General features: G+C 39.0%; 1 pseudogene; it reads right to left on the bottom strand.

The window, feature by feature from the left end:
• Positions 1–5,475: 5,475 nt before the first annotated feature.
• On the bottom strand, positions 5,476–15,085 carry LOC101656244 (annotated as a pseudogene).
• Positions 15,086–54,751: the final 39,666 nt, after the last annotated feature.

Here is a 54,751-nt window from a genome sequence, read left to right as displayed (position 1 = left end):
GGAGGGAAACATCGGACAGGGTAACTTATGACAAAACTATAATAATTTATGAACTATGAAGGGTTCATGAGGGAGGGGAGAGTGGGGAGGGAGGGAGAAAATGAGCAACTGATATTAGGGGCTAGAGTGGGAAGCAAATGCTTTGAGAATGATGAGGGTAACAAATGTGCATATGTGCTTGACACAATGGATGTATGTATGGATTCTGATGAGAATTGTTTGAGCCCCAATAAAATAATTTTAAAAAAGAAAATGAAATATATTGTAATATCAGTCACTTTTGCATAAAATGTTCAGTTATGATAAAGTCCTAGAGTGTCTCTTAGATGATATCAGCAATGGTAGAAATGTCTCAGCAGGCAGCATTGTCATTCTCAGGAATTTGTGAGGTCTTCTTGACATTTGGATAACTTCAGCAACAGGACAGAGGTCTCTGGTCTGTTTCCTCACTTCTCAGTTCACAACATCAGCTGCCTTTCTTCTGAGTCTTGCTGAATGAAGATAAATCCACTTATCTCCTTTGCCTGTGAAAACATAAACAAATCGCCCTTTACTTTGGACTGTTAGTAACTGGGAAACAGAATCATTTTTAAGATTGGGTGGCTTCTTCATCTTTTGCTTGTCCTTCATCTTTCTCCACATGTGGTTGCATCCTCCTAAGGGGAGTTCATCTGCTTTCTCCTGCAAAAACATAAGTGAATAGGCCTTCCTAGAGGTGAGTATAGCAACCTGGATCCCAAACACGATTTCTATTATCCTTTGACTTCTCAGTATCAGCTTTGTCTGTAGATGTGAAAATGCGTTTATCTGCCCTAATTTTATTAGAAACTTTCAGTAAGGAGGAAGAAAAAGTGAATAAAAAGGATAAATGAAGTTTCTCATTCTCCTTATCTCCCCCTTATATTTAAATAATGGAGATTTTAGGGCACCATAAGCAATCTCAGATAACTTGCTTGATTTTTAAACCTGTTAAACTAGTTAGATAGACTTCATTGTTACATTGGGTTATAGCTGTGACTGATGTTTACGGATTCCTATGCTGAATTAGGTCTGGGCCAAGCCTCCCATGCTATGCTGGTTGGGGCTAGGATCTAGCTCCATTCCTTATTTTCCTGCTGAGTAGTATTTGTTAATGGAAGTCTTTTACTGTTGAATTTAAAGTTGTATTTATGTGCCCAATGAAGTCGCTTCCTGCAGCAAGGGCAAAGTCCGGGTTCTTGCGAACCCTACCTCGGTGGTCCTGGCCCATGCTCTGGCACTGGTCGCAGCTCACTTTTCCCAGCTATATGGATTGGCCTGCCCTGCCACCACTCTCTTTGAAAATAACAACTCTTCCTGCAGTGAAAGCATTTCCCTTTAGGTTTGGTGTAGTTAGCCATAGCGGTGGATAGGTCTGCCTTATATGTCTCAGATCCTATTCCCCTGCAAATCTTAAGACAGTCTAAAAGTGTGCCCTGTCCACTGTATGGGTGTATCTCATTCCTAAAGTCTTCATTAGCATTTTAATATGCGAGTGTGTGGACCAGTGTTTCTGCTGCTTGCATATCATTCATACTTAACAGCATCCTGTAATCAAGATACAAAGTCTATATAGGTCTCATCATTCCGCTGCCATATTAGTGTAACTGGGCCATTTCTCTCCTGAGGTTATTACTTTTTCCCAAGCCTTTACACAAGCATCATGTATCTGTGAGAATGGTTGTTCAGTAACCTGCAATCACACTTCCATTGTGATAAAATTACCTATGAACAGATCTGTCTCTATGGGGTTATCCTGCTCTGCATTCCAGGGAGCCTGTGTCTCAGCTCCCTCAGACCACCAGATTCAGAACTGTATGGAGTCTGAAGGAGAGAAGCAGGCCTTAGTCAAGGTATTCTAATCTGCAGGGATCAGAGATTCAGTATCAGCTAGAGATTTAATCATGCTGATCATGAAAGGGGAGTCAGGTCCAAAGTTTGTCACTGCCTTTTTGATATTCTCTAGCAATTTAGAGGAATGCACCAAAATGGTTTTCCTGATAACTCTGGGGGTTGTCATCATTGGGTGATCTTTGTATTCACAAACAGAGAAAGCTAGTCTGGTTTCTAACTCTCCTTCTTCTGCAATCCCTCTTTCTACCTTTGAAAGCAAAGGTGATTAGTAATGTTTACTACCCCCCTTGCCCTTACCTACTTCCTCTGTTTTATGGCTTTCTGGCCCCTCCAAGCTGCATTCCTCAGGTGGGGCTGAGGCATTTACCACAGGGATTTCTTTTAAATCAGAAATAATTTCATTTTCCCCCCAAACCTTCTCAACTATCTCATACTCATTTTGGGTCACTTTTGCCTGTTCCTGCAATGTCAGATAGTTTATTTCAGGTTTTTCCTTACATTGGTGTTCATCTTTCCTCTCCTACTCTGTAGAGGTTCTAAAACCATCTTAACTTGAGCCCACAGAGACCAGGTCTCCAGGGGAATACTCTGCCCAGCTGTGTGCTTTCTTTAAGTTCATGCCTACTTCCTCCCAAGTTCCGAGATCTAAAGTTCCTTCCTCTGGGAACCATGGATTATACTTTTTCACTACTTGTAGAAAACCTTGCATATTTCCATTTGTTACTGCTACCTTTTGTTTTTGTTTTTTTTAAAGTAAGTGGATGAGAATAATAGCATAAGTTTTAGGTTTACTTCCGTCTTTCCCCATTGTCCTTTTATAAATATATTACAACCACTACTACTACCTATCTGCTAATACCCCAACTCACTTCGAATAATTTCCCTAATTCACTCTACCTTCTCACAGGGTTACACAACTGTTGTATTAGATTTCTCTTTTGGGAGAAATACCTTGGACCTTGGCTTCTCATGAGAAATAATTCACACCGAAGCCTGGATTGTGATCCAAGTGAGTTTTTGAGTTTTATGAAAGATAGAAGTTTCAGGTTTGCACAGACATGCTCAGGGTTCCTGATCTAGACATAGCAAGATGCAAACAAGCATTTCCACAGCATTCAATTACATTGGAAGCAAGTCTTAACCCTAAAGGGAGTTCCTTTCAATTGATTGGCTGCTCATAGAAGCTTTCATCATGGAAATGATTCTATTATGTTAGATGTCATCATAGGGGATGACTAAAGTTTAATAGTTAAACCTTGGATAATCCTGGCTCGGCCAAATTGACAGGAAATCTTAAGTATCACACAATATAGGCATAGTCTTACCTTTGCTTACTTACTAATATGTAGTGCATAATGTCACATGGGTTAGTAGAACCACCACATCTAGTAGTGAAACCCACTTACTCCTACACCTTCAACAAATTATGAAATTTCATGTTTATGTGGTATTGCTTCATATGAGCTTGGCCATCTCTGGCTCTGAGTGCTCAGACTTTTTCTTTTAGTAATATCAGTCAGAACTTGCTGAAACACCTGAGGTTATGTTTATCCTGAGAATTGGCAATAATAAAAATGACCCTTTATTCTTGACTTTCTCACCTATATGAATAATTTATGATACTTAATATGAGATATCACTTCACTGACATCTCATCAGAATCTGTTCCATTCAAGTCACAAGTTACAAATGCTGGTGGCATTGTGGCAGGTGGACTTTGGAAACTTCAGGATTTTCTTTGTAGCTATATAGAGTAGACTTTCTACTCCTGTAAAAAGTTATAGTCTCAGAAACTGACAGGGGCAATTCTACCCTATCCTTTAGAGTCACTATGAGTCAAAACTTCAGGATCTACTTTGCTAGGCCAGGGGTTGATAAGCTTGTGAGTCATATGTAGCTCTTTAGGTATATATATGTGGCTCTGAAGTAAAATTGAGAATTAAAATAAAATGATCACAGTTTCATTTATAATATTAATTCAAGTTTTTAGTTGTAAAAACATTTTTAGTGGCTATCAAGTAATTTTTCAATTGTTGTGAAGGACAGGGTTGACTCTTTCATCTAGAATGTTTACTGACCCCTGATCTAGGCTTTTTCCTCCTATAAAGAACTATAAACTCACAGAGACAGTTCTATCTTCATTTATAGGGTTGTGATGAATCAGAATTGACTCAATGGCAGTTAGTGTGTTTTTATTTTGTTTTCTTTTGAGTCACATACACCAAACCTCCCAACTCTTAAAAATGGTCCACAGTTGAGAAGAGAACTACTGTTTGTCAATCTGTCTTTCTTTGGGTGATTTCTATGCCTAAGCTGTCTTTGTTGTTGTTTGATGCCATTAAGTAGGTTCTGACACATAGCAATTGTTCCTTTCACTGTGACAATCCATCTAGTCAAGGACCGTTCAGTTTTTTTGCTACACCTCAACTTTATCAAGCATGATGTGCTTCTCCAGGAACTCATCTCTCCTGGTGACATGTCCAAAGTACATGAGATGGCACCTCACAGTCCTTGCTTCCAAGAGCATTTTGGTTGTATTATTCCAAAACAGATTTGTTTGTTCTTCTGTTGTTCTGTGGTACTTTCAATATTGTTGTCAGGTATCATTGAGTCAGTTCCAATTCTATGCACCACAGAACAAAACACTGCCCAGTATTCACCATTGCCATCCTCCTACTTGTTCCTATGCTTGAGCCCATTATTGCAGTCACGTTGTCAATCCATCTCATTGAGAGCCTTTCTCTTCTTCACTGTTTCTCTACTTTACCAAACATGACATCCTTCACCAGGGACTGATCTCACCTGACTACCTGTCCAAATTATGTAAGACTAAGTCTCACCTTCCTGACCTCAATGGTGCATTCTGGCCATACTTCTTCAAAGATTGATCAGTTCATCCTTTTAGCAACAACACAATTCGAATACATTGATTCTTTTTCAGTCATATTTTCACGTAGATGTGAGGCAATTAAGAATATCATGGCATGGGTAAGGTGCACCTTAGTCCTCAAAGTATCATCCTATCTTTCCAATACTCTACAATCTTTCCAATACTCTACAGAGGTGTAGTGCAGCAGATTTACCTAATGCAATGCACCTTTTGATCTATTGACTACTGTTTCCATATGTATTGATCCAAGCAAAACAAAATCTTTGACAACTTCCACCTTTTCTCCATTTATCATGATGTTACCTATAGGTCCAGTTGTGAGGATTTTTGGTCTTCTTTCATTGAATTGTAATCCATACAGAAGGTTGAAATCTTTGATCCTCATCAGCAAGTGCTTTTTCTTCATATAAGCAGCCTTCTTCTGCCTCCTCCTCCTCCTTCTTCTTCTCCTCCTTCTCCTTCTCCTTCTTCTTCCTCCTCTTTTACATCACAACATTGTTTACAATATAAAGAAAATACAGAAATCTATGAATATAGCTAAATGCAGAATGGTGACTTTTTTCCCCTTTGAGAAGCTACGATTTCCATTTCTAGTAAATAAGGAGACTACACATAGGTAGCAACAGGCTGGTCGTTAACTTCAAAAATTTACCTAGAAATGATTAATAGATGCATTTCCCCCCTGCTATTTACCATAAAGTGTAAAATTGAAGTTAAAGGAAAGTTTCCTTTTTGGTTCTTACCATATGAAAGATGCTATAATCTATTTTAGCAGGGCCAATCTATGGAAAAAATCTAAATTAAGTGTTATTACAAAAAAATTAAACAGCAATGAGGTTCTGGCTAAAGAAAGTACTAACTGATAATATTATATATTTTTAAAATCCAAAACAAACAAAAATGGTTGTTATGATAAAACTCTAGGTGCACTGTAAGCATATAGGTTCTTTGTTTTTCCATGTGCATTTTTAAACAATGGAAGTGTCAAAATAGGGTCAACTGCATTAGATTAAATTACATTATTGTGTGCATCATTGCACTGAATGGAACTTCTGTATTATAATTATCATAGAGACCCATAGTTTGTATCATATTATGGTAATTTATTCTCACTGAAAACCTTCCACTGTCCTTTTATTTTTGGAATAGCCTGTAAATAATCAAACCACCAGAACATGATTATACAACAGTAGTATGTTCTCTTGCATTACATTGAAACATCTGTTTAATAAAAAAAGAAATGTAGGAACGGTACTTAGAGTTGTTATTTTTTAAGTACACCATAACCCTAGACAATTCAAGGCATCTTAATCTCCATCAAATGCAACAACAACAACAGATTGTGTCACGCAATTAAATCCACCATTGTGGATAAAATTGGTCAAATGTATCCAACAAACACTGATGTCCAAACTGGCATATTGGCAAATAATACGTAACTGGTGGCAGACAGTTTAAAAGATCTTACCTTTTTGTTCTTTTCCAAGGTTCTCAAAGATTTCTGTTGTTCTAATTAGCATTATTGAACTTCACAGTTTGCTTTCTCATCCTCAAACTCACACCGTTTTCCCTCTAATTCTTTGTGTTGTGTTTCCAATGTTGTTGTTTTTTTCATTTGCTCATGACATCGTTGGGCCTCAGAGTCCTTCAGTTTCTAAACTTTTTCTTTCACATTCATCTTAAAAACTGGTTCCATTTCCATCTCCATCTTCTTCATCTTGGCTACATGTTCCCTTCTTTCCTCTTCCTTTTGTGCCAGAGGGTTCATTTTAAGCTGTCCTTTACTCTTGTTAGCAACCCCATTATAAGTCACAGCTGCTAGTTCTCTGCTTTTGTAGTTCTCATAGTGTATATCATTAATGACATCTTTCTGCATGTGTGTTCTTATAAATATATTTCTCAGAATTTTAAAGCCACGATGTTCACTATTTTAAACTTCAGCAACACCTCAAGTGTACTGCCTTCCTCTGACCCTTTTGCTATTTTTTTTACAAGATCATTTTATTGAGGACTTTTACAACTCTTGCTACAATCCATACATCAATTGTATCAGACATACTGGTACATAAATTGTCATCATTCTTTTCTAGACATTTGCTTTCTATTTAATCCTTGGGATCAGCTCCTCTTTTTTCCCCTTCCTCCCCCCACTCCCATCCTCATGACCCCTTGATATATTATAGATTGTTATTGTTTTCATAATTCACACCAGCCGCTGTTTCCCTTCCCCTCTGGTTTCTGTTGTTTTCCCCCCTGGAGGGGTGTGTGTGGTTGTGTGCCATTCATTGAGATCGGTACCTCTCCCCAACCTTTACCCTACCTTTTGGTATGGCTAGTCCCATTCCTTTTCCTAGGTTATATGTGTTGTGAGCTTTATCTCTTGCCTATACCTATAGACATGCTTCCCTCCAGTCCAGAGTGGGAAGCAGCACTAGGGTCATGATAGTGGGGGGTGAGGAGGCCTCAAGGGACCAGAGGTATATTGTGTAATCCATTGGTGCTCTACAGCACCTTGATTGACTCATTCCCTCCCTGTGATCCCTCTGTGGGGGGATGTTCCATTGTTCACAGACAGGCTTTGGGTCTCTGCTCTAACTCATCTCATTCTCACCAACACATTTTTGTTTGTTTGTTTGTTGTTTGTTACGAATCTTCCGATGCCTGCTAATCGGTCCCAATGACACTCATGATCACACCGGCTGTTGTGCTTCTTCCATGTGGACTTGTTGCTTCACTGTTGGAAGGAGGCTTGTTTAACTTCAGGCCTTTAAGAACCCAGACACTATATCTTTTAATAGCCGGGCACTATCCGCTGTCCTCAACACATCTGTTTATGCACCCATTTTGTCTTCAGCAATCATGTCGGGGGTGGGGTGGTGGATGGTGTGAGCATCACAAAATGCCATTTTGTTAGAACAAAAGTGTTCTTGTATTGAGGGAGGATATGAGCTGAGGCCCAAGGCCCATCGATAGCCTCCGTGTATTACCTTATAAATATATGTACATAGGCCAATACATCTATTTTAATGGATTAATGTATTTACATAAGTACACCTCTCTGTTACTACCTCTATTTATAGCTTTGGTTCCTAGAGCTTTCCTGTTTGCTTTTGCCTCCTCCTGTCCCACCATCACTTTCCCCCTTCTTCCACCTCTTAGTATTCCCTCTCAACTAGAGTTGTCTTGCTCTAATACACACAGGAACTCAAGAACCGCCTAGATGTTGGTTTTAACTCCCTGATTATTCCCCTGTCTATGGCATTGTTTGTTCACCACAACTCCCCCACCCCGCCCCACCTTCTTCTCCAAAGAACCTCTGGGGCCATTGTCCCTGTTGCCTTCTCCCAGAGCTTGTTTCCCAAGTCTGTCTTATGTAAGTAGGTAAACCAGCAATATTCTAGTATAAACAATAAGAAAACAAAAGGTTGAAAAAAGAAAAGGAGAGAAATTAAAGCAAAACAAAACATATATAGTTCCAGGTCTGTCTGCTGGTCTTTTTGAGTCTTTCATCCCTGGTCCTGGGGGAGCTCTGGGGGCTACCTGTCCTAGCCTGAAGTCTATTTTAGGGGCTCTTTAGGAGCTTTGTGAATTGGCTTTGTTCCAATTCCTGATCTGTTATGCTCCCTTCTTGGCTCACTGTGGGGAATTAAGCCACATTATCTCATTGCCATATATCCCCATTATTGTCCTCTGTCGGCATACATTCCAGTTAGGGATCAACATGTCTTGAGTTGTTGGCAGTCCTAGAGTCATCTCTGTGTCTTAACAGCTCTGTGCAGGGACATCATCCTCCAGGCTTGGTGTGTCAATATGGAGTCTAGGCCGACAGTCCCATTCTATTTTTCTTTCTTGGTTTGCTTCCGTGTGGACAAGGTAAGTTAGCTCCTTTCCCCCACCTGATGGTTTAGCTTTGTCTGTGGCACATACTTCTAGGGTGGGGGTCAGATTGGCTCTGGTTGGGGCCAGCCCTGTAGCCCAATCTTTTCATGCAATTCTCCATGTGGTTACATTACCCACCTGGTTTGGTGTGCCGTGGTGGGGAGTCTATATGCACACTCCAATTTTGTAGAGACACAGCCAACACTTTCGCCCTGGGTGGGTGAGCTCCCTGTTTCCCCCATGGCATTATCTAGGTTTCTCCCCCAACTTTTCTCCCTCCTCCTTCCCCCTTTTCTCCTTCTTTATGTTGGATTCACATGTACTAACTTGGGTTTGGTCTGACCTCCACCCGACTGCCTGTGCCTCCACCCGTATATTGTGAGATAAGTATATTTTCTTCTATACCTACTGTGCTGACTATACTTACCTCGGGGGACTCATGCTATACTTATCATTTTGTTATTGGCTGACCTTGCTTAACATAATTTCTTTCAATTCGTCTCATGAAATGACGTGTTTCAAGTGATCGTCCATGTTTTTTAGTGCTGCATAGTAGTACTCCATTGTGTTTATGTGCCAGAGTTTACTAATCCACTCATCTATCAATGAAAATTTAGGTTGTTTCCAACTCTTTGTGATTGTGAATTGCGCCATAATAAACATTGGGGCACAGATGACTGGTCGAGTTTTATTTCTTATGTCTTCTGAGTATATGCCCAGTAGAGGGATAGCTGGGTCATAAGGTAGATCAATTTCCATTTTCTTTAAATAATGCCAGATTGCTTTCCACAGTGGCTGTACATATCTACACGACCACCAGCAGTGGAGGAGAGTTCCTATTTTGCCATATCTCCTCCATCATTTGTTGCTCTCTGAATTTCTGATTTGGGCTAACCTCAAGGGTGTAACATGGTACCTCATGATTGTTTTAATTTGCATTTTTCTTATGGCTAATGATGGGGAACATTTTCTCATGTGTTTATTGACCACACAGGTCTTCTCCCTAGTGAAATTTCTTTCCAGTTCGTCCATTTCCTCAAGGGGTTAACTGTTTTCCTCTTTTTATAGGCCAGGAGGGTATTATAGATTTTACTAATCAGCCCTTTGTCTGATGTATCATTGCTAAAAATCCTCTCCTAGTCTGTGGGTTGCCTTGTTACACTCTTGCCGAGGTCTTTCGACATGCACAGGTGTTTTTTTCTTATTCAATCCCATTTGTCTATTTCCAGTTCACCTGTGTGTATACACTTCCCTATTGCCGTGAGCCTATGTATTCCATGGGTCAATGATTTTATGCTAGTCCAGATGTCTTCCTTGATGGTCCTGATGATTTGGAGTTTTACTTCTAGGTCTGTGATCTACCTTGAGTTTTTCTTGTGCATGGGGCAAGGTAAACTTCTTATTTCATTTTTCTACGTGTGGATATCCATTGTTTCTTGCCTCACTTGTTAAAGAGGGCATCACCTTCCCACTTGATATTTTTGGGGCTCTTATCGAAGATCAGTTCTCTATATGCTGATGGATTTAGTTCTAGGCTTTCTGTTCTTTTCCACTGGTCTGGGTATCTGTTATTATGCCAGTACCACACTGTTTTGACTATTGTGGGTGTGTAGTAGGTGTTGAAATCAGGTAAAGTGAGTCCTCTGAATTTGCCCTTCTTTTTGAGGAGTTTTCTGCTAATTCTGGGCTTCTTCCCTCTCATTATGAAATTGCTGGTCATTTTGACCAGTTCTTTGATAAAGGTTTTTGGTATTTTAATCGGAATAGTGTTAAATTTATAAAGTGCTTTGGATAAGATTGGCATCTTTAGTATGTTGAGTCTTCCAATCAATGAGCCTGGGATGTTCTTCCATTTGTGGAGGTCACTTTTAGTTTCCAGTAGTCGGGTCTTGTACTTTTCCTTGTATAGGTCTTTAGATTTTTTGGTTAAATATATTCCTAGATATTTCAATTAGTTCTTGGCTATGGTGAAGGGTACTGCCTTCATGCTCTCCTCTTCCATGATCCTGTCTGATGTATATAGCAAACTCATAGACTTCTGTTTGTTGATCTTGTATCCTGCCACTCTTTCATATTCCTCTATCCCTGTAAGTACTCCCATTGTAGAGTTTTTGAGAGTTTCAATGTACAGAATCATGTCGTCCCATTTGGATACCTTTAATGTCCTTCTGCTGTCTTATGTTGTTAGCTAGGACCTCCAGTACCATACTGAATAGAAGTGGGACAAAGGACATCCTTGTCTGGTCCTCCTTTTCAGTGGGATTTTTTTTTTTTTGGTCTTTTCTCCATTGACTATGATGTGGACTATTGACTTTTTGTAGATAGCTTGTATTAGCTTGAGGAATTTTCCTTCCATTCCTATCTTCATGAGTGTCTTAATTAAGAATGGATGTTGAATGTTGTCAAATGTTTTTTTGTATCTATTGATATTATCATGTGGTTCTTATACTTTTTCTTATCAATGTGGTGTATAATATTGATGGATTTTTGGATGTTAAACCATTCTTACATCCCTGGGATGAATCTTACCTGGTCATGGTGGGTGATATGTTTTATATACTTTTGTATTCTATTAGCCAATATTTTGTTAAGGATTTTTGCATCTATTTGGTCTGTTGTTCTCTATACCTGTGGGATCTTTGACTTGTTTGTGTATCAAGCTATAATGGCTTCGTAGAACAAGTTTGGGAGTTTGCCATCCTTTTCTACGCTCTGGAATACTTTGTGGAAGATCAGTGTCAACGCTTTCTTGAATGCTTCATAGAATTCTCCTGTGAAGCTGTCTGGTTCTGAGGTTTTTTGTTGGTAGCTTCTTGATAATCTTATCTATATTTCCTTTTGCTGTGGGTTTGTTGAGGTTCTTTACCTCTCTCTGGGATAAATTAGGGAGGGACGGTTTTTCCAAGTATTTATCTGTGTCTTCCATGTTTTTTAATTCATTGGGCAGGCAGTTTTTTCTTTCAGCTTTTGGAAGATGTTGCTGCACTCTCTCCTCTTCTTCATGGTTTCTGCTGATAGGTCTGAGCATATTCTTACCTGAGCTCCCTTTTATGTGAACGTCTTCCTTTCTCTTGCTGCTCTTAAATTTTTCCCTTTTTCTCAAAGTTGGATATTTTAACTATTATATGCCTTGGTGACTTCTTCTTGGGGCTTAGTCTAGTCCAGTGGTTCTCAACCTTCCTAATGTCGTGACCCTTTAACACAGTTCCTCATGTTGTGGTGACCCCAAAACCATAAAATTATTTTTGTTGTTACTCCATATTTGTAATTTTGCTACTGTTATGATTCAGGCGACCCCTGTGAAAGGGTCGTTTGACTCTCAAAGGGGTCACGACCCATAGGCTGAGAATGGCTGGTCTAGTTGATGTCCTCTCTGCTTCCTGTATGAGTGAGTGTTTGATTCTCATTCATTAAGGTGGGAAAATTTGCTTCAAGAAATTCCTTGACTTGATTGTAGTATCCTGCTCAGGTAGACCAACTATTCAAATATTTTTCTTCTTCATAACATCTGTCATTGATCTCAGGTTATCTTCTGCCTCTTTTATTTTCCTATTTGACTGTCTTTCTCATTTGCTGAGGTCTGCCTGAGTGTCTTTGAGATCACTGATATGGTTCTCTGCCTCCTCTAGTCTAATCATAAATTCGGTAATCTTGTGTGTAGCTTCTGCTACCTCATCCATTAGCCCCTGTATTTCCCTTTGGTGCATGGACTTCATCCCCTCTATTGTGGATTTCATCCCTTTAATTTTGGACTTCATCTTCTCTATCATTGCATCCTTATGCTGTGGTTGCTTCTCTCAACTCCTGTATTACGCCAAGCAGCCTTCTGAAAATTTCATGTTGTGGCAGATCCACGTCTGATACTTCTATGAGTGTCTTAACTCTGCCATTGTGTTTTGTCACTCTGGTTTTTTAGTTGAGAGTGATGCGGTTTGCTGATGCTTCCTTGTCGACTTTGTTGAGGTAGGTGTCATATTTCTAGGAGACCCGGGGGCCATGAGGTCCTTCTCTGTGTTACTGATAAGGATGTTTTTGGAGGGGCTGCCCGTGGCATACTATGGAGATGGATCAGACTGCTGTGCAGGCAGGATTCCACAATGATTCAGTGGCCAACAGTGGTGAGGATTTTCAATGACATAAGTGGGGCTGGAGCTGCTTTGAACTGGTCTTTCAGGCCATGGCTAGCAGCCGTTTCTCTTGTTTAATTTTGAATTTTTAAAAAAGATGCCTGATAGAAGGCAAAGGTGGGGGAGGCGTTGCTGCCATGGGGGGGCGTGGAGCTGCTGATCGAGGAGAAAAACAGCCTCACTGCCCTAGTGCAGGTGACTGGGTAGAGCCTCCACAGGGTGTCGGTGCCTGGAACTGGTGGGGGTAGCTGTCCCTTCCATGGGTGGGGAGCACCACACTGGCATGGGACAGGCCGCTTCTGCTATGGGTGGTGGGAGTGGAGGAGTACTGTGTGCAACGATAAGACTGAGTGGGCCCAATAGGTGGGCATTGGCTTTGTTGGGGACTGAGGTAGTGTGGCCAGGCATCGGCTAGAAAGACCTTGGACGACCTGGGTTGCTTATCTCCTGGAATCCAGAGCCAGGTTATGTGTGGGGAATGTATGCATTTCTGGTCAAGGATGCACTCTGCACTACACCCCACAGCTTGGGGCACTAATGGTGCCAGTGGGATCAGGGAGAGCTCAGATGCTGCAGGGGGAGTGCACTGTAGCATGTAGTAGTGGCATGGACTGGCGTTGGTGGGAGTGGGTGGGAATGCACAGGAGAGGTACGGACTCAGACGGAGTAACACGTGGTATCAAACGTGGAAACAGGTGAGCAGGCTACAGCACACGGGTGTAGGGTTCTCAGGCAATGATGTGGGGAAGGGGGAGGGGTGCCACGAGTCACAGGTCACCTAACCTGCTACAGGTAGACTGCAGGTCAGTTCCTGGGGCCATGGGTGAATGGAAGAAGAGACCTGAGCTCACAACAGATTGCTTCCATGTGGAGAGAGGAGAATCATGGGAGAAGGAAGCAGCTCTCCTAGGGAAGTGCTGTGAGTGGGCAGCTGCTGCATAGGTGTCCCGCCACAGCCAAGTGGGTCTCAGGGATGCAGTCAAGCGGCTCCTGGCATGGTTACCAGGCCTGGGGGTGGGGTGGGGCAATCGGCTACCATGGTGGCGGTGGTGGTGCTTTGCAGAGCAGTCCAGCCAGCTGAGCCATGATGTCCCAAGGATCAGATCTTAGATCTCTAGGGGTTCCAGCTCAGGGCAGATTGTGGGCAAGGGAAAAAGCTACTGTGTACAAACATTCCTGGGGTGAGATCCAGTTAGTATGGCAGGGGCCACACCAAATTCAGGGATACATATGGTATCCAACTAAAAAGGAGGCGGGGGAAGAAAAAAGAAATAGGTAGCTGTGGAACAGGGCACTAACCCACCCAAGGGGAGGGTATTATTTATATTTCCACAGGGAAAGAGGGACCAGACTTTAACCTGGTGCTCCAAGATGTGAATGCAATATACCAGGATGAAGCAGGAAACCAGTAGAGTGGTCTAAGGGGCTGACCCCTATCCCAACTATGTGGATAGCCCCTCCCCCCAGAAAACCTTGAGCGATTTACAGGCTTTTCTTTTTTTGTCATTGGTTTTTGTTGTTGTTGTTTTCTTTTCTTTTGTTGCTTTGCTTTGCTCTGTCTTGTTTTAGTGCATATTATTATCTCTGCAAGTCTATCTAGATAAGATAAGCTGGACAAGCAAGATGGGGGGAAAACAATTGGACCAACAGTTCCAGGGGGTCATGGAAGAAGGGGAGGTGGGGGAAAGGAAGTGGTGTTAACGAAGGACAAGGGAACAACAAGTAATCCAAACTCAGTTGCTAGGAGGGTGTAAAAGGCCGGCAGGGCTTTATCAAGGGCAATGCAACCGAGAGGAATTACAAAAATCCTTTATTTTCTTAACAAGCTTATTTTCTTCATCATCTGTTTCTGGAAATTCATATATTTTAATTTTATGCTCTTGGATTTATTTCATTATTTGTTTTTTAAACTGTTGGCACTCCTTTGGTGTGAGTGTGTCTGCTTTGGTAATAATTGGGATGATAATAACTTTTTCATGTGAGCACTACATAAATTCAATATCCAGTGGTTTATGTCCATGTCCTAAAGGAGCAATGAACTATAAAGAACATTGCACTCTGTTGTCAGGCATCTGTTGTCTAATCACTCAAGATTCTGCATTGAGGTAGTCCTTAAATGTACTATCAATGTACTCGATAACAGGCTGCCGGCAATGACTATTATCCACTGCATCTTTATCAACTATTGTGAGCAGTAACTGTACTCCACCTTCTTTGATTAAAACGTGGAATTGTTACACTGGACAGTCTTTTGTATCTTATGGGAAGGATTGGGATACACTGGAGAATAAAAATCTGTAAGAAATAATGAGTTGACTAACGTTCAGAAGGTTAGAATTCAAACCTCCTCTCCACTAATTTTGTGTATACTTGATTTGGAAGGTTTTATTAGGGGCTCATACAACCCTTATCACAATCCATACATACATCAATTGTGTAAAGCACATTTCTACATTCATTGCCCTCATCATTCTCAAAACATTTGCTTTCCACTTGGGCTCTTGGAATCAGTTCCTCATTTTTCATTTTCCATCTTACTTCTAAGGAACATTGTGGCTGTACTTCTTCCAGGAAGATTTGGCCATTCTCCTGGAAATCATTGTCTATTTCACATTTTTCACAAATACCATAATTCAATATCAATTTTTTTCTGGTCTTCCTTATTCATTTTCTACCTTTAAATGCAATGAGGGAATTAAAAATATATTGCCTTGGGTCAGGGGCACTTTAATCTTCAAAGTGACATCTTTCTTTTTTAACACTTTAAAGAGGTCTTGTACAGAAAATTTGTCTAATACATTGTCATTTGTTTTAGTGATTGCTGTTTTTGTGGACACATTGTGGATCCAAGTAAAATAAAATTTTTAGCAACTTCAATATGCTCTCCCTTTATAATAATGTTATCTATTCGTCTGGTTGTTAGGACTTTTGTTTAGTTATAAACCATATTAGAGGCTGCAGTTTTCGATCAAGTGTCACAATCTTTTCACTTTCATCAAGCAAGGGGTGACTTCTGAATACTGGAAATTGTTAATGAAACATCCTCCTATCCTGATGCCAAATTCTTCTTCATCTAGTTCAGTTTCTCATATTATTTGCTCAGTATGATATTTATGTTTGGTGTCAACTTGGCTGGGCCAGGGTTCTCAGTTGTTTGACAGTAAATCCCATGATGTAATCTCGCACAATGTAATCAAATTCCATGATGGGATCTAACATAACGTAATCCACTTTGAGTAGTAGCACTTGTGGTGGAGTGCAGCCCTCTTGAATATGTCAGTCTTGTTGCAATTAGAAAAAAGATTCCTCTAGGATATGGTCGCTCATTTTAAAGCTGTCTCTGTGGGAAAGCTTGCCACTTCTGCTTGATCTGCATCCTGCATCTGATTTGTTTACCTCGTACAATATTGCTTGACAATCCCAAGAGTTTTCTGTGGACCTCTGACCGTAGAGTCACTCAACTTTGCATCCATCAGCCTGTGATCCTCCTGCTTCATCTTCCTGATTCCTGGTTCCTAAGCTCCCACAGCAACACGAGTCAGGAAAAGACTCCAGCTTAACATCTGACCCATGCACTTTAAATGGATAGGATTTACCCACTTCTACAATTATTTAAGCCATTTCTTGATATTCATTTCTTTATACATTAACATCACTGCTTTTGCTTTTCTAAAGAACCCAGTATAATCCACTTAGTATGCAGATTACATAATAATGGTGAACTGATACAGCCCTGACACATATATTTTCTGATTTTATACCACACAGTCTCTCCATGTTCTGTTTTAATGACTAGCTTTGGGTCTATGTAAAAGTTTCCCACAAATACAATTATGTATTCTGACATTCTTATTCTTTGCAATGTTATCCATAATTTGCCATTATCCAAACAGTTGAATGCCTTTATATACTCAATAAAACAGAGGTAAATATCTTTACAATATTTCCTGCTTTCAACCAAGATATATCTTCCATCAGCAGTGATGTCCCTTTTTGCACACCTTCTGAATCTATTTCTGGAAGTTCTTCATTGATGTACGGGCTTCAAATTTTCATGAGTTATCTTCAGAATTTTATTGCATGAGCATTTTTGTCATTATTAATCCAAGTTTTAGAACGTAATTCTCATAAAGACAATCATCTTAGCTAGAAATGGTCATTCATAATCCTTTCTCCCTGAAATTAAAGGAAAGGCAAGTCTATGGAATTAAATTCTCAAGGAAACTTGCTGTAATTCTCTATGGCACATCTAAACACACACATAGACACACTCTCACCCTTGACCTCATGCAAGTGCTTATAAACACAGTTATAAACACATCTTAGAAATACAGTGTCTAACTTACTCTGAAATATACATATTTACGACTTTATACTTATACTCTCATTTATAAAATTCTTTCTTCCCAAGAATACATGCATATACAAATATTCTGATTGACTATCAGAGACTTTTGTAGAAAAACGTATCCTGAATCTACAGAATCTCATTGCTGTGCTTCACAGTTAGACTCTTAGACACTACTTACGGTCTTGCAATAAATACGAGTATAATGAAAGAATAAAATATTGCTGAAGACAAAACTTCCAGGCAAGAGCTGTCTGAAACTACTCCCTATGAAGACAATGAGATAGGCACTACAATAAGATGCCAGGCATTTACTTCTTATTTGGCGTCTTTCAAACCAGATAAGAAGATGTGGTAGTTACATAATCTAGTGTCCATTTGGGATTAGAGAGAATTAAGAGTGAGGGAGTGGAGTCTGGCCTGTCAATCAAGATATAACCAATGAGGTCTCTCTGTGGGCATGGCCATCTCCTGAGAATTGTGGGAACTCCTGTATTTTCCTCCTTGGAGCTGGGTGACACAATCTCCCTTGGTTCACTCCCTTGGAGTCTCTCTCTCTGCTGACTCCCTGTGAGACATCCCTGAGGAGAAGCCACATGGACTGACTTTGATACAGCCCTGGGAACTGGAGAAGCCACATGAAGACCCCTGCCAGTGTTGAGATGCTTACAACACCACTGGATCCAAAGACTTTCTACCCACCGGCCTGTGATCATCCTGCACTCAGCGTCATTGCATGTGTTTTGTGAGTCTGGAGAGGCCTTTATAGATTAGTATCGGCCATATGGACTAATATCAGACTTATGGGACTGGATTGGTTTGGGATGCTTTCTTAATGTACAATTAGCCTTTATATAAAACTGTCTCTTATACACATATGAGAGTCTCTATTAGTTTGTTTCCCTAGTATACCCAGACTAACACAGAAGATTAGACCTATTGCCTGAGAGAGGATGCTAAGACTCACTACCCTGACCTGCATGTGAGGAGAAACTTCCTCAACCTTGACCTACATCAAAGCACATGCATGTGTGTGCAATGAGCACACACACACACACACACACACACACACACGGACCAAAGACAATATGACTCTTTAGTTAGGAAAGAGAAACATAAGGGGGTCTAGTATAAACTTCTAAGAGGCTTCAATTGTCCAGGAGATCACTCTTTTCAGGATGCCTTCTGTCCCGTCCAGGGGGAACAGCAACGTGGGTCTTGGATAGAGGGAGCGGGATGCTAAGAATGGAGACGAGACAGGAGGCTGAGCGGTTCTCTATTCTCTCTTAGTTCTCTCTTTATTTTTCCACAAGCCATAGCTTATCAAGGCAAAAAGGAAGGGAGTGCCCGCAGGACATGCAAATCAGGCTGCTACTGAACGACCAATCAGAAAACTTACAAAAGCACACCCAGCGCCGGCGGTTTCCGGTCAGGTCCATGGGAAATGACATCACCTTATGCTAATTAGGTGAAACAGCACATATGCTAACAGGGTGCTTGTTAACCAATACAAATAAGGGAAAAAGGTTAAGGCCATTTGGATTCTTCTGTAAGGCAGCAAAAGGAAACGGAAAGTCTCCACCCTGGCCTGAGGCTGAGAGCAAAGCCTGTTTATGAGATCTTGGCTATTGGGCCCCATGGTCCCAGACAGCCTTCTCTGGCTTTCCCTGCCATTCATCATGCTTAACTCTAACATGGAATTTGTCACTTTGAACAGTAGTATTATGTTTTGATTATTGTCTAACCTCAGTGTTTTTCAGAGTCTGGCATATGTTAGGCATTTTGTATGTAACTGTGTATATAAAAGTGATGACGCCCTATATGGCCTATATGATTGTGTGCACTTTCTGTTCTCCCAAATGCCCGATACTGTACCATAGCTCTATATTCTCTACGCATGCACAGGGCTTAAACATAGTAAATCAGCAAACAAACAAACAAACTGCTATTGGCTTGATTCTGACTCATACAGACCCTATAGAACATAATGGAACTACTCCTGTGAGTTTCCTAGACTGTAGATCTTTACTGGAGTAGAGAAAGTGTCGTCTTTCTTCTAGAGTGGCTAATGGTTTCAAACTGCTAACCTTGTGGTTAGCAGCCCAACACTCAACCCACTATGCTACTATACCTTCTTTAACATATAGTAGGTATTCAATTGTATAGTAAAGCTAAGTTCCCATCTAGTATCTGAAGATCACTTCTTTCCTTCCTTCTTTCCTTCCTTCCTTCTTTCTCAGTTACCTTATCAGACAATTTGGGGTAAAACTACCTTCTACACAAATTTTCTGTAAGGATAAAGTTAATCAATAGGTGAAACTTTCTTGTGCCAGTGCCTGGAAGAAATGTTAACTATTGTTTCTTTTCTTAGGGATTGCATATTGCTGTGATACTGAAAACTATCCCACTAATATGTCGAATACCAGCAGAGTCAGTATCATAGTAGACATGTAGACAGGTAGACAGGTTTCCCAGAACTTCCAGACTAAGACAGCCAAGAATGGAATGTCTGGCAATTGATTTCTGAAAATTAGCCAATTGAAAACGTACATATCATAACAGAACATTGTCCAACTAACTTGATTTTGATATGCCACAGGAAGAATCAGTCAGTAGAGGAAGGCATCATATTTGGTGAAGTAGAGAACCAGTAAGAGACAGACATTTGGTGACATAAATTGACACAATAGCTGCAATGATGGACTTGTGTATACTGTTAATCATGAGGATGATGCAGAACTGGGTAATAGCTTGGTCTTCTATATTGTTCGGCTATATGTGTTCTGTTGTATGTGAAGTCAAAGAACTGAATAGAACATTTCAAAGGGTAGCCCAAGAAGACAAGGTATAATATTATAATGAAATGTGTAAAGATCTAGAGTTAGAAGACCAAAAGTGAAGAACACACTCAGTATATCTTAAACTGAAAGTACTCAAGGAAAAATTCAAGCCTTGAGTTGAAATATTGATTCTGTGGGCAAACGTTTGCATCAAAAAGAACCAGTTGACTTTCAATCATTTTAGGAGGTAACATATGAGCAAGAACCACTGGTTCTGAAGAAAGAAATGCAAGTTGCACTGAAAGCATTAGCCAAAAACAAGGCTCCAAGAATTGATGTAATACTAATATAAATGTTTCAACAACAGGTTGATGAAGGACTGGAAACACTCGTCTATGCCAGGACATTTGAAAGACAGTTATGTGGCCAACTGACAGGAAAAGACAAATATTTGTATCTATTCCAAAGAAAAGATTACAACATAACGCTCAAATTATAGAACATATCATTAATATCACATACAAGTATAATTTTGCTGAAGATCATCCAACAATGGTTGCAGCAGTACAATGATAGGGAACTGCTAGATTCAGAAGAGGCCATGGAACAAGGGATATCATTGCTGATGTCAGATGGATCTTGGCGGAAAGCAGAGAATACCAGAAAGATGTTTTCTTGTGTTTTATTGAATATGCCACAGCATTAGGCTATGTGCATCATAAAAGACTCTGGATAGCCTTGAGAAGAATGGCAATAAAAGAACGTTTCATTGTACTCATGAGGAACTTACACGTAGATCTAGAGGCAGTTGTATGATCAAAGAAGACCAAAGTTTCACAACATGGACAATTTAAATTGTCAAGGATTTTGTCTTGCTTTAATCCAGTTACTGTTCATGGAGCCAGCAGTCAAGAGATCAAAAGGCATGTTGTAGTGAATAAAGCTTTTGCACAAGAATATTTTAGAGTATTGAAAAACAAAGATGTTATTATGAGGACTAAGGTGTGCCTGACCCCAACCATGGTATTTTCCGTTAGCTCCTAGGCATGTGAAACTTGGGAATTGAATAAGGAAGCCTGAAGAAGAATTGAGGCTTTTGAATTATAGTGCTGGTGAAGAATATTGAACAGACCATGGACTGCTAAAAGGACAAACAAATCTTTCTTAGAAGAAATAGGGCCAGAGTGATCCTTAGAGACAAGGATGAGAAAACTTCATCTTACTTTGCATTACATATGTTGGACATGTTGTCAGGAGAGGCCAGTCTCTGGAGAAGGACATCATGCTTGGTCAAGCAGAGGGGAAGCAATAAAGAGGAAGACCCTTGACGAGATGGTTTAACACAGTGGCTATAACAATAGGCTCAAGCATAACAATTGTGAGGATAATGTAGGACCTGGCAGTATTTCATTCTATTGTACATAGGGATTGATATGGGTTGGAACTGACTTGATGGCACTTAACAACAAATATTGAGTATTATAAATCAGAGTAGACTTGATAGCAGCTAACTAGCTGTCCTATTACACTACTTCTGTTGCACCTAGATACACTGTGCAGCATTAAACTACTAAAGCTCCTAAAGACAGGGGCAAGTCACACATATCTCTGGACCCACAACCAACTTGATCTAGAAGAAACTCTTAAGAGGTGTGGTGGAAATGGCATGGGGACCTCCTCTGGCTACCCAATGGGGAAGCATAAGTCAACCCCCACACCAGCCTGAGACAGAGTGCTACAAGACAGCATTCAGATATATCTCAATCCTCCATATCTCTTCATCTGATTCTGAAATCAACCTTTACCCCACCAAAATCTACTTCTCTGCTGAGTTACATAATATATTGTAATGACTGCTCAGAATTCACAGACACTACTCATGATTATGGGGGTTTATTAGGGTTATTAACAGGTCACAAGTCAGAATCAGAAATTACTAAAGATACAGTCCTTTTATCTGTAGAAGTGCTTCTTCTCAGTCATGACAGCAGGACATTAGCGCCACTAGTACTGATAAATTTCCAAAGATGCATGTCAGCCACCTGCCAAAGGTACTCAGTTTTATTCATTCCATGGCCCACAGAGATCTCACATACTCTCACTTGTGGGTAAGCTTTCTGTATGGCCATGAGATTCTCTCATTTTTTAAACGATTTACTTTTTACTTGGGAAATGGCAAAACTGACCAATCCTCAATTTAGGGTCCCCTAAACTTATTTGCATGATCTCACCCAGCAATTTGATGGGGGTTTCAAGTCTATAGATGAACAATTTATACCAACTAATTTTACTTCAACGTAGGCAAAGCTTACCAAGCTGATCTTAATGCCAGCTGTGACATACCAAGCATGGTCTGGAACAGGGGTCCTCAAACTTTTTAAACAGGGGGCCAGTTCACTGTCACTCAGAGCCGTTGGAGGTCCGGACTATAGTTTAAAAAAAACTATGAACACATTCCTACGCACACTGCACATATCTTATTTTGAAGTAAAAAAACAAATGGGGCAAAAACACCTGGCGGGCCGGATAAATGTCCTCCGCCGGCCGCATGTGGCCCGCGGGCCATAGTTTGAGGACGCCTGGCTCTGGAATGTACTTTTACTGCTGACATAGCTTATCTTTCTCTTTCTATAGCTGCTCAATATCTGCCTGCCTAGGCATTGATGGAAAGAAGATATGAAGATTTTGCAGCAGGGAAATGAGAAGGATACAGGAAGCTGCTAATTGGGCTCATGATTTAACTTTGGAAAGCAGATATGGTGCTTATTTGCCTGTTCAAGTTGCCTCCAACTTCTTTCTTTTCTTTTTGTTTATGATTATGGAGTTTATTAGGGAAGTTCATAGATTGCAATTTAGGTGAGAAATACTCGAGATACAGTTGTTCAGTCAGGACAGTTTTCTCCTATGCTGTGCCCAGCAGCAGACCTCTCTCTGACTCTCAGTCTTTTGGCCTGGCCTCTGCTCTGCTCAAACAATGTTCAAAAATTCTTTTAGGGCTGCTAATAAATCCCCAAAGTTCTCAGCTCCAGCTCTATTGGTTAGCAAATCCAGCTCACCCAATAAAGTGCCCATTGACACCCCACCCCATAAGCCATCCTCCTGTCCCAAATCACTCAACTTTACTTTCTCTGTGAGTTTTGAAGTCCATCACTTTGCTCATGCTCTGGATAATAGTTCTAATTTTTCTCCTCAACCACTTCTCTTCTGTCACAGCTCTCTCCTGGTTCAAGGATGTTCAAAGTGCAGGAATCCCAGAGTCCAAAAGATATATTCTGATATTTCATATTGTGCTGTTAGTGAGATCCCCACTTCCTGCCTCCGAGTTTGTTTATTTCATACCCAGCATCCACCTTATTATTTTGTTGTTGTTTATCTCATTCAATATTCAAAGGCAATTGTCAATTGAGATTTTTGAAATTGAGACAATTGAGATATTGGCAGAAGCACTGATGTGAGGGACAACAAGAAGGGAAATCAATCATAGTTATGCCGTAGACCTATTGTTTGACCTAAACAATGCCCTTTCCCTGTTTGTGACTCAATATCCTCTTCTGTGTGATGTGAATAATAGCCCCTGCTTATGACTCTTCAAGAGCTGTCCTGATCCTTAAAATTAGCTAAGGAATGTGTAGTAGTATAATGTTTAAATGTTGGGTTGCAATCTGCAGGTATGCAGTCCAAAACTACCAATCACTTGGTGGGAGAAAGATGGGGCTCCGCCCAGTAAGCAGTTACAGTCTTAGAAACTCAAAGGAGCAGTTCTACTATGTACTATATTGTCATTATGTGTCAGCATTGACGTGATGACAGTGAGAGAAGAGATTTAAAATGTAAAAGGCAACTGCCAGCCTCCTCCTTTCTCCCCTGGCTCGGCAACCTGTCAATGTGGAGGGTGGAGGACTATCCCAAGTGAGACTATCCCCCAAGTGGAGCCCATGATTCCATGACCTCTTCCACCAATTGCAGCCCTGGAAGCTGGAGCTCATGATGGCCCACTAAACAGAACCTTGATAGTTTCACTTCCTTAATAGGTCTCCTCTCCTCCCCTCCTTGCAAGGGCAGAGCTTTATTGGCTGACAGATAAATACTCCCAACTAAGTTGAAAGGGATACAGCTCTGGTAAGACAGGAGCACAATTTGAGCCACACGGGGGCTTCAAGAATATATTAGATTTGTTCCTATTTTTTCTACTCCCCCCCTGGCCAATTATGGAATTTATTTTATTATTAAAAAAATCATTTTATTGGGGTCTCTTACAGCTCTTATAACATTCCATATATCAATTTTATCAAGCATATTTGTACATATGTTACCATCATCATTTCCAAAACATTTTATACTTGAGCCCTTGGTATAAGCTATTCTTTTTGCCCTCCCCCCACTTTCCCACCCTCATGAATCCTTGATCAATTATATGTTATTATTATTACGTATCTTACACTGTCAGTTGTCTCCCATCACCCACATTTCTGTTATTCATCCCATTCGGGCAGGGGGCTATATATCCAACCTTTTGATGGGTTCTCCCTTTCTCCCCCTTCCCATTCCCAGACCATTGCCCCTACACTCATGATATTGCTACTCCCACTATTGTTCCTGAAGGGTTTATCTGTCCTGAATTCCATGTGTCCAGAGCTCTTATCTATACCTATGTGTGCTCTCCAGTCTTTACAGATTTGTAAGGTAGAACTGGGTCCCGGTAGTAAAGGGGAGGCATTGTTCAGGAACTAGAGGGATGATGTGTGATTCATCAGTGAAATACTACAGGTTGGTTGAATCATCCCTTCCTTATAACGCTTCTGTGTGTGTGTGTGTGTGTGTGTGTGTGTGTGTGTGTGTGTGTCAAATTGTCTTCAGATGGGCGTTGGGTCTCCACTCCAACCCCCCTTGTTCGCATCAATATAGTTTGTTTTGTGTCTTTTGATACCTGATACCTGATCCCATTGACATCTCATGATCACACAGCCTGGTGTGCTTCTTCTACGTGGGCTTGTTTGCTTCCCTGCTAGATGGCTGCTATTTTAACCTCAAGCCTTTAAGACCCCAGACACTATATATTTTGATAGCCTGGCACCATCCACTCTTCACCATATTTTCTCATGCACGCATTTTGTCTTCAGTGATCATGTTGGGAAGGTGAGTATCAAAGAGTGCCGGGTTATCAGAACAAAGGGTTCTTGTACTATTTTTCTTTTGAGAGAGAAAACCACAAAATTATTTTCCCCACTGAGAAAAAGGAACCCATTATTTATGTGTTTCTCTGCAGATGTTCCTCCGTTATCTATGCATATCGCTGACAATGGGACTTACTCTTCTTAGCAGGAGTGCCTCCTGGTTGGAAGTCCTAACTATCCCCCTACATTGGGCCCCCACTCCAACATCTTATTTCTGCCCTCACACCACACTCAAAAAGTGAGTAGTACTGAGTTGTGCAGAAAGCCACAATGAAAGGACCTTCTGCTATAAACACAATAACAAAAGGTCTGAACTCTCCTTATGTAATAAACAAAGTAGATAAGTGATTCTAGTAGATTTATTAATATACCCCTCACCTACCCCAACTATCATTACTTAAAGACTCTACTTCCCCCACTTCAGTAACACATGCTCTCTTGTAACTTACCAAGTAACCACACATCTCTTATAACCCTCTTGTCCAACACATCAGAAATTGCTATACTAAATAGGAAAGCTTCCTATGATTAATACCACCATGTAAAACTTACTCCTGAACGCCTTTATCATATTCCTCCTACCCAATCAATTATCACTCCCTCCTCATATCCACACAATATGATTTCCAGCTCCTATATGATCCCTCTCTAACCTAAATAGCCAATTCATACACACACACACAGACACCCTACACAACCGAGAAACCTAAGCATCATCTATAGCAACAGCCAACAACTACCACAAAAAAATCAATAGAAACAAAAATCAACAATTGAAGATTATCCAAACCCAGTGGAATAAAATAAAAAGAAGCTCTTGAACTGCCAAATATAAAAGACAAGAAAATGATGTTTAGGGCTTTACAAGAGATTAGGAGATCAACCTTGAGAACAGATGAAAAGGAAATTCAATAACTACGTAATGACTTAGCAGAAACAAAAAAAAACAAGGTACAGCAAGAAAATAATGGAAGAAATGGAAAATCAAATAAGCGAATTTAATTATCAAACAAAAAGCATAAGAATTTGAAGAAAGCCTGAGGATGATGTGGGATGCCATGCAAAAAAGTAATATTCAAATTAGTGGGATGCCCAAGCAGGAAGAAACAAATAAGTTGAAACAGTAAGTGAATTCTTGGAACAAAAGTTTACCACTATCATAAACAATGAGACAATAACCATCCAGAAAGCAGAGAGAGAGCTCAAAATAGATTAACACCACCCGAAAAAAAACCCAAGACATATGGTAGTAAAATTATCCAAATTTAAGAAAAAGGGAAGGATCATGAGAGCAGTAAAAAAGGAAAACATCCGTCACATATAAAGGTAAACAGATAAGTATAAGCTCAGACCTCTCAGCAGAGACTATGGAGGAAAGAAGAAATCTGAGCAACATATTCTGAAAGTTCAAAGCCAACAACTGAAATTCAAGCATCCTTTATCCAGCAAAGCTTTCCATAAACTTTTCAAGAGAAATAAGTTTTCTCAAACAACAAAAAGATTTAGAGGATACATAACCACCAACAACAACAACCCCCACCCCCCAAAAAAAAGCAGCATTACAAAAAATATTATCCAGTTTTTTATGGGCAGGAAAGCAACACCTGCAGCACTCAAACATGAGACCACCACAGGGTACAGCCACACCCAGAAACCAACACCCTAAAAACAATACAATTACAAATCCAGAGGAGAAGTGAAGACACCAACAAACACCTCACACAGCACCCCGTAACAAGGAGAGAAAGGAAAATATCAAGCACAAATAATATGAGATGACAGTGATTAATCTACATTTGGATTTAATTATACTGACTGTAAATGAACTAAAGGCACCAATCAAAAGTCAATGAGTAATAGACTGATTAGACACAAGATCCATCAATCTGCTGTCGTCAAGAGACACATTTCAAACTGACAGAAAAGAAATAGACAGAGTCAAGTTTGGAGAAAAATTTATCAAGTTAACAGCAATGATAATAAAGCATGGGTAGCAATATTAATCTCTGAAAAAGTAGACTTCAAGGTACATGACATAATGAGAGACAAGAATGGCCATTACATAATGTTCAAGGAATCAATAGATCAAGAACACATTTCCATAATACACATATATGTGTCCAATGAAAGCCCCTCAAAATTCATAAACCAAATCCTCAAAGAGACGAAAAGAGAAACCACCAGATCAACCATAAAAGTAGGAGACTCAAATACACCACACTCAAAGGAAGATAGAACAACATGTAAGAAACCCAATAGAAATATAAGAGCTGAACAACACTATCAAACAACTTGACCTCCTAGATATTTACAGAGCTCTCCAACCAATAGCAAAAAAATACAAATTCTTCTCCAATGCTCATATTTTAAAATAAACCACCTTCGGGTCCATAAAGCAAGACTGAGAAAATTGAAACACATAGAGATCATTCAAACCATCTTCTCTGACCATAGGGCGATGAAACTGGAAATGAAAGATAAGAAGCATAACAAAACCCAAAGACAGACACACTTGGAGACTCAACAACACACTACTCAAAATAGAGAGTAAATTAGGAAGTTCCTAGAAACTAATTAGTTTGATAATAAAAAATACCAAAACCTATGGAGTGCAGCAAAAGCAGTTATCAGAGGCCACGTTATAGCAGTTAATGCACAGGTGGTAAAAGTGGAATCATGTTCCACACCTTAACACAACAAATCCCACAACTAAAACAGAGTCAACAGCATAACCCATCCAAAAGCAAAAGGAAAGAAAACATAAAAATTAGAGCAGAAATAAATGAAATGGAAAACAGAGAGACCAAGAAAAAAATCAACAAAGCAAAAAGTTGGTTCTTTTAAAGGATTAACAAAATCGACAAACCACAAGCAAACTTAAAGAAAAAGATTTGACAATACCTAGAATTAGGGATGAAACAAAGAGAGTCAAAATAGACCCAAATGAAAGAAAAGGATTAATAATGCAGTATTGAGAAAGATTGTATTCCAACAAATTCAATAATTTGGAGGACATTGACAAATACATAGAAAAACACTCTGTATCTAAATTAACCCATATGGACATTAAGATCTCGAAATAGACAAGGGGATCAGGATACTTCCAACTGAAAAAAAAAACGCAGGTCCACCTGGCTTCCCGGGAGAAATCTACCAACTATTCAAGAAGAGATGACACCAATCTTAATGCACTATAGAAAGGGACAGCGAACTCCCAAAGTTAAATCTATGAAGCCAGAATAACCATGATACCCAAACCAATTGAAGACCACACAGGGATAAAGAACTACAGAATGATATCCACCATGAACATAGATGCAAAATTTCTCAACAAAATCTTGGCCAGAGTCCAAATACATATCAAAAATAATAAATACATTATGACCAACTGAGATTCATAATAGGGATGCATATATGATTCAACATTTGAAAAACAATAAACACAATCCACCATTAACAAAAAATGGATAAGAACCATATGATCATACCAGTTGATGCAGAAACAGCACTTGACCATATCCAACACTCACCCCTATTAAAAACTCTCTTGAATATAAGATTAGAAGGGAAAATCCTAACACAATAGAGGCCATATATGAAAAACCAATAGCCAATATTACACTCAATGGAGAAAAGCTGAAAACACTTCCACTGAATAACAGAACCTCAAAAGGATGACCCTTATCGCAACCCAATACTGTGCTGGAAGTCCTAGCTATTAACATAAGACAAGGGCAAGTAACCAAGAGAGTACAACTGGGCAAAAAAGAAGTGAAACTTTTGCTATTTTCTGATGCTATGACTTTATAGAAAAAGAATCTTAAGATGTCCACAATAGTATTGCTGTAGACAGTTGAGTTTAGAAGAGTAAGCGCCTATAAGATTGGCAAGCAGAAATCAATTGGATTCCTATATACCAGGGAAGGGAATACACATCAAGAAAACAATGCCATTCACAATAGCCACACAAAAGCTAAAATACCTAGGAATATACCTAATTTTTAAAAAGACCTGTACAAAGAAAACTACAAAAAATTATTACAAGAAACCAAAAGAGACCTACCCAAATAGAAGAATATCCTGTGTTCATGGAACAGAAGACACAATATTGTGAAAATGTCAATACTACCTAAAGCAATTAACAAGTTCAATGCAATCTCGATCCAAATTCCACCATCATTCTCTAAATAAATGGAAAACCTAATTACCAACTTCACATGGAGAGGGAAGAAGCCCAGGATAGGCAAAGAATGCCTCAAAAGAAGAACAAAGTAGGTGGTTTTGCAATACCTGACTTTAAAACCTACTATACAGCCACAGTTTTAAAAACAGCCTGGTACTGGTATAATGATAGATATATAAACCAACAGATCATGACAGAAAAGCCAAAGATAAAAAAAAATTCTGCAAACAGACAACAGATATTTGACAAAGGCCCAATAAGTATTAAATAGCAAGCGAATGCCCTCTTCAATGAATGGTGCTGGAATATCTGGCTATCCACCTGCAGAAAAATAAAAGGAGGGCCATAGCTCACCTCTTGCACTAAAACAAACTCAAAGTGGATCAAAGATCTAAATTTAAAATCCCAAGCTATCTGGAAAATCAATGAGAAAACTGGGACCAATCTATGTGCCCTAGTGCAAGGAATATGAGGGCTATCAGAGATAACGAAGAAAGCACACTGCATGGAAGACAAAATAGATGAGTAGGACTACTAACACACACACAAAACAAAACAAAAAAACCCTTGTGTATATCAAAAGACTTTGAAAGAGTAAAAAGAGACCCCACAGATTGGAAAAAAGATATTTATTACCGAAATAACAGACAAAGGACTAATTACAAAAATCTACAGTATTTTACAAGCCTACAACATGAACAAAACCTATAACCTTTTGAGAAAGTGGCAAAAGGACCTGAACAAACAATTCACTAAGGATGACACACGAATGACTAATAAACACATGGGTAAATGCTCTCATTCACTAGCCATTCATGAAATGCAAGTCAAAACAACCATGAGATACCATCTGTGGTCGTTACATAATCTGGTGTCAGTTTGGGATTAGAGAGGATTAAGAGTGAAGGGATGGAGTTTAATCTATCAATCAGATCATAGCCAATGAGGTTTCTGTGTTGGCATGCCTTCTCCTCAAAATTCTGGGAACTCCTGGATTTCCTCCTTGGAGGCACAGGACTTCTCTCTCTCTGCTCACTCCCTGAGAGACACTCTATTAACAAGGCTATGGCACTATGCTGATAGACCCCATGCCCTGGAAACTGGAGAAGCACATGGACCTATCCTGATGCAACCAGACCTCTGGAGTCGGAGAAGCCACATAGAGACCCCTCTCAGCACTGAATGCTTACAATGCCACTGGATCCACAAGACTTCCATCCCACTGACCTATGATCCTGCTGCATTCTGCAACATTGCATGTATTTCGTGAGTCTGAAAAGGACTTTATAGATTGGTGTTTGACATATGGGCTAATACTGGACTTGTGGACTTGATCTGGACTGGGCTGGGATGTTTTCTCAATATTCAGTTGCTCTTGTACATAAACCTCTTTCTTATATACATATGAGTGTCTATGAATTTGTTTCTCTAGTCTACCCAGATTAACGCACGATAGACTAACACACTATCTAACACCCATAACTGTTGCCCAATTATAAAAAACTGAAAACAACAAATGCTAGAGAGGGTGTGGTGAGATTGGGTCTCTTATTCACTGCTGGTGAACTTGTAATATGTACAGCCACTTTGGAAGGCAATATGTCGATTCCTAAAACAGATAGCAGTTGAAATACCAGATGATCCAGCAATACTGGGCATGTACTCCAAAGACTTAAGAAACAGATCAGGAACAGACATAAGCTTCCCCATGTTCATTACAGCAGAGTTCACAATGGCAAGAAGTTGGAAACAGCCTAAATTATCATCATTAGACGAGTGGATAAAATAAATCTCTGGTCTATACACTCAGTGGAATACTACCGATCCCTAAAAAACAACGACAAAACAATGAAACACCTCCAAACTTGCAGGGATTTGAAAGACATTCCGCTGAGTAAATGTAGTCAATCTCACAAAGACTAATATGGAATGAGTACATTGATGTAGGAACAATCACCAGAAGGGGCACAGATCAGGTTTATAGAGCTTCCAGTCTGCTGTCCAGGGGGCTACACAGCCTGGGAGAGAGCCTGACTGGAGCCAATGAACCATACACCATCTGTTTTGGTGAGTATTTTGAAGGTCACTTTGCTGGAGGGTACCTCACGCCATCTGTGATCAAATGGTCAAGGACGGGAAAGTGGATTGTGTCTATTGGATTACCACCATATAAAGCTATGATAAGGTGCCCCCCACCCCCCAGACACGTAGACAGCCCTATTAGAGGGATGAGAGATACTGGTGAGAAAAAAACAAGTCAGGAGAGGGCAAAGAGAGAAAATACATCTGGGAGAAAACAAATTCACATTTGTTGGTAGGAAAAGTGGGAGTACCGACCTTCAGTTGTGATGGAGAATGATTGAAATTGCTTTGGGGCACACCAGTGGGGGAGTGTCCTAGGTGATATGCACCAAATGCATCACATTGACCCAGGCTTATGGGTGTATCCTGGGGAGTCAGGCCAGGTGCTGTGGAATGCTGGGACATTGAATCCTGGATCTTCAAGGCAGATGGTATGCTCCAGAGGTTGCATCAGTGGGATTTTATGCAGAAACTCCACTAGGTGAACTGGATTCTACCTCAGACATATTTGTAACCTGAGGACTTAAGTCTGAAAATACATGGTGTCTGAGGAAGCAGAAGACAGATGCATAAGGTTGTTGAACTTTTGGTAGGCAGATAATATGGTCTTGCTACAGCAAGGCCTATATACTGTATATATTAATTATTCCAGCAAGCCTGTGACTGACATTTACAATGATTATTATTGTAAATTTTCACTGAAAATTAACCCCCATTGTTTGTGTGAATAGCATCCAGCCACAAAAGGATTGATTCTGTATAAGGGAATAATTCAGGTACTGTGACTTTGAGCTGGTCTACATTGGCCCAATAACCCTGTCTCAACAAGGCTTTAAAAATTAAACAAGGGGTTAATCAAAGATAATGTTAATGGAAGATCATTATACCCCTGGGGGATGATCAATAAGACTTTTTGCCATAAATTGACGAGGAGTTTTTGAAGGGGAGCCAAAGGCAGATTTAAAAAATAAAAATATATATAATAGATCCAAAAATTGGTTGGGGGCTCACACTAAATCCTAGCTCCACCCGAAGAACAATTAATTTTTACATCATGAACCTGCTTGATACTCGTCCTCAGGAAAGGAACAAAGAAGGTATGGGTGCTATAGCAAATAATGGTGAAGAAATTAAATGGTTCTATGCTATCAGATAAAATAATGTCTAAAGTCTTAAAGTTTTGTCTCCAAAACCTCAACCATATAAGTGAGATAACAACTAAGCCCACATGGAAGAAACACAGCATCGTAAGTCACTGAAGGGTGACTTATAATCCAAAGTTAAAGGAAGGATTAGTATGAGAGCCTAAATTGTGAGAATCCAGTTTGCAGAAGGATATGGATGACAGTGGGAGTCCAAGATAGATTTGTGCAAACTGCATAGGTGTGGGAGCAGATTGTTTTAAGATGAACTCTGAGATAGGGATTCCCAGGCTTCTGAGTAACAGGGTGTGTTAGTCTGGGTAGGCTAGAGAAAACCAATACAGGGAGACCTATATGTGTATGGGATAGAGCTTTATATACAATACTAATTGAATATTGAGAAAACATCTAAGCCCAGTCCAGGTCAAGTCAATAAGTCTGATATCAGCCCATATGTCTGATACCAATCTATAAAATCCTATTCAGGCTCATGAAACACAAGCAGTGACGCCAAATGCAATAAGATCACAGGTCAGTGGGTGGAAGTCTTGTAGATCCAGTGGCGTTGTAAGCATCTCAGCATTGGCAGGGGTCTCCACGTGGCTCCTCCAGTTCCCAGGGCACCGGGTCTATCAGCATAGTGCCATGTGTCTTGTCATTAGAGCATCTGTCAGGGAATGAGCAGAGAGAGAGAGAGAGAGTCTGTCTCCCACCTCCAAGGAGGAAATACAGAAATTCCAAGAACCCTTATGGGAAGGCAATTCCCACACAGAGGCCTCATAGGCTATACAATGATTGAGAGCTAGACTCCATCCTTTCACTCGTATACTCCTCTCAAATTGACAACAGATTATATAACTACCACACAGGGTGCTTTTATGCATCAGGAAGAACTCCATTTCCTTCTCCAAGTAAGGCAGGACCATTACCATATTCCATGGTTTAAGCAAGACGATGGGAAAGAGCTGACAGCTTAGACCAGGGAACTGAGATGCTGAAAGTCTGATCCTAAACTAAGATAAGATAAACACTTTTTCTCCCAGTGCCTGGGAAATGTCTGAAACACAGCATTCTGCATGTGTTCAGTTATACTCTCCTCCAAACCATTGACTAACTGGTTAAAGATATTCTTGCCTCTTTGTTTGCCTTCAAAGTAATTGTCAACAAATCCTTTGTGAGAACACAGAATGCGGGATATGTGAGAACTGTACAAATATATATGCCTGCTTTTCATAAATTTCTTTGTCCAAGATTTTCTATGTCCCTATGCCAAAAATGTACCTTATCTTTCATCTTATCTATCTTTCTAAATTGCGACCTGCCCCTTTTGACCCCCTGTTTGATTTGTGAGAGAGCTGGCTTCTCTCCTCACACATAGGAAATAAGGCTCTGGTGATCTCCCTCTATCCATAACTGAAGGATAAGAGCAAAATGATTACTAAACAGAGTGTACTGCAATGGTGAGTATAAAAAATCAAAGGGATAAATCTGACTTGAACAGTTAAAACTTTGTCAGTTGATCCCCCCTCTGATGCACACTGGACCTGGTTTGGTATTCAACTATGAGAAACTGAGGAGCGGGAAGAGAGTGTATGCGGACAAATTCTTTGTTCTCGTGATTGTGGAAGCCTGGGAGGCCAGAGTTCTGAGTAGAGGAAGGCTTTCACATTTGTTAATTGGAGAAGAGTCCCAGTCACATTCTCATAATTAAAAATCATCCCCATGATATCCTCCCATAATAATGCTACCTTAGTTTTACCTCTTATAAGCACATGGCTGATTAATATCCAATCAGCAGCTTTATCTATAGAAGCAGACCTATTATTATTGTTCTACCACTCAGGGGACAATCACTCACCTTACTTTCCCCAGCACTGATGTTAGGTTACTCCCCCATTGAGTTCAGGGATCTCTAGGGTTAACATACTGCCCACCGTGTTAAGCAGGTAGGTGTCTGCGATTGGGTGGGTGGGGTGGAGTTTGGAGGGCTTGCATGCCCCGAGACGATATAAATTGGTCAAAGAATACATTCCCTCTGTCTCCCTCCACACACATGCACACAAACACTCGGACCTGGTTCCAGATATCACAGAGGAGGTGAGCAGACCCCAAACATTTGTCAACCTCTTAATTTCTTCCCTTCAATTACACAACCATCCCTAAGACCCATCTAGAGGTGGGCTGGCTCCCACATTCAACATTTTCTGTATTTTTGGTTTTTGTTTGTTCCTATTAGGGTTTATCTCAGATGCTCCTCATGCCATTGGGGATCACACTCTTGAATTTATGTTATGTTTTTTCTGGGTTTTGGTATGTGAAACCCAGAATTAATGAACCTATAGGTGCAGCAAGTAAAATAACAATGTGTGTGTGTGTGTGTGTTTTGGGGGTGTTGGGGGGTAAAAGGGAGAGAATGTTAAGGAGTCTAGAAAGGAAAGGAATGTTGAGAAACCGATTGTGGCAGCAATTGTACAATACTGCTTGATGTGATTGAACTATGGAATGATATGATATATTTATTATCTTCCAATTAAAAATAAATAAATGCATTTATTTAAAAATATTAGACTTTGTGAGCTTCTGTCTCTTCTTTTCCTTCTCCCCTGCCTCCTCTTTCACCTTATTCCAACATTACCTCTTAGTTTATATGCTTTGTTGCAAGAGCAACAGTTTACCAATCCCTGCTTTAATCCCTTTAAGGAGAAATGTTCCCTGAATTGCTGTACTTTCTTCTCATTGGCCACGGGGCTTGGTCGTGGTTCTAGAAATGGCCATTGGCAAAAGAATAGAATGTAATCATCAATACATGTGTTTACTTTTACCTGTCTCTTGGAGAAGAAGATATCAAGAAAATCTGTAGATGTATATATACATGTATCAACTGATTACTGAGTTGCCAAACACTGGCAGGCTAGACACTGTTCATTATCTCATTCACTTTTAATGTTTATTATTTTTTTCAAAATCATTTTATTGGGAACTAATACAGATGTCATATCATTCCATAATTCAATCACCTCAAGCATTGTACAGTTGCTACCACAATCAGTTTCAAAATATTCTTTTCCTTCCTGACTCCTTGACATCAGCTCCCTTTACGCCTCCGTGTTAGACTTTTAAATACTCATAAACTCTATCTCCAAAATGTACCTAATTAAGATTATCCTGATTAATAAAATAGTCTCCATGGTATATATCTGTATTATTTATATTAATAAAGAGAAAAGTATTCTTGAAAGAGAAAATAAAATTTGTAAATGCCTTTAGAGATTTCAAAAGTTTCTCTTTTAGTTGTCATGGAGGTTTTTATCCAATCCAAATAAGTTATGTTACCAAATTATTAATAAAAAATAATCTTGGCTTTAAATTCCGTTTTGATCATTTCTTTTATAGCAACATTTTTTCTGTTAGTATTTTTGGTAAATAAACATTAATTTCTAATGTAACATTTCTTCTGTTAGTATTTTTGGTAAATAAACATTTATTTCTAATGTATGTAATTATTCTCACAAAGACAATGAACTTTTAATTTATTTTAATAATAAATAGAATTAAGGATATTATCTAGATTTAAATTATATCACTGTGAATATCAGCCCTTTCATAATTTCTAGATAATATAGAACTTCTACTTCAAATTGAGGTTATAAATTAAACTAGCTTTAAAGGTAGTATACATACATAAAAACCATAGAAATGACAATATAATTTTAAGGTATATATTATCATCCAATTTAGTGGAAGGATAACTTGGGTTCAAAGAAAGTAAGTATCTTGTCCAAAATCACTCAGGCAAGAAATGATCGAGTACATCTGACCATGGATCCATTGAATTCATTTTCCTAAACAAAGAATTTTTGTATTGCACATATTCTCTGTCAAAGTTTTGTGACTATGCAATTCTGATAGTCTGTAAACCCATTAAGAGTTCATGAAATAGAAAAAAAGCTGTCAGTTGAAAGAACAGCCCATTTCTACTATTTTGTGCAGTGATTTGTGGAGAATACACAATGTGCCCTTGTATTAATCCAAATACACCTGGCTCACAAGCCCAGCTTTCAAATTTGAGCATTAGCTAATTGAGCAAATAATTTTTAGAAGATCTGCATGAGTTTTCATGGTTTACTATCCTAAACAGGAATTAGAGATAGTGCTAATTATTCTTTCCTGTCCCTTTCCCTTTCACTCTGCAAGATATTTGTTCATTTCAAGTCATACAGTACCTGCTGCTACAGAACCAGAGCCTGCTGGTACGGAATTATTGGTTTCTTGGTCATGATTGTGTTGATGCTCAAGGAATTATTTACATATTTTCAAATAAAGGAGATGACTATGTAAAATATGTATATACATAATTTCTGTGAAGGTCCACAAATAATTTGTTGTACCTACCATAGACTACCAAAAGCACAAACAGATCTGTCTTGGAAGAAGTACAGTCAGAATGCTCCTTAGAGGCAAGGATGGCGAGACATTGAAAAACGCAGTGAAAAGGGGCATTGAAAAGGAGGAAAGTCCTCAATGAGATGGGTTGACACAGTGGCAGCAACAATGGGCTCAAACGTAACCATTGTGAAATTGGTGTAGAACTAGGCAGTGTTTCAATATGTTGTGCATTGGGTTGCTACATGTCAGAACTGACTCGTTGTCACCTATCAACAACAGAGAAAAGCACCCGTAATACATGGTGTGTCATGAATACTATAAAATTTCCACCTGTGTTCAAGGAAAGGATGAGTGAAACTATTGTGGCAAATATAGTTTCTCTCTCTTAAGCTTCCTGCCATCCGGATAGAATGAGAAACATTAGTAGTTTCTATGTAGAAACTAAGGTTTATTATAAGACTGGATTAAACCCATCAAGACTGCCATACAGTCTATTCCAACGCATAGCAACCCTTATTGGGTTTCCAAGTCTGTAAATCTTTACAGAAGTAGTCCACTGCATCTTTCTCCTGTGGATTCTCTGGTAGGTGTGAACCATGAACCTTGTGGCTAGCAGTACAATGATTACCTGATAGCTCCTCCAGAGCTAAACTGTGTATCGCATTATTGGTTCTGAGATTCAGCTCCGTATAGGTTAAGTGTGATGTCACAGGCTCACAGGGAGCTTACATGACATAAGTAATTGCTCCCTAGAGGCATAAAGAAAGTCCATTGGCTAATCTCTGCTATGTGAAAATATACATAGATTTTAAACTGCTGGCACATGTTTCCCTCATTTAATCCTCACACTAGCACAGGAAAATCATTTTTATCACCTTAATTTTACTACTGAGAAGACTTAGATGCTATGAGATTAAGTAATTTGACTACAATCCTACTCTGTTCAACTTCCCTAAAAATAGAAGCTGTCATTTTGTTCATTGTATTCAGCAAATCTTCATAGCTTGGCAAAGTGAAGAGGATGTGAAGAAGCAGAAAACAAAAACTTGGGGAAAGGTTTTATGAAGCCCTAAAAATTGAGTTCTAAGAAGCTTGAGGTGGACAGCCTACTTATAGGTTAGCATGCTAGGGTTTGTAAAATCCGCTTTTGTAGAGCTGGCCCTCAACAGTCAGAGGGATTTTTAGTCTAATGAGAGCCATAATCTAGGCTAAAGGCTAAAGGAACTTTAGAAAATTTCTAATTTAGTAACTACTCTCAGTAACAACATGCACACGACTACCCATTTTATGGATGATGACACTGAGACTTAAACATGTCAAGGACTGATAGAGTGGGGTCTAAAAGCAGATCTCTATATTCTGATCCCCAGATATTTTCTTTTTATAAACTCTTGTCTTCATTTTGCTGCAAGGGCTTTCACTAGTGAAAATCTACTTAGAATCTTGCCATGGTGGATAGGTCTCTGCCTCCACCTCCACTCCACATGTCACTCATTTCTCTAGACCAGAAATTTCTTACTGAATATCCTGTAAGCTCTATATCTGAACTTTACAATATGGTGTCTACTAGTACATGTGACTGCTGAGCACTTGAATTGTGGCTAGTATGACTCAAGAAGTAATTTTAAATTGTGCTTAGTTTTAATTATTTTAATTAATAATTTGTGGATAATAGCTATCATATTTGACCATACTGATGTAAATGGTAACAAGGGTCTATGCTTATCCTCCATTTTAAAAACAGTTTTATTGGCACATAATTAATTGCTCAACCACATTAAGAAGAGCTGTACAATCATATTAAGAAGAGTTGTACAATCATCACAATTTTAGAACATTTTCTTCTTTCTTGTACTCATTATTATAGATCCCCATCTCCCCAACTTCTGCCATATCCTCAAGTAATTCAGTTACTGTCTCTATAGATTTACATATCTTGAATTTCAAACACAAAAAAAGTTTTCTAAAAGAAAACAAAACCTAACAATAACAATATAAAAGAGATTTAAAACTTCAATAGAAAGCAAAGCAGAAAATATTAAAAATGAGAACAAATTTAAAAGGGAGATCAAATGATAAGGTGTTAGATTTTAACGTACGGTAACTGCATCTTCAATAATCCACTGTCCAATTCATTCCGCATGATAACAAAGTTATTCACATCCTTGGACTATGGTCAGAGGGGATTCATTAGAGTCTTAATCTACATTCATTTTCCTTTCACTTTTTCATTAAACTGAAACAACTTTAAAATGTGTAAAAAGGGAGATGAAATGATATTGCATATTAATCTAACTACATCTGCCATAATTGAGTTTACCGTGCTCTCTATCTGATAACAAGGCTATTCACATCCCTCAACTATGGTCAGGGAGAATTCATTAAAGAATTAACCAATGTGTGGACACTGCAAATGAATTTTGGGTTTCCACTATCATCCATAGCCTTCTGTAAACTGGATGTTCAGAATTTAAGTTCTTTTTACCATTCCCTCCTTCAGATTTCAATTGAATCATTTACACCCTAGGATCACACAGGCTGGTCTGCTTCTTTCACATGGACTTATTTGAGGCCTGATTTAAATAGCTGCTTTTTGAAGACAAGGCTTTAAAACCTCAGATGCTATTCCTTCTGCTAGCTGGACTCCATCTAGTTTCTTCGCTACACTTTGCTATAGCACCCATATATTCAGTGATATCTTCATGAAGGAGAGAATCAAGCAGGATTTTGCTACCATTTTCATTTCAGGAGATGTGCTGACTTTCAAGACAACTCTGTCAGACACCAGTATTTCATGTCCTGCCTCACTGATAGCCTTGAGAACAGGATGGAAGAAAAAGGGAATTCACTGCCTCGCAGCACCAGGACTTGAAATGAACAAACGTACATGAATAGTTCATCCTCAAAACTGTAAGATTAAGAATTATTCTTTACATTTTACAGTTGAGAAAACTGAGTTCCAAAATATAAAGGGACTTGTTTACATGCAGAAAATCCCAAAACCAAACCAAACTCACTGCCATCAAATCTATTGTGATTCATAGCAACCATATATAGCCAAGATTGAAGTCAACTGTATTTGATACTGAAGCTCTTTCACCACTCTTTAAAACGGTATTGAATGGAGGTTGAACCTGTGTAGGCTCACTACGTATCACAATATCTGAATAATTCACTTGTACAAAGTAAATCTTTAAGTGATTGTATGCTATTTATCCAAACAATGGGAGTTGGTGATCAGGTAAAACTTACAATAATATTCACTGACAATGTCAATAACAGGTCTGCCAGAATAATCCATATCTTAATCTACCAAGTAAGGCATTGCGGTAGTTACTTAATTTCCTGTCAATTTGATAAATAACTTGTAGTAGAGTTTAGCCTATCAATCAGGTTGCAGCTTGATGGCCTCGTTTGGAATGCACAACTAAGATAAATGGCTTGCTGGAGACTGGCCCCTTTCTCTCTCTGCTTCATCTTCCTGTTGGCGAGCCAATTGGTTGAGACCTGCCAGACCCTTGTGATACTTCCACCATCATTGGATCCACAAGACTTTGCACCCACCAGCCTATAGTCTTCCTGTGTTTTGATCATTGCATGTGGCTGTGTGAGTCTGAAGAGAGATTTATGGACCAGTGTCAAATTTATGGACTAGTATCAGACTTATGGACTTGACCTGGACTGGGATGGGATGTTTCCTGATATATAACTACTTCTTGATATAAAGCTTTCTTGTACACATATATGAGTGTTCTTCGATTGTTTCTCTAGTCAACCTGGCCAAACACAGGCATTGAAGTAGTGAGTCAATGACGGTCCTCCTACCGACAGTTCAGTACTATTGGTATAGCTGTCTGCTGCTTCTTCACATACATTTCAGTCTAAGGTCTTATGGTTACAGGTGTTTGAGGTAAACTCCAGCTCATCCAGTGGGGTTTACAGCCTGGATTCCTCTAGGATGACGTTTGGAGCGTTTTGTGAGCTCTAAAGGTCCAGGATTCAATGCCCCAATGATCTATGGCACTGGGCCTGGTTCACCATGGGGTGCACAGAAATTCTGGCAATTGTGGCTTATTAGGTGGATATTACCCCACACATACAAACTTTAGAGTCCTTAAAAGTATAGTTAGTCATTTCTTCCCCATTAGGAAGTTGGTCTTCCTCATTTTTTTAACCAACAAACATGCACTTATCTTCTCCCAGACATGTCTGCTCCCTTTCCCCTCTACTAACTTAACTTTCCAATCAGTATCCCTCAACACCCTGATAGGAATGTCTGCCAGTCCAGGATGACTTTATCATAACTTTTCATGGCAACGGCTAAGCTGTGATCCTGCTCTCCCCCTCTCTTGAAAATCTAATTGCAGATGATATGAAGATTCCTCTGTCAAAGTGATCTTTAAAATACTCATTTAGAGTTGATAATGCATGGTACATTAGCACCAGTCAAACTCTCTACCAAGTGGTCTGTACACCCTGGGTAGCACACTGGATGTCCTGCAAATCTAAGCCTACACCTGACGCTTGTCCCTACAGCAATAGACTAACACTAGTTGTCCTTTTGTGATTAATGAACTTCACAAAGAATAATGCTTTCCAGATTCTTCCATGTTCTCAGGTGTTCCATGGTTTCATCTCTTTTTAAAGGGCTGCATACTATTCTATTGTGTTCATATACCAAAGATTTCTATTCGTTCTTCTCCTGATGGGGAATTAGGCTGTTTTCAGTTTCTTGCTATTGTGAACTGTGCTGCAGTGAACATAGAGATCACATGTCTGTTCGTGATCTATCTCTTATTTCTTTGGGTATATGCTGGGTTATATGGCATTTTTATTGCCAGCTGTTTTCAGAATTGCCATATCACCTTCCACAGTGGTTGTCTGTATTTCCAAGCCCACCAGCATTGTATAAGAGTTACAATCTCCCCTCCAGTATTTGTTGTTCTCTGTTTTTTTAATTGGGCTATGGTTATGGGTGTTAGATGGTATCTCATTGTTGTTTTGACTTGCATTTCCCAGATGGCTAATAAACAAGATAATTTCCTCCTGTTTTTGTTAGCTATTAGGGTGTCATACTTTGTAAATTGTCTATTCTGGTCCATTGCCCATCTTCTAAGAGGATTATTTGGCTTTTTGTTGCTATTGTTGTTGTAGGGTTTTAGTAATTTGTTCATTGTGTCAGAGCTAAATATCTATTCCCAATCTGAGATCTCCCGTTTTACTCTTTTGATGAAATCTTTTGATGTACATAAGTTTTATTTTTAATAGGTGCCATTTACCTATTTTGTCTTCCATTCACTGTGCTTCCTTTATTATATCTGGTAGCCCGTGTATGCTGTGCACTAGAGCCCTTATATTTCTCCCAATTTTCTCGTTGATGATCCTGATAGCTTTGAGTTTTACCTTTAGGTCTCTGATTCATATTGAAATTGTTTTCATACATGGGGTGATGTATGGATCTTTTTTCATTCTTCCATAGATGGATATTCTAATATTCCAGGATCGCTTATTGAAGAGGGCCTACCCTTCCCATTTAATGTTTATTGGCCTTTGTCCAAAATCAGTTGTCTGTAGGCAGATGCTTCCGTTTTTGAGTTTTCTGTCCTGTTCCATTTGTCTATATATCTATCATTATACCAGTACTCTGCTGTTTACACAACCGTGGATGTGTGGTAGGTTTTGATGTCAGGTAGTACAAGAGCACCTACTTTGTTCTTTTTTTTTTTTTTTCAATCCTTTGCTTATTCTTGGCTTCGTCCCTCTCCATATGAAGTTTAAAATGAGTTTTTCCATTTCTTTAAAGAATGATGTTGAGATATGAATCAGAAGTGGATTGAATTTGTAGATTGCTTTGGGTAGTATCTACATTTTCACAATATTGGTTTTCCTATCTATGAACACAGGCTATTCTTCCATTTGTGTAGGTCCCTTTTGGTTTCTTGTAATAATGTTCTGTCTTTTTCTTTGGACAGGTCATTTCTTTCTTTGGTTTGGTTTATTCCTAGATATTTCAATTTTTATGTGGCTTTTATGAATGGTCTTTATGATAGGTAGGTTTATTGTGCCAACCTGGCCAACAGGAACATGTGGGATTAATAAGGTCGCTGTTTGATTGGAGGACAAAGAGATAAATGGCTCAGCAAGGCCGCCCCTTTTATCTCCTGCTCTGGTGATCTGACCAACATGCAGTTTCTTTAGCTAGTTATCTGCCTTAACTTGTGAGATACACTACCTGTGGGTAGCCAACCCCTGGATCATGTCGCTAGAGCTTGAGGTTCCTTCAAAACCTGCTGAGCCGCACTGCTGGATCCTGTCGTCTTGCATTGCTTGAGTCTGATATCCCATCCGGGTCTGCTTCACTAAGCTCCAGAGCTGCTGACTGTTGGTGACCTGCCCTACTATTTATTGCCTGTGGCTGGACTGCCTGTGTTGCTTAGGGAAGAATCAGCTGTTTGCTTCTTTGACCTTATACCCAACAGTGAGTTGAAGGACTTCCAGTATGTTAACTGCTCCAGGGAAGTGAGTTGAACTGAGCCTTCTATACTGCTGTGTGGACTAATTAGCTGTTATATTCCTTCATGCTGTATATATATTCATCATAAGTGTCCTGTTTGTTTCTCTAGAGACCTCTGTCTAACACAATATTGTTTTCTTGATATCTCTTTCGGAACTCTCATCACTAGTATATAGGAATCCTATTGATTTCTGTTTGCTAATCTTGTATCCTGATACTCTACTAAACTCCTCAATTGTTTCCAATAATCCTATTGTGAAGAACTTGGGGTCTTCTATATATATAAAAACATAATCTGCAAATAGTGAGTTTCACTTCTTCCTTGCCCAATTGTACCCCATTCATTTCTTGTTGTTGTCTTTATGCATCTTGCTAGGGTTTCCTGAAAAATGCTGAATGAGAATGGGATAAGGGACATCCTTGTTGGGTTCCTGTATTCAGTGGAAAAGTCTTCAGCTTGTCCCTATTGAGTGTATTATAGGCTTATATATGTAGCCTTTATTATGTTGAGGAATTTCCCTTCTATTTTTATCTTATTGATTGCTTTTCTTAGGAATGGGTTTGGGATATTGTCAAGTGCTGTATTCTGCATCAACTGATATGCCCATATAGTTCTTATCCTTGATCTTGTTTATGTGATAGATTATAAACATTGTTTTTCTAATGTTCAACTATCCTTGCATCATTGGTATCGATGTAATTTGCTCATGATGTATTATTTTTGGATATGCTGTTGGATTCTATTGTCTAGGATTTGGTTGAGAATTCTTGAATCTGTGTTCATGGTTTCATCTGTTTGTAGTTTTCTTTCTTTGTGGGGTTATTGTCTGGTTTGAGTATGAGGGTTATGCTAGCTTTGTAGAATGAGTTTGGGAGTTTGCTGTCCCTTTTTATATTCAGGAATACTTTGTGTAGAATTGGTGTCAGCTCTCCTCTCAATACTTGGTAGATTTCTCCTATAAAGCCATCTGATCCAGGGTTTGTTGTTGTTGTTGTTGGGAATTTCTTGATGGCCTTGTCTGCTTTCTTTTGCTATGGTTCTGTTCAAGTTCTTATTGTACATATGCGTTGATTTTGGTAGTTGTCCATGTCATCTAGATTATTGAATTTGTTAGAAAACAGTTGTGTTAGACAGGTTTCTCTAGAAAAAACAAAAAACAGGACACTTATGATTAGATAGATAGGTAGATACAGCACGAAGTAATACAAAAGCTAATTAGTCTACACCTCAGTACAGAGGGCTCAGTTCAACTCACTTCCATGGAACAGTTCATATATTGCAAGTCCTTCAACTGATGAGAGCTGCTGGGTCCAAGGGCAAGGAACCAGACAGCTGAGTCTTTCATAGAGCAATGCAGGCAGTCGGGCCACAGGCGGCAAACAGCAGGGCGGGTGACCAATAGTCAGCAAGATCCAACAGTCCCAAGCTCCAGCGATGCATACACTAGCAGTGTGGTGAAGCAGGTCACGAAGGAACCTCAAGCTCTAGTGACATGATCAAATGTTGGCAGTCCCACAGGTTGTATAGCTCACTAGTTGAGGCAGAGAACTAGCAGCCGCATGCTGGTCTGATCACCAGAGAGCAAGAGAGAGAGAAACGGGGCTCACCAAGTCATTCATCTCTTTGCCTTCTAACATGTTCCTGTTGGCCAGGGTGGCACAATAAACCTATCTATCACAATAGTCTTTTGCAATACAGTGAACCCTCGCCACTTCGCGCTTCGACTTCTGGGGCTTCACTCTATCGCGGTTTTTGCATAACAGCACCCACTGCCTACACCCGCTCCTTCAGAGGAAAAAGACGGAGACCCACCTGTAGAGTACATCCCTTAAGTAATTTCATAGGCTATTGATTACAGTATTTGTAAGAACTATGTATAATAATACTGTATGTGAAATATGTAATACTGTAAACTAGATGCCATAAATAATATAATAAATAATAAATGATAATTGTAACGTCCAAAATGTTTTACTGTATTTTCCCTTTTTCGTTTAATAAATTGGGTAATACGAGTGTAATGGTGACTGAAGGGTGTTTTTTCATGTCCTCTATGCTCTACGAAAATATTTGATTTACAAATAAGGAATCATACTTCGCGGAATTTCATTTATCACGGTAGGGTCTAGAACCGATTAACCGTGATAAACGAGGGTTCACTGTAATGTAATATTATTGTTTTTCTTTCATTTGGATCTGTTGTGATGCCACTTGTTCCAACTCTAATTCAAGATATTTTCCCCTGCTCTTTCTTTTTTGCTGTTAAATTTGATAGCATTTTGTCAATTTTGTTGACCCTTTCAGTGAAACAACTTCTTGCTTTTTAATTTTTTCCATCACTTGTGTTTTGCAGCTCATTTATTTCTGCTGTAATTTTTATAATATCTTTTCTTCTGTTGTTGGAGGGTTTAGACTGTTATTCCTGTGCTAATTGTTGGAGGTGTTATGTTAAAGTGTTGAAAATTATTTTCTCCCCCTTTTTATTTGTGTGTTAACTGCTACAAACTGTCCTCTAATAAATGCTTTTGCTGTGTACCACAGGTTTTGGTATGCTGTGAACTACCTCCTAATTTCATCTATTATTTAGGCAAATACCCAGGGTTTTTTTTGAGTAGTGTGTGCTGTTGAATCTTCAAGGTATGTCTCATTTTTAAATGGTTTCTATTGTTGATTTCCAGTTTTATTGCACTGTGTTCCGAGAAGATGGTTTGAATGATCTCCACGTGTTTTAATTTGTTAACACTTGCTTTATGGCCTAGCATGTGGTCTATTTTAGAATATGAGCCGTGTGCGTTGGAGAACGTGTATTTCTTTGGGTGGGGGGTGTTGGTTGGAGAACTCTAAATATATGAGGTCGAGTTGTTTGTGTTGCTCAGTACTACTCTTTCTTTATTGATTTTCATTTCTGTTGATCTATCTTCCCTTGAGAGAGATGTATTGAAGTCACCTCCTATTATTGTCCATCTGGTGACTTCTCTTTAAGAAATTGTTTGATGTATTTTGAGGGTCTTTAATTTGATGCATATGTTTAGTATGGTTATGTGCTCTTTGCCTATTGATCCTTTGATTAGTATGTCATACCCATTCTTGTTTCTCATTTTTTCTTTATTTTGAAGTCTTTTTTGTCAGACATTAACATTACCACACCTGCTTTTTGTGGATTGCTTTTAGCTTGTTAAATTTTTCATCCTTTGACTCTCAGTCCGTTTTTGTGTGCGAGTTTGAGGTGTGTCTTTTGAAGGAAGCATATTGAAGGACCTTGATTCCAAATACAATCTGCTACTCTTTGTCTTTTGATTGGTGCATTTAGTCCATTGACACTCAGTTTTATTCGTTCTAAACATAGATTAGTTGCTTTCATCACATTTATTTGTGTTTGATATTTTCCTGCTTCTTTTTTGTGGGTATACGGTGACGGGAATTTATTCAGGTCTTTGTTTCCACACTATAGCTGTATTGTTTTAGGTGCTGTTTTCAATGTGTTGACTGCTAGATGGTGTTACACCCTATGGTGATCTCATGTTTGAGTGCTGGATTTGTTAGTTTTCTGATTATAACATCTGAATATTTTGTTGTTGTTGTGCTGTTTTTATTTTTGTTGTTGTTTCTATTACTAATTTTAAAATATTTCCTTGTCTAAGACTACTTTTATTTCTCCTTCATATTTGATCAATAATTTTGCTGGATATAGAGTCCTCGGTTGGTAATTTTTTCCTTTCATATTTTGGAATATGTTGCCTCATGTTTGTGTTTCTTGTTTGATTTATATGGAGAGGTCTTATTCTTATCTTTTTACCTTTGTAGATCACTTTTTTTCTTTCTCTAGCTGCTCTCAGGATTTGCTCCTTTTCCTTGAAGTTGGATAATTTTAATACTATATGTTTTGTTTTGTTTTTTTGTGGAGGAAGAGTAGAACGGAGAGGGTGGCATTAATCTATTTGGTGTTCTCTTTGCTTCCTGTTTGGCTATCATCTTCTTCTTTGTGATATTGTGCAAATTTTCTTTGATGAATTCCCTTACTATTTTATCTGTAGACTTGTTTGTTTCTTCCTGTTCTGGTATTCCAATAAGTCATATATTATTTCTCCTAATGGTATCCCACATCATCCTCAGGCTTCCTTCAGATTCTTTTGCTTTTTTGTTTGATTGTTTCTCTCATTGGCTGAAGTATGCATGGTTTTCTTTGAGTTCCTGGGTTCATTTTTCATTTACTTCCATTCTATTGCTCAGTTCTAGTACCTTGTTTTTATTTCTTCTATCTCATTGTTTAGCTTCTGTCTTCCTTTTGTTTGAAATTCTTACTATCTCGATTTATTCCCTTATTTTCAAGATTGATCCCCAGATGTTTTCCTGTCCTTAAACATTATTCTCCTATATTGTTTCTGACAGTTAAAGGGTTTCTCTCTGTGTGTATTCCATTGGGTTTGGCTAATCTTCAATTGTTGACTGGTTTCTCTTGATTTTTTTTTTTTGTGGTTACTGCTGTTGGCTGTTGATTATGTGGCATCATTGTCCAACTGTAGATGTTGTCAGTTTAGGTGATGGTATTAATCATAGGTAGTCTTGTTAAATACTGTGATTTTCCATAAAATGGAAAAGGGGAATTTAAGAGGTGTCCGAATACTTGTTAGATTTGTGCAAGTGTGTCTCACTGAATAAAGGGGAACAGGGACTTGAGGTAATGGTGGTTGGTGTAGGTAGGTTATATATTTAGTAATGTACTGTAGTCATTTATTGATCCACCATATAAGGAGAGTGCAGCTAATCAATGTTATTGTATTTATAGCAGAGGCCCCTTATTATGGTGGCACACCATTTCCCTGTTCTTATGGAGGGAATATCCCACCACTATAGATAGCAGAGTGCTATTGGGATTCTGCAATCCACCATGCTACCTGCCCTCAGGTGCAAATGGACTATAATAATGACGGCCGACATTGAAGGGGGATTTCTAATCAGGTGGAGGTCATGAGTATGTAAGTCAGTCCCAGCTGTGGGAGGGGGAGTTTCAGAGAGTCACTGTAATAGTGAGTTCTGAGTTTTCCAGCAGAAGAATAGATTTATGTTCTTGTTTGTTTGTTTTTCAAAAGGAAAAAACTATTTTTGGAGCACCCCAAGTTCAGGCTGTGTGCCTGGTTTACTAAGTCGGATCCCTACCTGTTAGATTCTGGGTGAGATTGACTGACTTAGCTGGCAGATTTTGTCTGGTGGCCATCGGACTGATTGATTTCTGCTGGTTAATCTTGTGTCCTGCTACTTAACAAACCCCTCAATTGTTTCCAACAGGTTTTTATGCAGTTCTTGGTGCTTTCTGGGTTTCCTGGTGGCACAGTGGTTACATATGGGCTACTAACTTCAAGGCCAGCAGTTGAAAATCACCAGCAACTCCATGGAGAAAGATGGGGCTTTTGACTCTCATAAAGAGTTGCAGCCTCAGCAACTCATTGAGGCATTTCTACCTAGTCTTAAAAGTACACTATGTGTTGGCATCAACTTAGTAACAGTGGCTTTGAGGTTCTTTATATAAAATCATATTGTCTGCAAATAGTGAGTTTCATTTCTTCTTTCATATTTATATACCTTTGATTTCTTTCTGTTGGGTAATGCTTCTGGCTAATATTTCCAGCATCATGTTGAGTAACAGTGGTAATAGAAGACATACTTGTGTATTTCCCATTGTCTGTTTTTTCCCATTGATCATTATATTGGCAGTTTGATTTTTGTATATGATCTCAATTATGGTGAGAAAATTCCTTTGATTCATATTTTATCAAAAATAGGTCTCCAATATTGTCATGTTTTTTTTCCTGCAACTATTGATAAGATCATGTTTTTCTTATTCTTTTTTATGTTCATGTAGTGTGGTAATTACAAAATCTCCTGTCAATTTGCAGAGGGGTAGAGTCTAGCAGCTAGATTCTAGCCTATCAATCAGGTCGCAGCTTGATGACCTCATTTGGAGGTGTCAGGGAGAGAAATAGCTCATTGGAGGGCAGACACACTCTCTGTTTCATCTTCGTGCTGACAAGCCAGATGTACTACACTGAAGGAGCCATAGCCCTGGGGCTGAAGGAGCCACGTGGAGATCCACACCAGCATTGAGATGCTTCCATCACCACAGAATCCACAAGACTTTCCACCCACTGGCATGCGATCTTTCTTCCTGCATTTGACATCTTTGCATGTGGTGCCTGAGTCTGAAGAAACATTTATAGATTCATAACGGCTAATATCGTATTTATTGACTTAACCTGGACTGGCCTGGGATGTCTTCTTAATGTATAATTGCTCTTTGATATAAAGTTTTCTCTTACACACATTTGAGTGTCTATGAATTTGTTTCTCTAGTCAACCGAGACTAGCACAATAATGGATTCCTTTTTTTTTTCTCAAATGTTGAATCTTTCATGCATCCCTGGTATGAATTCCACTCTGCCATGATAAATTGTCCAGAATTTTGTTGAGAAATTTTACATCTGTGCTCATGAGGGATATTGATCTGTGGTTTCCTGTCTCTGTGGGGTCTTTTTCTGGTTTAAGGAATAGTTATGCTGGCTTCATAGAATGTGTTTGAAAATGTGCTGTCCATTTCTATATCTTGGAATATTCTGAGTAGAATTGGTGACAGCTCTTCCATGAACAATTAGTAGAATTCTCCTGTGGAGACATCTGGGTGGAAATCTCTTAATGATTTTCTCTATTTCTCCTTTTGTTATAAGCTTGCTCAGGTGTCCTACATCTATCTACATTAATTTGGGTGGATGATGTATTTCTACATATTTTTCCATTTCTTCTATATTATCAAACTTATTGGAATACAAATTTTCATTGTAATGTCTTGTTATACATTTTATTTCATTTGGATCTGTTTTGTTGTTACCCTTTTCATCTCTAATTCCAAATATTTGTACCTTCTATTTCTTGTCCTTTGTTAAATTTACAAGTGGTTTGTAAATTTTGTTAATCCTTTAAACAAAACCCAGCATTTTGTCTTGTTGATTTTTTCCATTGTATTTGTATCTTACACTTTATTCATTTTTGCTCTAATCCCTATGCTTTCTTTTCTTCTGTTGTTGAAGGGTTCATGTTGTTACTCTAGTTCTAGTTTTTGTAGGTATTGGGTTAAGGTGCTAATTTTGGATTTCTCCTCTTTTTTTCATGTGTGAATTGGTTGCTATAAATTTCGCTCTGATAATTGCTTTTGTTATATTCCAAAAGTATTGGTATGAGGCATTATCATTCTAATTGTTTCAAGGAATTTGTTAATTTTATCCTGTATTTAATCTTTTTAATGTATCCAGTAATTTTTTAAGTAGTATGTTGTTCAATCTCCATGTGTTTCTCTTTATGTTCTTTTTATTGTGAATTTACAGTTTTATACTGTTGTTATCTGAGAAAATGAATCATAGGATCTGAGTGTTTTGGATTTTGTTGAGGCTTGCTTTGTGACCTAATATGCACTGGAGAAAAACGTATGTTTTGTTGTTGGATGGAGTTATCTCTATATGTCTAGATTTAGCTGGTTGGCTGTGATTTTGGAATATTTATGCATATCCAACTATTTTCTCGAAAGAGTAAAATGAGAGCCCACAGACTTCAGAAAAAAATCTTTAGCAATGACACAACTTATTACTAAACTTTATAGAACTCTGAAACGTATTAATCAGAAAATTACAATCCAATTAAAAGGTGGGAAAATGGCATAAATAGACAGTTCACAATGGATAATAGTCAAATAACAAACAACCACATGAAGAAAGGCTCATGATCACTAGCTGCCCGGGAGATGCAAACTTAAACAATGATGAAATATTACCTTACATCCACACTCGCACCCCCAACTCAGGTGAGAGAGAGAGAGAGAGAGAGAGCGAGAATACAACAAATGCTGGAGAAAGTAGGGAGACATTGGAAATCATATACATTTCTGTCAAACTTGTAAAAATGTACACGCATTTTGGAAAATTATATGGGGCTACTGGTAGCAACTGGGATTAGAAATATCATATGGCCTAGAACTATTTTGGGAGCTTATACCCCAAAGAAATTAGAGACAACATGAATATATGTGTGTTCACTGATGTTCCTTACAGATAATAGCAAGAAGCTAGAATCAGACCACATGCCCATCCGTAGAAGAATGGATAAAGAAACTCTTGTATGTACACACCATGGAATACTATGCATCCCTAGAAGAGAGGGATGAAACATCTCATGATATGGATAGACATGGACATTACACTAAGTGAAGTTAATCAATCACAAAAAGACATGTATTGTAGGAGTCCACTACTATAAGGGTAAACACCAGGATGAAGGCACCCTTCTGCTCTCAGTTCATGTAATCGAATCCAGTCTCCCAAGCAACGAGGTAGAGAAGCTGCCCAGTGCCAATGAAACATATATGACACCCTTCAGGTGTCATATTAAACCTTTAGGTTTACATGTTAAAACCACTTTGACAGAGACCTCACCTCAGTTTAAGTTAGTTTCTCAATATGGGCAGTGGGTTCAAGAAGATCAATCAGTTGCTACCATACAATACTGTGCTAAAATCACCCCAAATTAACAGCCACTTCTATAAGAGTAATAAGCAAAACTATATCAAAATTTAAGAAAAGATTGAGTTAAGAGGGCATGCATGTCTTGAAGAAGGAGATTTCATTTCTGGTGGTGAGTTAACTGGGTGGAGCAATTGCCCATTGCAGGGAGAGGGAGGGGACACTTAGCAAGATTTATATGGATGGCAAAGGGAGAAAGTGCCCTGGACTATGTTCTTAATTGGACACTGTTGACCTAGTTTCTATCCTGCCTTTGGTGACCGGACCATGTGATATAGATTAATGGGACTTTAGTCTCTGTCCTATCTAGGTACACAACATACTTCATAGGCCACATCAAAAGGATTTGATTTGGAAACTCCACTAACTGAACTGTGCTTTATGTCAAATTCACCTGTAGAGGTTTAAGGAATTGACATACTCACTTGAATTTAAGGCAGCAACACCCGAGTGTGAGAAGTAGATGAGTGCTATCCCAATGTTATGGAATTGGTGGGCCTTGAGCTTTGGTTCAGATCTTGTGCTTTGGGGGTGTCCAGTGGATAGTGGTGAGGGGACTCCCATATTTCACTATTTTAGTGCATCCCTTGCTCTCTTATGACATTTATTAGTTTGGTGTGCATGTTTCTGCCATTGTGAATCAGTGTCATTTAATGTTTTGCCCTATCACCAATCCTCATTTTTTGTGTAATAGTGACCAGTCACTTAAAAGTTTATTTTGTACAAGTAAAACAAATCATGTATTGCAGTCTGAAGCCACCCTATACTTGTATAATGTCCTTTTCTCAAAAGTGTTTTAAATTCTAACATTGGCTGAATTAATGTCACTTATGCCCCATGGGGATGATTTATTCTGTTTTCTATCATAAAATAATAATAATATATCTAAAGTGAATCAGACACACACACACACATATATACATGGATTTGGGGCTCGCATTCCTAATCTAAGGACCATTAGTTCTTATGATGTAGCCCCATTCAATGCTTGCCTTCATGAAGAAATCACTGAAGATATGGGTGCTGTAGAAAATTTACTGAATAAACCAGATAGTACTTCACTGGCAGAAATAATAGCATCTCTGGTCTTAACAGCTTGTCTTCAAACAAGAAGCCATCTAAATGAGGCCTCAACTAACTCCACATGGAAGAAGAACACCAGCCTGTGTGATCCAAAAATTGTAAATAGTTAAATCCAAATCCAAAGGAAGGAATCGTATCACAGTGTAAATTGTTTGCAGAGTTTAAGTAGTATCACAGTTTAATCGTTACACCCAGTTTATAGAGGACTGTGGATGACAGTTGAACCCTAAAATGCATTTTCAGGGTCCCCACATGGTTTAAGCCTCCAGTGAATCTCCTTTGAACATAGTCCAGGATTTTGAATAGCCTTGATATCAGAAAGATAGTATTATAAATAGAGTATGGTAAATTTAGTTAGGTTAAAATGTAGTACCTTATTTTATCTCCCTTTTGATCCATTTTCAAGTTGTTTCGGTTTTTAATATTTTTGTTTTTCTTTTTTATTGTGCTTTTCCTGATTTTTCTCTAGTCGTTGTTTTGTTTGCTTCCTGTTTGTATTTAGTATTATTTTCTACATATGGAATCCATGATAGGTAAATCTATAGAGATAATAACTGTATTAATAATTACTAGGGGCCTGACAATTAATAATGACTAGGGAGGATGGTTTAAAATGGGGAACTAACAACAGTATGAGAAGAAAATGTTTTGGAATTGATTGTTGTGATGATTGCACAATTCTTCTTAATATGGATGAACAATTAAATTGTATATGTAAATCATATACCAATAAAACTATTTTTTATAAAAGGAAGTTCTATGTGACCATTTTTGTCTAAGGTAATTAGACCAAATTCTATTTTATATAATATTGTAAATAAAGTATTGCATATGCCAAATGGAACAGATTTCTTTAGTAAAGTAACGCAAAGCCAGGACTCTATCATTCTTCTTTAATCTATTGGTGTGAATTACAGACTTCCCCAGTGGTGGTTTACATATCAATAGGTGATGAGATTGAAGGGAAGTTGCACTGAACTTGAGTCTAGGTGTAGTTGAAGCTTAGTCTCAGATTCCTGGAACTTGAACAGTTAATTTTTTCTCTCTCGGCCCCTGTAAAAAGTGTGATTTGGAGGTGACATCTAATCTCCACCAGCTACACAAAGGGTGAGGAGTAGAATCACAATCTTCAGCATTCACTGTCCAAGGCCAATTCCTATAAAGCTGCTCGTCAAACATGTTTCTACCCTCCCATCATTTTTATCATCCCTCTAATATCACTCTCTACTTCTCAGTTCAGTTGGATAATTTATTGAAATAACCATATAGAATTCACAGATTATTGGGTTTGTTAAGGTAGTCAACAGAATACAGTAGTAGAATATAGTAGTATAGTAGTTTATCAGAATAATTTGTATAGGACAGCCTCTTTGCACAATGTTGACAAGCGGGTGTCTCCCGGGCCTTTGGTCTCTCACCCAAATAGCCCCTTAGTCTCTGCCCTGCTCAGGCAATGTTACAAAGTGTTTTCAGGGCTGTCAATACACAACCAGAACACAGGAGGAGCATCATAAAGATAAGTAGGCACAGACCCATGGGGTTTTGAGGGGTTTGGGGCTTTTGGCTTACCTCAGTGGAAGCCGGCTGGGGCCTGACCTTGGCCCAGCTACTGTCGCTGCCAGAGCGCGGAAAGCCGGCCGGGGCTTGACCTTGGCCCAGCCACTGTTGCTGCCGGAGCCGGGACCATTTGGAGCCCGTAGGGGGGTTTGGTTCCAACACAGCCACAGTT

This window comes from Echinops telfairi, unplaced genomic scaffold, assembly GCF_000313985.2.
Source record: "Echinops telfairi isolate 266 unplaced genomic scaffold, ASM31398v2 ScPeMD7_7423;HRSCAF=8461, whole genome shotgun sequence".
Classification (NCBI taxonomy): domain Eukaryota; kingdom Metazoa; phylum Chordata; class Mammalia; order Afrosoricida; family Tenrecidae; genus Echinops; species Echinops telfairi.
The sequence above is the reverse complement of the archived record's forward strand: the minus strand, read 5'-3'. Positions and strand labels throughout refer to the sequence as shown.